The sequence below is a fragment of the Ornithorhynchus anatinus genome, chromosome 9 (genome assembly GCF_004115215.2).
Source record: "Ornithorhynchus anatinus isolate Pmale09 chromosome 9, mOrnAna1.pri.v4, whole genome shotgun sequence".
In the NCBI taxonomy this organism is placed as follows: Eukaryota; Metazoa; Chordata; class Mammalia; order Monotremata; family Ornithorhynchidae; genus Ornithorhynchus; species Ornithorhynchus anatinus.
The window spans coordinates 23,343,754-23,410,703 of record NC_041736.1 but is presented as its reverse complement, the minus strand read 5'-3'; the positions used below and the strand labels follow the sequence as shown (position 1 = coordinate 23,410,703).

The 66,950-nt window shown below is 44.7% G+C and overlaps 1 protein-coding gene and 1 non-coding gene across 2 annotated transcripts; one reads left to right on the top strand and one right to left on the bottom strand.

The window, feature by feature from the left end:
• Positions 1-16,444: 16,444 nt before the first annotated feature.
• LOC114814476 lies at positions 16,445-16,582 on the top strand. The gene has a single exon (XR_003762269.1). It is a non-coding gene; the product is annotated as a small nucleolar RNA SNORA7 (small nucleolar RNA).
• Positions 16,583-30,146: 13,564 nt separating this feature from the next.
• DNAJC10 (DnaJ heat shock protein family (Hsp40) member C10) lies at positions 30,147-66,648 on the bottom strand. The gene is made up of 23 exons (XM_029072115.2): positions 66,568-66,648; positions 61,430-61,770; positions 59,763-59,928; positions 57,950-58,000; positions 54,081-54,163; positions 53,695-53,826; positions 52,775-52,868; positions 51,858-51,935; positions 49,228-49,271; positions 48,377-48,514; positions 46,105-46,194; positions 42,887-43,000; positions 42,326-42,440; positions 40,306-40,433; positions 38,917-39,033; positions 37,966-38,067; positions 36,948-37,103; positions 35,935-36,068; positions 35,736-35,789; positions 34,457-34,604; positions 32,882-33,001; positions 32,189-32,308; positions 30,147-31,000 (listed from the first exon to the last, which is right to left on the bottom strand). The coding sequence occupies exons 2-23, from the start codon at positions 61,634-61,636 to the stop codon at positions 30,989-30,991; spliced, it is 2,403 nt and encodes an 800-aa protein (XP_028927948.1). The 5' UTR covers positions 61,637-61,770; positions 66,568-66,648; the 3' UTR covers positions 30,147-30,988.
• Between the last annotated feature and the right edge of the window lie 302 nt (positions 66,649-66,950).

Below are 66,950 nucleotides of genomic sequence, written 5' to 3'. Positions count from 1 at the left end.
TAGGAAATGCAGTGTACGGGCTCCAGGAACAAAATGTCATCAACCTACTTTTCTCCCACATGACATCTGGGTTCATAAGAGCAGTGAAAATCCGTAGTTTTTACCTAGCGTGACTAATTACTGAGACCAAGAGTGTAGCCTAGTAGACAGAGCACGCTACCTGGAAGTTGGGGGAATTATTTTCTAATTCTTATTCTTTTGCTTGCCTGCTGTGTGACCGTAGCCAAGTCACTCAATTTCTCCGGGCCTCGGTTTCCTTTATCTGCAAAATGGGGATTCAATACCTGTTCTCCTTCCCTGTTAGACCCATGAGTTCATGTGGGACAGGGACTGTGTCCCACCTGTTATCATAAACCTTACTCCAACCGTTCTTGGCCCATTGTAAGCATTTAACTTCATACCACAACTATTCTTATTAAACAACTATAAGAAGGGAGAACCAAATGAAATCTTTGCTGCAGACTATACCTGTGGGAAACTGAAGGCTAGAAAAGTAAAGTAACAACCACAGAAACACAGCTAGATATGACAGAATTTAGACTAGACCCAAGTTCCTTAATCCTGATAATCCCATTACTGGCCAAATCATTTCTTCCTTCCTTCATTTCTTTCTTTCTAATTACGGGTATGTGTTAAATCCTGACTATGTGCCAAGAACTGTTCTAAGCGCTGGGGTAGTTACAAAATCAGGTTGTCCCACATGGGCCTCACAGTAACCCATTTTACAAATGAGGTAACTGAGGCACAGAGAGGTTAAGTGACTTGCCTAAGGTCACACGGCAGACAAGAGGCGGAGCCGGGATTAGAACCCACATCCTCTGACTCCCAAGCCCATGCTCTTTCCACTAAGCCGCGCTGCTTCTTCCTTTCTTTCTCTCTCTCTCTTTCCCATCCTCCCTTCCTATGAATGTTTGTAGCTACTCAGCCCTCCCACCCCCAATCACAACTGTGCTTTCTTTCTCAAAACCAGAAGTGATTACCGGCGCCATTCCCTTCAGCCATCTCGAAGTCCAGTCAAGAAGTAATCCTGGCTCAAGTTGGGACATTTTCCAAGGACTGTCAGCACTGCACAGTCTCGACTGGGGCTTTAAGTGCCCCGGCTCCTTCTAAATAGGCCGGGATTTATTGAAAGCTGAAAAGTGCATTTGACTCTAAATTTCCTCAGAAGACTAATTGGGATGTTAGCCCTCCTACTATTTCATAAACAAACAGTCACGCTTTGCATAGTTGCCTCACTGTGAAGTAGCGAACTGCAAGATCACGGGCCTAATCCTTGAACGTTTCTCACTGAATCGCACTTGCTGTAAACCACAGCTGTCCTATTATTAGCGATAAATTATTTCCCCCAAGAGAGTCAAAGGGCCGCGAATGAAAACATTTCCCCATTTAGTGATTCGTTTGCTTCAAAGCAGAATCCCCTCCATAATTCAGGTCACAGTCTGGAGAAGTCTTTTCACCCGAAAGTCATATCTTTTAAAATGCAGGTGTTTCACACTTTGAATTGTGTTAGGTTCTGGAAAGACCCCAAGGCTTAATGTGTTTGATTCCCTAGGAAATCCTGAATAACAGGGAAATTATGGCACACTGAAGAGCTTGTTGAAAGCTAGCATTCTCCCTTCCAGATAGACACATCTTCCTCCAGAAGCAGAATAACCAACTCTTTAAAGGAATTTTAGGCAAAATCATTTGCAAGGAAATCACCCAGGGTTGTAACATTTAATTAGGATTGCCCATCCGCCTCCCACATCAAAACAGAAGCTCTCTACTGGTGACTTTAAGGCACTCTATCAATCAAACTGTATTTACTGAAGCCCTTGCTGTGTGCGGGGCACTGTACTAAGCGCTTGGGAGAGTACAACACCATATACAGACACTTTCCCTGCCCACAACGAGCTTACTGTCCAGAGTTTGATTGAGCTTACTTAATTCCACTCTCCCCTCCTAATATACTTTGCTGATCTACTACAACCCAGCCGCTCACTTGGCTTCTTTAATGCCAATCCACGCACCGTACCTCTGTCTCACCTCCGACCCCTCGTCCACATCCTCCCTCTGGCTGGAACTCCCTTCCCCTTTAAAACCCCAAAGACTGCTCTCCCCACCTTCAAAGCCCTACTAAAATCACATCTCCTCCAAGAGGCCCTCCTCGACTAATCCCTCATTTTCCCTACCTACCCTACCCTCTGTATTCCCTTATACACTTGAGCAATAGATATTTACCTTTCCCCTAAACCCTCAGCACTTCTCACGTGTATCCTTATACTCTCCTTTCCCCTGTGTATAATTGGTTCCCACATTCACTCATTTCATTCAGTTCAGTCGCATTTATGGAGCACTTACTGTGTGCAAAGAACTGTACTAAGAGCTTGGGAGAGCACAGTAGAGCAGAGAACGACCAGATTGCTTCCCCACTTTACTTCAAAGCCCCCTGAATTCTTCACTGCCCCCTCCAGAACTCTGATTCCTCTTTAAGGTAAAAAAAAATTACCACGACAATGGAAACAGAACAGGCTGAGAATCAGGAGACTTGGCTTCTCATCCTGGTTCTGCCGCTTGCCTGCTCCGTCACACTGGGCAAGTCACTTAACTTCCACCTGTCTTAGGATGCCTAATCTGTAAAATGTTCTCTTTCCCCCCTTAGCCTGTGAGCCCCATCGGGAACAAGGACTGTACCTATCAATCCAATCGTATTTATCGAGCATTTGCTATGTGAGGAGCTAATTATGCTAATAGCGAATTAGCAGACCTGTTCCTGCCCATAAAGAGCTTAGCGTCTAGAGGGTGAGGCAGGAAATCGATAGGAATAAATAATTTATAATATATAATTAAAGATACATGCATCAATGCTTTGGGGTTGGGGCAGATATCAAGGGCCCAAAGTTTGCGATTTCAGAAGAGAGAGCGAGTTGGAGAAAAGAAGGCTTAATTGGGGAAGGCCTCTGGGAGGAGGTGTGACATCTGTAAAACGGGGATTAAGACTGGGAACCCCATGTAGGACACGGACTGTGTCCGACTCGATTGTACTATATCTATTTCAATGCTTAGCACATTAAGACTGTGAGGCTCACGTGGGACAACCTGATTACCCTGTATCTACCCCAGCGCTTAGAACAGTGCTCCGCACATTATAAGCGCTTAACAAATACCGACATTATTATATAGTAAGCGCTTTTTTTTTAATGGCATCTGTTAAGCACTTACACTTTCTAAGTTCTGAGGTTAATTTGCTCAGACACAGTCCCTGTCCTGCATGGGCCTCCCAGTCTAAGTAAGAGGGAGAACAGGTATTTAATCACCTTTTTGCAGTGGAGAAAACTGAGGCACAGAAAAATTATGCGACTTGCCCAAGGTCACATAGCCAGCAAGTGGCAAGTCTGGGATTAGAACCCACGTCCTCTGCCTCCTGTGCTCTTTCCACTGGGTCAAACTGTTTCTCAAGCGCTAACAGATCCTGCCTTTACTTATAAAATGGAAACGGTCTTCAAGGTATCATCTAACGCTTAAAATTACCTTAACTGACAACTCTAAAAATGACCAGGTTGGCCTTTCAAAGTCCCAGAGAACAGAGAATTCTTGTCTAAACCCTCCGCCTAAATCCTTGACAGGATGGGAAGCATCCGAGAGCTTAACCTGTTTGTCACTGCTGCGATTTACCTTTCGCTTCAGCGGTTGATAAATCCCACATGAATCCCAGAACTTAAACGATTTAGCGACGATTTCAGAGCGCTTCTTTAAAATGTTTGATCGTAGATCGATCGGAAACAGGTACATACCAGGAATTTCACTCTTTGGTACATTGCAGCTTGGTAGTGTCGAGGGTGATTACATTTCAGTCGCACGGGTGGAGCTGTTCAGACACCACGTTTCCCGTCTCCATTCGTCACGCCGGGAAGCACCATGGCCTTAAAGGAACAAACCCGGGCCTGGGAGTCAGAAGGATCTGGGTTCTCATCTAGGCTCTGCCACTTGTCTGCTGCGTGACCTCAGATGAGTCATTTCACTTCTCTGTGCCGCAGTTACCTCATCTGTAAAGAGGGGATTAAAACTGTGAGTCCCATGTGGGACGGGCACTGTGTCCAAACCCATTTTCTTGTATCGACCCCAGGGCCTGGCATTGGTGCTTAACATATACCACAATTATTATCATTATTAATGCTATCACCACATAGCTTGCACTCCTTTGGTCTCCAAATGCACCATCTTGGTGATCGAACATAATCCTCAAAACTCATTTTGTGCTAAGACTTTTGGAAGCCACCTGCAGCAAGAAACCATGAGCACAGATTCTGAATCACTCAATGAAGGGAATGAGGTTTGGTCGCAAAAACACTAAAATAATGTTGGCATTTGAGGAGCGCTTACTATGTGCCGAGCACTGTTCTAAGCGCTGGGGTAGACACAGGGGAATCAGGTTGTCCCACGTGGGACTCACAGTCTTCATCCCCATTTTACAGATGAGGTAACTGAGGCACCGAGAAGTTAAGTGACTTGCCCAAAGTCACACAGCTGACAAGTGGCAGAGCCGGGGTTCGAACCCATGACCTCTGACTCCGAAGCCCGTGCTCTTTCCAGTGAGCCACGCTGCTTCCCTTTTAGCTCGGGCAGGGCTAAGTACAGTGCTAAGCGCTTAATACAGCGCCCTACACATACTAAATGTTCAATACGTACTATTGATCGATCGGCACTGAACTCCCCAAGTTTGCGCAGTTTCCAAAAATGTCTTACGAAGGCTCTGAAGGGCTTTGTTGCAAGATAATCACGTCCCAAATGAGGCTCACAGTCTCAGCTCACAGAACTGAGGCCCAGAGAAGCTAAGTGACTCGCCCAAGGTCACAGAGCAGGCACGTGATTGAGAGGGAACTGAAATCCAGGTCCTCTCACTCCCAAGCCCGCCCTCTTTCCACAGGTTGTAGATATGATAAAATAGATCAAAGGTCATCCAGTCCAACCCCTGCCTCCAAGCAGAAACGCTCATTCAAGTCAGATTCTTCAGTTTTCCAAGAGTGGACAGTCACACCCTTCCCACCCTCCCATCCCTCAAAGCCAAACCCGGTGCTGAATCACACATCGTCAGGAAGTCATCCTTTGTGTCAAACTAAGTATACCCTTTGGAGTTCATTTTCTTTATTTCTGCTCTATAAGAATGAATTATTCAAGACTGAAAGCTCCTCCACTAGATTATAAACTCCTTGAGGAGAGGGATCATGTCTTCCTACTTTATTTTACTCTCCCAAGTGTTTAGCACAGTGTTCTGCCCGAAATAAGTGTTCAATAAAATGCTACTGATTAATCTTTAGATCCTTGCACAAAATCCCAAGAAAATATGCAAGGAGGCAACATCAGAGTAGATCTTGACCATTTGTTAGAACCGGACTGTTCACTGATTATTCTTGACATTAGACCCATTTTTTAAACATTCATTACATACGAGGCACTGTACTAACGAGGAAACCAGGTTGTACACAGTCCCCGTCCCCCATACGGCTTACGGTTTTAATTCCCATTTTACACACGAGGTAACTGAGGCTCAGAGAAGTTCAGTGACTTGCCCAAGATCACGCAGCAGATGAGTGGCAGAACTGGGATTAGAATCCAGGTCTTCTAACTCCCAGGCCCGTGCTCTTTCCATTAGGTCATGCTGCTTCTCTCCAAAATTTCTGTTGGAGGAAAAGTCCTGTTCGCTAATTACAGTAACAGAGAAGCAGCCAGGCGGAGTGGATAGAGCACGGGCCTGGGAGTCGGAAGGTCATGGGTTCTAATCCCGGCTCCTCCACTTGTCAGCTGTGTGACCTTGGGCAAGTCACTTCACTTCTCTGTGCCTCAGTTCCCTCATCTGTAAAATGGGGATGAAATCTGTGAGCCCTACGTGGGACTACCTGATTGCCTTGTATCTACCCCGGCGCTTAGAACAGTGCTCGGCACATAGTCAGCGCTTAAAAAAATACCAACATAAAATAACCCCAGCTCCTCCCTTGCCCTGGCCAAATATCCCAAGACAATTTTCCGTGTTGCGTCTAAGACTCCAGCGGCCGGTCAGGGCTACGGTTGTCCTACACAGGCCAGGGCTAAGGAAACGCTTATTGTTCAGGATCACTATTTTAATGACCTTTGGACACAACACTTATGTATATGTCTAAATTATATAGTACAAATTACTTATTTACTCATATTAATGTCTGTCTGCCCCACTAGACTGTGAGCTTGTTATGGGTGGGGAACGTGCCCACTAATTGTGTTGTACTGTACTGTACTCAAGCGCTTAGTACAGTGCTCTACAGATAACAGGCGCTCAAGCAGCATGCCGGAGCGGATAGAGCCAGAGTCAGAAGGGCTTGGGTTCTAATCCCGGCTCTGCCGCTTGTCAGCTGTGTGACCTTGGGCGAGTCACTTCACATCTCTGGGCCTCAGTTCCCTCATCTGGAAAATGGGGATGAAGGCTGTGACTCCCATGTGGGACAGGGACTGTCCAACCCAGTTTGCTCGTATCCACCCCAGTGCTTAGTACAGTACCTGGTACATAGTGCTTAACAAATACTATAATTATTATTGTCAGCGATTGACCGATTAAACATATTTTAGGGCAGACCTTTCAAACTGTGTCCAATCAATCTTTTGGGTTTTTTTTTTTTCTGAGTTTTTACTCAGGGCAAAGCACTGTACCGGGTGCTTGGAAGAATACAATAGAGTTAGTAGATTCGATCTCTGCTCTCAGGAAGCTCAGGCTTTTGCAAGGGAGGCAGATACTAAGCCAGATTCCAGGGGAGGGGTGCAACATAATTGAGAGATGGGAGTGTGGGTGGTGTGGAGAGGAAGAGATGGAGCCATTATCTAGGTTTTTGAGCTGAGCACTCAAGGGCAGAGATGACACAACATGTGAGGACGTTAGGGTGGGGAGTGAAGAAATTAGTCAGGGAAGGATTCCTGGAGGAGATGGAATTTTTTTTAGTAATTTGAAGATGGGGAAAGCAGTGGTCTGTTGGATATGAGGTGGGCGGGGGGTGGTGGGCAGGGGCAAGAGGTCTACCATTGTTTGAGAAGGAGCATGGCCTTAGTGGATAGAGCACAATCCTGGGAGTCAGAAGGATCTGGGTTCTAATCCTGGATCCGTCACGTGTCTGCAGTGGGACCTCGGGCAAGTCGCTTCACTTCCCTGTGCCTGCAGTTATCTGTAAAATGGGGATTAAGACGGTGAGGCTCATGAGACGTGGACTGTGTCCAATCTGATGACCTTGTATCTATCCCAGAGCTTAGTACAGTGCCTGGCATGCTGGAAGCGCTTAACAAATACCAGAAAATAAATGAATACAGTGACAAACATGAGAGTAAGGCACAGTTTCCAGTGTTCTGTCTCTCTTGCCTACTACCTTATTATTGTAATCGTTCAAAAATCCCCCAAACACCAATTTTGGAGAGATTCAATTCGTTCCATGCCAAATATTCAAACGTGACAACTCTCTCACAAAATGACATGTCAAACTTGATAACCCCCCATCTCATGCATTAAAAAAAAAAAGGAGTAAGATGCTGATAAAGCTACACCACAGAATTCAGGACATTTGCCAGAAACGTCTAGGCAGAGGTTGATTAATGATTGTGTCCGGGAACTGGTCTGAAAGGAGCCTAGGAAATTCTGTTTAATTCAGAAGAGATTATCTTGTTTGAACTTGTTATCAGTGGGCAGGGGTGAATGGGCTATCTGAAATGTGTTAAACTCATCTTGATATATTATGTTTCCCTTGGATTATCTGTTCGTTTACATTTCTCAGAGGTCTGGAGACGGAGGGATGCTTCTGTGGCCGTGGAAGCCAACGGAGGTATAGAAGATCACCCCGACCATAGAATATTATTAAATGAATGGGATCAATAATAATAATAATGATAATACTGTCGAATTTTAAAATACTTATTGTCAATCAATCAATGGTATTTGAGTGCTTACTATGTGCAGAACGCGGTACTACGTGCTTAGGAGAATACAACAGAATTAGGAGGTGTGTTTCCTACCCACAATGAATTTACAGTGTAGCGGGGAGAGAGTTATAATATGTAACTTAAACGTACGTCCATAAGTGCTGTTGGCTTGGGGATGGAGCGGATATTAAAAGTCCAAAGGTTATTATGTCTCAAGGACTGTGTTAAGTGCTCGTGTGATGGTGATGATGATAATAATAATAGTAATAATAATTGCAATATTGGTTAAAACACTTACTATAGGCCAAGGATTGGAGTGAGTGCTGGAACAGGAACAAGATAATAAGGTAGGACACGGTCCCTGTCTCAAACGGGGCTCGCGATCTAAGTAGGGGGAAGAACGGGAATTAAATCTCCACTTTACAGATGAGGAAACTGATAAATCAATCAGTAGTATTTCCTGAGTGCCTACTCTGTGTTGAGCACTGTACTAGACTCTTGGGAGAGTACAATAAAATAGAGTTAGAACACTCAATCTTCAATGGAAGAGTCCAGGCCCGGGAGTCGGAGGTCGTGGGTTCTAATCCCAGTTCCACCACTTGGCAGCTGTGTGACTTTGGGCAAGTCGCTTCACTTCTCTGGGCCTCAGTTACCTCATCTGTAAAGTGGGGATTAAGACTGCGAGCCCCACGTGGGACAACCTGATTACCTTGTATCTACCCTAGCGCATAGAACAGTGCTTGGCACATAGTAAACTCTTAACAAATACTATCATTATTATTATTATTATTTCCTTCAAGAAGCTTACAGCCTAGTGGGAGAGACAGACAGTTACTGTAAGCTCCTCGCGGGCGGTTTGTCTACCAGCTCTGTTGTATTGTCCTCTCCCAAGCGTTTAGTACAGTGTTCTGTACGCAGTAAGAGCTCAATAAATACCACCGATTGATCAATTATCACTGCTCATTCCCATCGCCTATTCCTCTCCCTCTAGAGCTTGTTATGGGCAGGGAACGTGTCTGCTGATTCTGTTGCATTGTCCTCTCCCAAGCGCTTAGTACAGTGCTCTGCTCATAGTAAACGCTCAATAAATAAGATCGGTCGATTCTTCCCTAGCCAAACACGGAAGTAATTTATCGCGCAGAGGTAACCGGACAATAAAAACAAAAACGAAAGACTGATTCACAGATTCTCTTCTCAGCCCTCGGTGAAAGGAAAGGAATTTTTCATCCCAAACCAAGTCCAACTCCTACTGGGCCCGCATCCATCTTGGTAATTACTAATTCCAACTCTATTCACCCTCTCCAGAGCTCTTCAGTAAAACACCCAAAGGAAAAAGGTCCCTGTTGATTTTCCTGCTAGGTTTTTATATGTTAATACGAGTCCGCTTATCTGCCCCCCATTCGATCCCCCTTCAAAATCTGCTTAGCCGCTTTGGCAGGCTAATTGAATCCTCTGGAAAAACAAAGAAAAGTAGATGCTTAAGGTCTCCCCAGTATGCGTGGAAAGCAATTAAGGGAAATCCCACAGAATTCTCCCCTCCTGCTAAACCGAGGATCAACTGCGGTGTCCCAGACTGACAAAAGACACACAAAAAAGCCCTGCGGACCTTCTCAGGGCCGAAACTGTGTGCAATTGTGCTCCAGATGATGTGTGGCCCAATTAATGGGAAAAACACTCAGGAGGAGTTCAATTGCCGGATTGCCTTTTGCTCTAGAATCTCAAGGACCAGCGGCTTCGTGACTTTTCCCATCCAGCGTCAGGTGAGAATTCATCCTGAAGTCACCGTGGACCCTCCGGAAGCCGTGAGGAAAAGGCTATCGCATTCCCGCGTGACTGCGCAAAGGCCACCCGGGACACGGTCTCCCTGAAGCCGTGAGAGCCGGAGTTTACGGACACCCAAGCTGGCCTGGTGTGAGCGGAACGAAGGCGAAAGAATCCCGGGAAGGGCACATTCTCCCCTCTTGACTGTAAGCTTATTGCGGGCAGGGAACGTCCACCAACTCCATTATATCGTACCCTTGCACTTAGTACAGTGTTCTGCACGCAGTGAGTGCTCAATGAATACCGGTGATTAATTTCTAGGCTTTCAGATAATGTGATCATAACGATTGTTATGGGGGTATTTGTTAAGCGATGATGATGGTATTTGTTGAGTGCTCCCTATGTGTCAAACATTGTTCTAAGCACTGGGGTAGATACCGGGGCACTGGGGAAGCAGCGTGGCTCAGTGGAAAGAGCCTGGGCCTCGGAGTCATGGGTCATGCGTTCGACTCCCGGCTCTGCCGCTTGTCAGCTGTGGGACTGTGGGCAAGTCACTTTACTTCTCTGTGCCTCAGTTACCTCATCTGTAAAATGGGGATTAACTGTGAGCCTCACGTGGGACAACCTCATTACCCTGTATCTACCCCAGCGCTTAAAACAGTGCTCTGCACATAGTAAGCGCTTAACAAATACCAACATTATTAAGTTGGGGGTGCTAAGCACTGCGATAGGCACCGCTGGTAGAAGCAACCTGAGCAGTTTGGACACTGTCCCCATCCCAAACAATCAATTGTATTTACTGAGTGTCTACTAGGTGCAGAGCCCTGTACAAAGCCCTTGGGAAAGTTCAATAAAACGGAGTTGGCAGACACATTCTCTGCCCACGACGAGCTCACAGTCTAGAGGAGGAGACCGAAATTAATACAAATAAAATGCATTACAGATAGGTACATCAGTGCCGTGGGGCTGAGGGGATGGGGTGAATAAAAGGAGCATATCAGGGCGACAGAAGGGAGTGGGAAGGGGGGACGTGAGGGTTTAGTCAAGCAAATGCTCAAGAAATACTATGCTTGGCACAGAGTAAGCGCTTAACAGATACCATTATTATTATTACTCTGCATAAAGTAAGTGCTCAAAAAATGCCACTGATTGACAAGGTAAAATTATTTCCAGATGGGTGATCCTGCCTGATCTTCAAATAGATTTCCCCATCCAAGTACAACATTCCCTGCCAATTCTTCTTCAGAAGGCTATTTTTGTTATTTCAATCAAGGAGAGAAGGACCTTCCTTGGAAAAAGTGACTTGATTTATTTCGCCTGAGGAAAAAAGCCACCGTCAGGAGTTCGGATTCGTTTTCTCCGGGCCTCTATTTTTAGCAACTGAAGGCTGTGCCCTCAGGAATGTCTTCTACAGTCGGTTTCTGTCCTGCTGAAAAGTTCCCACTTAGCTCAAAATGTCTTCAGCCCACTCAGAAACCCAAGGCCCTCTCAGATGGGAAGGATTACTCCAACTCGAAAGTGTTACTGCCTCTCCGATAATGCTAAAGCCATCGCAACTGGATAGGAACATTTTTCCCCAGGCTATCTAAACTCAGGTTTATTAAAAAACGCCCAGACATCTCCCAATCTTTGGTTCTGTAAGTTGAAGCGGGTGAAAATAGAACAGAATATTTTGCCAGGTGGGACGATCTGTTACCGATTTGTACATTCCAAGCGCTTAGTACAGTGCTCTGCTACTGTAAATAAATACTATTGAATGAATAAATGAATGAAAAATGGAAAAGTGGAGTAGTAGACCAGGATTTCCAATTTGCATTTCTCTTTCCAGGCCATCTTGTTAAACGAGTCGCGGGGGGGTGGGGGGGAGGCGGGGAAACTATCACCATTATCATCATCTTCACCATCAGTAGTATTTATTGAGTGCTTACTATGTGCAGAGCACTGTTCTGAGCATTTGGGAGAATACAATACAACAGACATGTTCCCTAACCGCAAAGAACTTACAATAAGTCCACCGGGGGAGATAGACACGAATTTAAATAATTTATAGATACATAAGTGCTACAAAAAATATTGACAATGACTCTCCCCCCTTTCAAAGCCTTATTGAAGGTACATCTCATTCATTCATTTATTCGATAGTATTTATTGAGCACTTACTATGTGCAGAGCACTGTACTAAGCGCTTGGAATGTACAATTCGGCAACAGATAGAGAAGAGGCCTTCCCTGTCTAAACCTCCCTTTGCTCTTCTCCCACTCCCTTCTGCATCACCTTGACTTATTTCCTTTATGCATCCTCCCTCCCAGCCCCAGAGGACTTATGTACAAATCTGTCATTTATTTATTTTTGTTAATGTCTGTCTCCTCCTCTAGACTGTAAACTCGTTGTGAGCAGGGAACAGGCCTACTAACTCTGTTCTGTTATACTCTCCCAAGTGTATAGTCCACTGGCTTGCACACGGTGCTCAAGAAAGACAATTAATGAACTGATTTGGTAAAAATGTATCAAGGAGAGCGTGGACTGTATGAATCACAGCGCGGTTTAGCGGAAAAAGCACGGGCTTGGGAGTCGGGTTGTGGGTTCAAATCCCCGGTCCCCCACTCGTCTGCTGTGTGACTTCTCTGTGCCTCAGTTACCTCATCTGTAAAATGAGGATCAAGGCTGTGAGCCCCCCATGGGACAACCTACCAGTGCTTAGAACAGTGCCTGGCACCTAGTAAGCGCTAAACAAATACCATTATTATTATTACAATGCATTCTGTATTTTGGACTTTAAGGCATAAACTCTGGGTTTAAGGAAGATGAGCCGGAAGTAAGAAGTGTTTCATGTAGCTTGCAGAGTCCCTTCTGTTTTATTATTTAAAAGAACAAAAAACAATACCTGATCTGTGGGATGGTTTAGGTCCATTTCCGCAGCCTCACTTATAGCTGCTAGCTTCAGGGCCGGAAACCCCTCCAAATCCCGGGTTTTCTGCCACTGCAAAATTGCAACGAAGGTGGAATTAGTCACTGTCTGGCCTAATCTATCGAACGGTAGTATTTCATGCGTCCTTATTCTGTGCCTATCGCTGTGCTAAGCATTTGGGAGAACACAGTGCAGCTAATATACATGCTCCCTGCTCTCGAGGAGTTTTGCACCTTCCTCTCCTATTTCTCCTCTTTCCTCTCTGGCGGATCCTTCTCGATCTCTGTTAATAATAATAATGATGATGTTGGTATGTGTTAAGCGCTTACTATGTGCAGAGCACTGTTCTAAGCGCTGGGGTAGATGCAGCGTAATCAGGTTGTCCCATGTGAGGCTCACAGTCTTCATCCCCATTTTACAGATGAGGTAACCGAGGCACAGAGAAGTTAAGTGACTTGCCCACAGTCACACAGCTGCCAAGTGGTGGAGCCAGGATTCGAACCCATGACCTCGGACTCTCAAGCCCGTGCTCTTTCCACTGAGGCTCTCGTTTACTAATAAAACAATAAGTGTTTACTTTGTGCCAGACCCTTTACTAAGCCCTGGGTTAGACCGTGAGCCCGCTGTTGGCTAGGGATTGTCTCGATCTGTTGCCGAACTGTACTTTCCAAGCGCTCAGTACAGTGCTCTGCACACAGTAAGCGCTCAATTAACACGAGTGAATGAATGAATCCAGAATATTCAGACCAGAAACGCTCCCTGTGCCACGGGGGCTCGCAATTTAAGTAGAAGGGGGAACTGGGATTGAATCCCCTGTTCCAGATGAGGAATCTGAGGCTGAGAGAAGTGAAGTGACTTACCCAAGGTCACAGAGGAGGCAAGGGGCAGAACCAGGATTAGAACCCAGGTCTTCTGTCTCTCACGCTCACGATCTTTTCGCTACATCACACTGTTTTTCTCAAGAGGGACTGTCTCTCAGGGCTCCCTTCTGGGTCCCCATCTATTTTGAATCTCCAACCATGCCCTTGGAGAGCTCACCCAATCCCTCGACTTTAATTAGCTCCTCTAAGAGGATGATTCCTCAAACTACTGTGCTAGCTGTTGCCGCTCCCCTTTTATTCTTTCAGGCATTCAGTACGACGCCCCCACAGTGAGCACGCAGCGTGGCTTAGTTGAAAGAGCCCGGGCTTGGGAGTCGGAGGTCATGGGTTCTAATCTTGGCTCCGCCACTTGTCAGCTGTGTGACTGTGGGCAAGTCACTTCACTTCTCTGGACCTCAGTTACCTCATCTGTAAAATGGGGATTAAGACTGTGAGCCCCCACGTGGGACAATCTGATTACTTTGAATCTACCCCTGCTCTTAGAACAGTGCTTGGCACATAGTAAGCACTTACCTGATACCATCATATTCATTTAAAACCTTTGACTGATTGATTAAGAAGCAGCACGGCCTAGTGGAAAGAGCAAGGGCCTGAGAGTCAGAGGACCTGGGTTCTAATCCTGCTCTGTCATTGCTTGCTGTGTGACTCCGGGCAAGTCACTTGATTTCTTTGTGCCTCAGTTTCCTCAACTGTAAAATGGGAATTAAATACCTGTTCTCCCTCCCACTTAGACCGTGAGCTCCATGTGGGAAAGGGACTGTGTCCAACCTGATTGACTTGTTTCTGTCCCAGTGCTTATAGCAGTGCTTGATACTTAATGAGTGCTTAACAGATACAGTGATGACAATAATATCGATTTATTGCCAACTCACATTTCCCCCTGTCACCGTGCCATCTCTACATGGATGTTCTGGCCAGCACCTCAAGCTCAAAATGTCCAAACTGAACTCATCTTCTCTCCTAAACATTAACGATAATAATAATTTGACAAGTGCTTATTATCTACCGATCGCCGTACTAAATACCAGGGTAGAGACGCGATAACTGTCGGAAACAGCCCCTGTCCTACGTTGGAATCACAGTTTGAGTAGGAGGGAGAACAGGTACTGAATCCCCATTGAAGGATACAGATGAAGATACAGAGGCTCAGAGAAGGAAAATGACTCGACCAAGGTTACACAACAGGAAAGTGACGGAGTTGGGATTAGAACCCGGGAACCCGGGACCTGACTCTCAGGCCCATGCATTCACTCGTCCTAACTTGTCCATCATCCTCTGCATCCCACAAGCCCCCGGCCTCAGCCTCATCCTTGACTTCTCCTCTCCTTCACTCCCTGATTCAATCTGTGTCACAGTCCCATCGTTCTTCCTCTCAATCTAATCAGCCACTATGCTGGTCTAGAGATCAATCCGTTAATCACATTTATTGAGCACTTACTGTGAGCAGAGCTCCTCGCTAAGCATTTGGGAGAATACACCATAACAGAGTTGGTAGACACGTTCCCCGCCCACAGGAAACTTACTGTCTAGAAATTTGTACTATCCCGACTTGTCTACTGCATCAGCTTCCTCACTGATCTCCCTTCCGCCAGTCTCCCCACTCCAGCCCAAACTTCACTCTGCTGCCCAGATCATTTTTCTAAAAATTCATTCTCCCCCCTTCTCAAACCCATTCCTCTGCACCAAGCAGAAGCTCCTGACAGTCGGCTTTAAGGCACTCGATAAGCTCCCTCCTACTTTTTCATTTTCTTCTCCCACTATAACTTTCAAGACTATCTCTTTTTTTTTTTTTATGGCATTTGCTAAGCACTTACTAAGCGACTGGTCTGAGATCACACAGTCGACACACCTGAAATTTGACGAAAAAGAGAGCAGTGGTCAGGAGGATGTGAAGAGGGAGGTATTTTCTCCAGGATGAAAAGTGCTAGAGAGAGAGGAGAGACTAAAGTTAAAAGCAATGGTAAGTGTTCCTCCAGACTGTCAGCTCATCCCTCTAGACTGTAAGCTCACTGTGGGCAGGGACTGTGTCTACTTCCTGGGTACTCTCCCAAGTGCTGAGTACAGTGCTCTGCACACAGTAAGCGCTCAATAAATACGATGTGACTGAATTAAGGAATGGGCTGGGTTGTAAAGGGAGAAGATAAGGAGGAGAAGCAGAGGGAAGAGAGCTGATTGACTGCTTGAAAACCCATTTTTGTCATTTGAAGAAGAAGCGATTTCCAGATTTCCATCTAGTGGCGGATGAGGCAAGCGATTCCCTTTAAGATGGGCTTGGGGCAAGAAATATCTCCGAGCCGCTTTTAACGTGGAGAGCTGAGAAAAGGGGAACCTTTTTAACTAACAAAGCCCTCCTTCAAGGCGGGGGGAATCTGCCAGACAAAATGCAACGATGTTTGTCTTTGGTAAACATGGAACTTTAGTCCAGGCCACACGGAGACTGAGTTCTGGGCATGTTCAGTTTTGGAAGTTCTTGCCCTCCTCAAAGGGTGCAATTCAAAATAGACGAGATTTACCGAGGCATTTTTTTTCCACACGGACAATAAACACTCGTCTTCTCTGTCTCTGGGCTTCTCGGTTGGCTCTGACGTTGGCAAGGTGTAAGGTTTCTTTTTAGGGAATCGGCCTTTTACTTTTGGGCTAAAAGAAAACTCGCCTCCACGATTCTCGCCTGGCACTAATTTCTGATTCCTGCCTTTTGGAGAGGAAGAACGTGTTTGATGGATGAATGTCCCTCCTCTGAAGCGTGGAGATTTTCGAAGAGCCAAGGATAAATTCTACCTGGATTTATTAGCCTTTTTACGGGGCTGCAGTTGGCAGCCGCTGATAGCCTCAGAAACTCTGAGATTTCCATTCAAGTCCCAAGTTTGATATCCATCTGTGACTGTGGAATTTTACCTGGTTGGGAATTTTCCATTTTTAGGCAGATGGTAAAGAACCCTCCTATTCAGTATTATTAATATTATTATTATCGTACTGTTATTATCTCCTCTCAGGATTGCATCTGGAGAGTTTCCAGGACTCTACCAGTCTCGGCTAAGAGAGGCAGAGTCAAGCAGAGGCCTGTCCATTCCATTTCCAGTTTGGGCAGTGGCTAGTGAGTGGAAGGCAATCTGCTACGAGTCAAAACTCACCTGTACTGGGCAGGGGCGGCATGGGAGAGAGTCGAGGGAGGAGACTAAAGTTTACTGTGAGGAAGAACGCAATGGAAAACCACTTGCGTGTTTTCACCAAGGAAACTCTATGGATCCTCTACCAGAACGATTTCAGATGGAGGTGGGGCGTTCCGGGGGAGATGTGTCCATGGAATCGCCAAAGGTCGGAAACGACGGCGTAAGACAGATTATTATTGTGTTTCCTTGTCAGCCGTGTGACTGTGGGCAAGTCACTTCACTTCTCTGTGCCTCAGTTCCCTCATCTGTAAAATGGGGATGAAGACTGTGAGCCTCACGTGGGACGACCTCATTCCCCAGAACGGTGCTCTGCACGTAGTAAGCGCTTAACAAATACCAACATTATTATTATAAGCAATTCCTATGTGTTAAGCACTGTTCTAAATGCTTGGGTAGATACAAGATAGGTTGGACATGGTCCCTGTTTCACATTGGAGGGCGTCAAAGAGAGGACCGGAGAAGCGAAACTTGAGTCGAGGAGTTTGGAGAGAAACGGAAGGAGGGAGATGGGGCCATAACTGGAAGGAGTTGTGGAGTCAAGGGAGGGTTTTTTTTAGGAGAGGGGAGGCTTGGGCTTGTTTTGAAGCAGTGGGGAAAAAACCACTGGAGAGTGAACAGTTGAAGATGGCGGTCAGGGAGAGAAGGGAGGGGGCAAGTGGTTTGATAAAATGCAGAGCGATGGGGTTGGATGCTCAGGTAGAGGGGGTGGATTTTGAGAGAGGGCAGAAGATCTCCTCTTGAGATACCACTGGAAAAGATGGGAGAATTGAAGAAGGGGCAGGAGGACGGAGGGAATGGGGAGGGGTAGGGAGGATTTTAGGGAGATCACACCTGATGATAGTTTTGATTTTCTCAGTAAAGTAGATGGCCAGGTCATTAGGGCCAAGAGATGGGGGAGATAGGGGAAGAGGGGGTTTGAGGAGGGAGTTGAATAGCTGGAACAACTGATGAGGGAAATGGGCATGGGTGTCAACGAGGATGGAAAAATAATTTTGCCAGGTAGAGGAGAGGGCAGGGCTTAAAGCACCTAAGGGTAAACTTGAAGTGGACGAGATCAGCCCGATTTCTAGATTTCCACCAGCAGCGCTCTGCGGCTCATACATCAGAGAGAACGAGAGGGACTGTGGAGGTGATCCAGGGCTGTGGATTGATGGTATGAGATCGATAAAGGGAGAGTGGAGCAAGTGTGTTGACTTCAGTAGAGTGAGAGGTATTGAGGGAAGGTAGTTTGGGTATGAAGGCTGATGGGGTATGAGGAGTTGAGAAATTTGGATGGGGTCAAAAGATCAGAGATCTCTGTGGGGGAACAGCACAGATTTGTCGGGAGAAGGCAAGTGAGGATGCTATGGTTGGATAGTGGGATTTCAGAGTCGGTGAGGGTAGAGATCGTGCGTGACTAAGAGATGACGAGATCGAGCGTGTGTCCCATTTGGTGAGTGGGCGAGCCGGGGTGGTGCAGGACCCCAGGATCCTCAGTACATAGAAAGCACTTAAATACCGCAATTATTATTATTACTATATCGTGCAATAAGAAATTCGTAAGCCAAAAAATATCTTTTAGGCTGACTGCCCAAGTAAATCACGTTTATGTACTTCAGCGAGTCGCAGACTTGATTTATTTGTGGCTGGAAAAGCTGAGTTTTTTTGACCGCATACTAAAGATAAATCTACTCAGCATTAAGGCTGGTATTGCATTTTGAAAGCGACTGAACTACTTAGAGAAAAGTACTACAGTGACCTGATTTGGACTGTGTTGAAGAACGGGTCTCACAGTCCTTGGTCTGCCTCTACTAAGAGTAGACCTTAATCTTCAATCACCGTTGTAATTCTAATCCGTTACGTCAATGAGGTCAATTAAGAACTCTCAATCTAGAGATAATGGACTTAATGGATCGGCTCCTTTGATGTCCTTTGACGGGCATTTAGGGCCACAGAAAACAGAAATGCAGGAAATCAGCACCTTGATAGTTGAAAAAAAAACACTCCAGTATAAGGGAAGGCTTGGGAGGGAGCAGATGAGGTTTCAAATCTTTGTCATGGGGCTGGAAGGCAAAAAAATAAATACATAGGTAAAATAAGGGTGCTATTTGCTGAGGGCTTATTATATGCCAGGCACTGTATTAAGCACTGGGGTAGATACGAGACAATCAGATTGGACACAGTTCCTGTCCCACATGGGGTTCAAAGTCTAAGGGGGATGGAGAACAGGCATTTAACCCCTATTTTCCAGATGAAAAAACTGAGGCACAGAGACGTTAAATGACTTGCCCAAGGCTCCAGCTATCTGCAACCTGTTTCAGGACTGCCAGAGTAAACTGAACCAACTGGAATGGCAACTGTAAGGCCTACCTAGAAAGCAAAGAAGAAATGGTGTATATTCTGGGGAATTTCACCCAATTTGGTCAGATCACTTCTTAATGGTAGTTTGAAGCACTTACTATGTAATCAGCACTGTGATAGAAGATAATCAGCTCAGACACAGTACCTTCACACGAGACTCACGGTCTAAATAGGAGGGAGAAAAGTATTGGATCCCCACTTAGATGAGGAAACCGAGGCACAGAAAAGTAAAGTAACTTCCCTGACATGACGCACAGCAGAGGGAGAAAACCGGGATTAGAACTCAGGTCTTCTGACCTCCAGGCCTCCATTAGGCCATGATGCTTTTTAAGAAGTAGAGTCAATGACAGAGTTCCAGCTGAGGTCAAAATTTCCTCACTGGAGAGAGACTGTATTTTTATACTGACTGCAGAGAAAGCCTGATTTAGGAAAGTTCTTATGGATGATGATGATGGTATTTGTTAAGTGCTCACTACATGTCGAGCACTGTTGTAAGCGCCGGGGAGATGCAGGGCAATCAGGTCGGACACGGCCACTCTCCCACATGGAGTTTATGGTCTAGGAGAGAGGGAGCAACGGAGACTTGTTTGGACAAAGACTCCTACCTCAGAAGCTCCTCTCTAGACTCCTAAGCTCCTTATGGTTCGGGACTGTGTCTGCTAATTCTGTTGTCGTGCACCCTCCCGAGAGCTTAGGACAGTGCTCTGCACATAGTAAGCGCTCAGTAAATACCACTGACCGATCGATCAAACGACTCCTGGGCTAGGCGAAGCCATTCCGTCCTCGCCCAACTAGGAGCTTGTCGGGGTTGGGTGGACCCAAGCTGTCGCTGATTCTGATTGCACCCGGGACAGAGGCGAAAAAACACACAGGAGATACAACACTCCGGTCCCTGAGTTCTCCTGGATATTCGTTCCCAAACGTCTCCAAATACCGGGACAAACGTCAGCTGCACGTCCGCGCTCTAAGGGAAGTTTCCCACCTCCATCTTGAGGCAACTTGGCAGAGGCGAGAAGAGAGCTCAGCTCTTGCGACGACGCCTCTCTCTCAGACGCCCATCCCTCCGTGACGGACGCGGCTAAACAGAGATCGTAGAAATGCCCCGGGGGACCTGCTTTTTCCATCTAAGGCCACCTTGTTTGGAACTAAAGTTCGATTAGTTCTTCATCTGCCTTTAGCAATGCCTTCTTTTTTTATGCTTGGGGTGCCTGGTCCTGTCAACAGGGTGAATAAATGCTCTGTATAGATCCACCGGGGAAGAAGTGTTTGTCCTCGTTAGGGGAGCAAACAGAGCTGTGTTTGTTTATAGCCCTCGACCCTCGTCTAATTCCAAGACAAGCTGGAGGACGGTTTTGGCTAGGGGATTACCTTGGATTTTTATTCAGTGGGTTGGCAAGTGCTCTGGGTTCTGATGAGATGAGGTGTTATGGGTGAGAGACCTTGGACAGAAATACCGTATTACTAATAAGCAGCACGGCCTAATGGCAAGAGCTCGGGGCCTAGGAGTCAGAGGACCGGCGTCCTAATCCCGGCTCTGCCGGTTGTCTGCTGTGTGACTTTGGGCAAGTCACTCGGCTTCTCAGTGCCTCGGCTTTTCCTAAAATGGGGATTTTCTCCCTCCTCCTCAGAGCCAAGTGGGACAGGGACTGTGCCTGACCTGACTAACTGATATCTATCCCCCCATTTAGAACTGTGCTTGACACATAGCAAGCCGTTTAAAAATACCAGTAAAAAACCATCACTGAGGCTACCGCGATAGCTCGTAAACTCTACTATTTCTCTCAGCTCTGGAAAGCTGCGGACGTTAGACACCTCTAGACCGAAAGCTTGTTGTGGGCAGGTAACGTCTCTAACAACCGTGTTAGAGAAGCAGCTTGGCTTCATCGCTTGTCTGCTGCGTGGCCTTGGGCAAGTCATCAAGTAGGAGCTCTCGGCCATTGGTTTCAAATCTCTCTGCTACCCTTTTTCTTACATGTCAATCGAAAGTAGTCGAATGCCGAGTACGGTGCACTGTACTGAGCGTCTGGGGAGGTCAACAGACGGTCTCTGCCCTCAAAAAGCTTACAGTCTAGCGGGAGGCAGACGCTAAAATAGAGTTAGGGGGAAGCGCTCCCTCTCAGGACCGCACCTGGAGAGTTTCCAGTACTCGATCGGTCTCGGCTAATGGTGAGAGAGTGGAGCAGAGGCCTACCCAACTCCATCCCTAGCTTGGGCAGCGGCTAGCGAGTGGCAGGCCATCTGCCACAAGTCCGAACTCACCTGCGCTGGGCGGCAGCCGCCTGGGAGAGAGTCGAGGGTGGAGACTCAAGTTTACTGTCAGGAGAGAGCAGTGGTAAGCCACTTCCGGATTTTCACCAAGAAAACTCTAGGGATCCACTACCAGAACGACTGCAGATGGAGGTGGGGCCTTCTGGAAAAGAGACGTGTCCACGGTGCCGCTGTGGGTCGGAGACGACTCCACGGCATAAGACGGAAGAAGGGGGAAGCAACGGATTTAATCGATATGCGGATGCTCTCCGGTTCATGTGCTCACCTCAGTCACTCGGGCAATGGGATTTATTGAGCACATATTGTGTGCAAAGCTCTGTACGAGTGCTTACCGTCCTTTAGTATCAACTCTTCTGCCTCTGATTCCTTGCCCTTTCCCACCTGGCAGTCCTCTCTCTTCAAATCTTCCAGACCGCAACTCTCCCCAGCATCACACCTCCGAAGATCCTGCTCCTAGAGAAGGCATTTTCCATTCATCCATTCAGTCTTATTTAAGTACTTCATGTGTGCAGGACACTGTACTGAGCACTTGGGAGAGTACAAAAGAACAATATAATAAATTCATTCCCTGCCCAAAGTGAGTTTACAGTCAGGAGGGTGAGACAGATATTTGTATAAATAAATGAATTACACCGTTCCGGGGTGCTACTTAGACTATGAGCCCCATGTGGCACGAGGAACAGTCTGACCTGATTATCTTTTATCTATCCTAGCTTTTAGTGCAGCGTTTGGCACCTAGAAAGCGCTTAACACCCTAACTGGTCTCTCGACATCCATTTTAGCGCCTATGGATATATCGTCCTACACCTTCCTATCTATTCATTCATTTATTCCCCTTTCTAATCTTTCCTTAATCTTCCTATCCCAGTGGTATCTTTATCGTTTCTCTTCTTTTTTCTAATTATAAATAATTCGTATCTGTCCGTCTCCCCCATTCGCCTGTAAATTCCCCGAGGGCAAGGATGATCGAGGAGCGCGGCCTAGTGGAAAGAGCACAGGCTCGGGAATGAGAAGACCTGGTTCTAATCCTCATGTGGCCACTTGCCTGTTGTGTGTGACCTTGGGCAAGTCACTTCCCTTTTCTGTGTGTGTCCTTATCTGTAAAATAGGAGTCGATCCCTATCTTCCCTCCCTCTTAGGTTACGAGCCCCATGCAGCGTGGCTCACTGGAAAGAGCCCGGGCTTGGGAGTCAGAGATCATGGGTTCGAATCCCGGCTCTGCCACTTGTCAGCTGTGGGCAAGTCACTTCACTTCTCTGTGCCTCAGTTCCCTCATCTGTAAAATGGGGATGAAGACTGGGAGTCTCACGTGGGACAACCTGACAGTGCTCTGCACATAGTAAGCGCTTAACAAATACCAAAATTATTATGTGGTACAAGAGCTGTGTCCAACCTGATCGTCTCTTATCTACCCCAGTGCTTGACACACAGTAAGTGCTTAAGAAATACCATAATCATCATCAAGCACTTAACAGAGACGACAAACTCTTAATATAAGACTGTCCCTTTCCCTCTGCTCCTCCCCCTCTCCCGTCCCATCCCTTCAGCACTGTACTCGTCCGCTCAACTGTGTATATCTTCATTACCCTATTTATTTTGTTAATGAAATGTACATCACCTTAATTCTATTTATTTGCTATCGTTTTAATGAGATGTTCATCCCCTCGATTCTATTTATTGCTATTGTGCTTGTCTGTCCGTCTCCCCCGATTAGACTGTCAGCCCGTCAAAGGGCAGGGACTGTCTCTGTTACCGATTTGTCCATTCCAAGCACTTAGTACGGTGCTCTGCACATAGTAAGCGCTCAATAAATACTACTGAATGAATGACTGTAATATCCCTCTAGACTATAATAAACTCACTGTGGGCAGGGAATGTATCTATTGTTACATGGTACTCTCCCAAGTGCTTAAGACAGTGCTCTGCACCCAGTATGGACCAATACAGTGCTCAGCACCCAGTAAGGACCCCATAGATACTAGCGATTCACCCGATATTGACCAATTAAAAAAAAATCCCTCCTAGCATAGGAACATCTCTCTTTCCAGCAGTCGGAAAAGATAAGAAATCAACTTCGATTCGGGTCGGTCAGCTGCTTTACCTCTTCTCTGGGGCGGAGGGCCCAAGCTGACGATCCCTTCTCTCTTTCTACCGCCCACCCCGCAAGTTCCGCTCCTCCGCCGCCCACCTCCTCACCGTCCCGTTCTCGCCTCTCCCGTCGTCGACCCCCGGGCCACGTCCTCCCGCGGTCCCGGAACGCCCTCCCTCCTCACCTCCGCCAAATTCCTTCCCCTCTTCAAAACCCTACTTAAAGCTCACCTCCTCCAAGAGGCCTTCCCACACCGAGTTCCTCTTTTCCCTCTGCTCCCTCTACCTCCCCTTCACCTCTCCGCAGCTAAACCCTCCTTTCCCCCTTTTCCCTCTGCTCCCCCCCCCTTCCCGTCCCATCCCCTCAGCACCGTACTCGTCCGCTCAACTGTATATATCTTCATCACCCTATTTATTTTGTTAATGAGATATACATCACCCTGATTCTATTTATTTGCTATCGCTTTAATGAGATGTTCATCCCCTCGATTCTATTTATTGCTATTGTGCTCGTCTGCCCGTCTCCCCAGATTAGACTGTAAGACCGTCAAAGGGCAGGGACTGTCTCTGTTACCGATTTGTCCATTCCAAGCGCTTAGTACAGTGCTCTGCACATAGTAAGTGCTCAATAAATACTATTGAATGAATGAACGAATGATTGATGCTGTAGGACGAAGAGGAGAAAAGGCTTGAAGCCTTAATGCCCTCTGCTGGACCTGCACTACCGTTAATTCTAACCGCACCCATTTTCGGAGAGCCACCCATCCAACCGGCGGGGGAGTATAGTGATAACTTCGGTATCTGTTATGTGCCAGGCACTGTTCTAAGCGCTGGGGGAGATACAAGGTCATCAGGTTGTCCCACGTGGGGCTCGCAGTCTTCCTCCACCTTTTACAGACGAGGTCACGGAGGCGCAGAGAAGTGACTTGCCTGCTGTACTGTACTCTCCCAAGAGCTTAGTATGGCGTTCCGTTCACGGTGAGCGTTCAGTAAATAGCACTGATCGATTTGGGCAGATCCCGGTTGAGGGCGGGGGGGAAGGAAAAGCGAGACTACCTTCGGCGCCGTACCCCGGAGTAATAAGGAAAAGGCGGGGTGAAATAGCAGCAGGGCCGGACCATCCTATTTTCCTGCGTTCGTTCTTTCATTCGTTTGGACAGTGAGCGCCTAATAAATATGATTGAATGAATGGACAATCGTACTTATTGAGCGCTTACTGGGTGCAAAGCACTGTTCAAAGCGCTTGGGAGAGTACAACCAGCGCGGCTCAGTTGACAGATCACGGGTCTGGAGTCAAGAGGACCGGGGCTCTAATCCCGGTTCGGCCACAGGTCCGCCGGGTCACTTCACTTCTCTGTGCCTCAGTTACCTCATCTGGAAAATGGGGATTGAGAGTGTGTGACCTATGTGGGACGGGGACTGCGTCCAAACCAATTACCTTGTTACTCTGCCAGTGCTTAGAACGGCGCCGGGCCCACGGTGAGCGCTTAACAAATACCACAATTACCAAGCTTGGGCCCAGCCGGCAGACCCCAGCTGTGGCACAGGGCGAGGTCTCAAAGAGAAACCGCCGACTCGATCGGCCTGGTGAGTTTTTTGAGGACCGAAATTAAAATTTGAGCAACATTACTCGATTCTGCAAGCGGTTCTCTAAGTGTCCCGCTTACGATCGAGAAAGAAAAAAGACGCCAAAGTGCAGAACGACTTAGAGGTTTTAAGGAAAGATTTTTCACACTTTACCTTAGTTCCACTGGTGAGCGAAGAACAGCAGCAATTTTTCCTTTAAGGCACAGAAGCTACTTGACACGGCACTTCGTACTTAATTTTCCTTCTCTTTGTATTTAAGGTAAAACGAACCGTGTACTTTATTTGCATTGGCATTAAGATTATTTTATCCTAGCAATTTCTGCATTAGGAAACATGTAATTCTCTTTTCCAAATATGCAACCGCTTAAGCGGATCTGTGTGAAAAGTCCACTTGGGGGCAGTTACGAACAGATCCATAATATATTTATATTAATATCTGTCTCTCTTTCCAGACTGAGCTCCTTGCGCATATAATAATAATAATACTGTTGGTATTTAAGCGCTTATTATGTGCAGAGCACTGTTCTAAGTGCTGGGGTAGATACAGGGTAATCAGGTCGTTCCACGTGGGGCTCCCAGTCTTCATCCCCATTTTACAGATGAGGTAACTGAGGCCCAGAGAAGTTAAGTGACTTGCCCATAGTCACACAGCTGACAAGCGGCAGAGCCGGGAGTCGAACCCATGACCTCTGACTCCGAAGCCCAGGCTCTTTCCACTGAGCCACGCTGCTTCTCATATCTACCAACTCTTTTATACTGTACTCTCCCAAGTGCTTACTTAGTTCAGTGCTCTGTACAGAGAAGCGGCACGGTCTAGAGGAAAGAGCTCGGGTTTGGGAGTCAGAGGACATGGGTTCTAATCCCAGCTCTGCCACCTGTCTGTTGTGTGACCCTGGGCTAGTCACTTCACTTCTCGGGCCCTCGGTTCCCTCATCTGTAAAATGGGGATTACGACTGTGAGCCCCACATGGGACGTGAACTTGTGTCCAACTTGATTACCCTGCATCTACCCCAGAAGTTGGGATGTAGAGGGCACTTAAATACCACAATTATCATCATTTTAATTAATATATATGACAGATTGAATGGGAGTTAATTGTTTTTGGAAGTTTTCTACTATCTCTCTGATGCAATGCAGACACCCCTCACTGAACTAAAGCAGTAATTTACTCAAGGGTCCAAGATGTACATGTACCTCTTAAAAATCTACTCCCAAATGTCAATTTACAAACGTTAAAACGGTAGATGGGAATTTGGGAATTAGGCTTTGGAGTATAACTGACGGGAATTATGTCAGCTTTTTACCTTCAGAATCATCAATCAATTGTATTTATTGAGCGCTTACTATGTGCGGAACACCATACTAAACGCTTGGGAGAGTACGGTACATCGGAGCTGGAAAACACATTCCCTGCTCCCAATGAACTCACAAGCTATATTTCTTTTATTACAGTGGATGGCTACGTTTTGACTTTCTCATATCTGCTATTTGACGGATAAGGCATTTATCTTTAAATTCGCTTAAAAAAATAATAAAACTGGATGGATATGTTAAATCTCGACAAAGTTGGAGCCCCGGGGGATGAGTTTGGAGCCACCAACTTCAAAGCAGCAGAGCCCATGAAGCCAAATTGATTTGCGGGCTGGCACATTCTGCCCAACGCTGTGAATGCGACAGAAGCAAGACGGTCATTATCTTTGAATGCGTGTTAACAGTTCTATAAGTAATGAAACTAGATGGGAATCTTCATTTGATAAGAAGTTAAAAATCCAACACAGCTTCCAGCAACGCCTCTGGAGGCTCACTAAAAGATTGTTCTGGTCGTTGCTGAAAGCTCTGTATTGCTTAAGGGAGGCCATAGCAAGGTTGAGGAAATGCTGAGGGGGATACGGGGCCGGGGGCCGGGGATTCCTGAGAACACGGAGTCATCCGGGGCAGTGCCTGAGGCTGATTAGGGGGCAGATTTGTGTCTACTGAAGTGGACATCCTGGGGGCCTTTCACGACAACTGGACACCATAATTACTGGCCACATCGCGGGGCGGGGGGCATAGCGGCACAGCCCCCCACCTCGCCTAGCTAGCCACAGTCTCAACAAAGTTGGATCACAGGGCCTTCCCCGACCATGCCCTCCTTTCCTCTTCTCCCTCTCCCTTCCGCATCACCCTAATTTGCACTCTTTATTCATCGCCCCCTCCCAGCCCCACAACACTTATGTACAGATCTGTCATTTATTTCTATTTGTGTCTATCTCCCTCTCTAGACTGTAAGCTGGCTGTGGGCAGGGAATGTGTCTGTTTATGACTGTACTCTCCCAAGCACTCAGTACAGCGCTCTGCACGCAGTAAGCGCTCAATAAATGTCACTGACTGACTTCACAGAATGGTTCCAATTTACGAACGTGACCGGAGAATGGTGAAAAGTTAATCTAGTGTATAGGAAATCTGTCAAAAAGAAAAAGGGATCGTTTATACCACAAATATTTCTTCTTTTATTGTCTCAAGATCACATAGTTTCAGAGTAAAAGCGACCGGAGAAACTAAACACTTCTGGGGAGTAGAGGAAAAACTGTTCACCTTGCCCGAATCGCCAAAACAGGTCCACCGAGCCACAGTCTCTATCTTTTCGGTTTCTGATTCCGCCAACGTGATCAAATCGCTTTCTGCAATGGACCAAACCTTTTTTCCCTTTATTCCAGACCCCAGTGAAATTTAGTTTGTGGGAGCAGCTGACAAGATGAAGGAATTACAGAGGTGCTGTTGCCGAACTGTACATTCCAAGGGCTTAGTACAGTGCTCTGCACATAGTAAGCGCTCAATAAATACGATTGAATGAATGTTTCATTACTAGGGTGGGCCTCTCCTGACTACTAGAATCATGAGATTTTTCTACGCTTCTGCAAGAATGAACCTTCAGTTTTTCCAGCTCCCACTTTTGAATAAAAACCAGGGACAGCTTCTAGACTGTAAACACCTTGTGGGCAGGGGACGTGTCTACTAACTCTGTGACACTGTGCTCTCCCAAGCGCTTAGTACAGTGAGATGCTCACAGTGAGCGCTCAATAAATACCACTGATTGCTGGTGATTGTATCGCCCCCGTTCCTGAAGTGGAAGGGACACTTCTGACTTCTGCAGACAATTTGGTCGTGGCTTTACATACACATTAGGGAAATCGGTGAAACTTAAATATATTTTTGGCATTCATTCTATTGAGATGTTATCTTATTTTTCTTGCAGTCTGGCAAAAAAGTCCCCCATCAAAGAGTGCAGAAATAAATTATCTCTGAGAAAGCACTCAATGTCTCACTGGAACGGAGGTGGGGGGGGTGGTGTCTTTGATTTTCTATTAATCCTCCAAATTCCCACCACGGTAATAAAGTCTCTGGGAAATTCAACCACTCATATCTGACTCATTGAGCCCTCAAAAGGCCTAGTATATGAATCCTAGAAGTTAGAAAAGTTCTGTCGAAAGGCAACAGCGAAAAGTCAAAGTTTCTACTTAAGGCAGTTCTGAAATCACTCACCACGAATCCACCTATTGAAGTTTTTTTGCGCTAAATCAGTGATTGCTTAAACATTACCGCCTTCATGAGAAGAGTTACAGGTTTTAGTGGGGAAAGTGAAACTGATGGAAAAAGGCTAGATTCGGGGAAGCGGCGTGGCCTAGCGGCCGGAGCGTGATCTTGGCAGTCAGCGGATGTGGATTCTTAATGCCGACTCCGCCACCTGTCTGCTGGGTGACCTTGGGCAAATCACTTAACTTTTCTGTGCTTCAGTTACCTCATCTGTAAAATGGGGATTAAGACTGTGATCCCCACGTAGGACAGGGACTATGTCCATCCTGATTACCTTGTATCTACCCCAGAGCTCGGAACGGTGCTTGGCACCTAAGCGGTTAACAAATGCCATAGTAATTATTACTTTTATCGCTATTATTCTTCTTCACTGAGTTCTGCCAGAAGGCATGTTTAAACTTGGTGTTTCCGACTGATCGCGACGGGAGAATGAGGAAACGTTCCCGTCTGACAACGGCGGAGGTCTGGACGCAGCCGGGATAGAAGGCGGAAAGAAATGACTGTGCGCGGTTAGCGGAAGGGAGGATGACAAGGGCAATTTTCCTCACGAAGAATTCTGCAAGAATGTGATCCCTGCACTTTTGAATTGGGTGAGCCATTTCATTTTCATTACTTTATTGTAGAAAAAATGCTCTCTTTGTGTCTCTATCAAGCTACTGGAGAGACAGTGTAGAAAGTATTAAATCATTTTTTAAAAACTTGATATAAAGGGATCGTGCCTATCGACTCTCTTCTTTCATACTTTCCCAAGCACTTCATACAGTGCTTGGCACATATTCAATAGCACTGACTCATTTAAATTGAAGTGGGGAATATGGAAGTCCAGCCTGAATTCACGAAAAATCTCAATTCTAAAATAATCTCACATAAAGTTTCTGCAGGTGTATGTTTCCTTTCATCTTGTCTTTGTTTCTTCTTGTCCTATGCAGAGCAACCTGGGTTGACAGAAATGCTCTGCGTCTCTGCTTCTTACACTCCTTCATCCTGAAATTTCCACTATCTCTAAATACTCCCCGTTTTCTCAAAATGCTGGGGTTACCTCCATGGAAAAGCCCACGTCCAGCAAAACTTTACCCGTTTATTGCTGTTTCTTGCAAAGCTCTATCAAACAAGGAAGGTCGTGTTGTAAGAACGCTCCCTAACTCCCTTGAAGGTGTTCTAGCCAAAAGAGAGCGTGAAAAACATGCATTTTGGGAGGTGTGGGGCTCTACTGCGGGCTAAAGTGAATATTTAACCACAGTGTGCTTCTAAAGTTTCCTACGTTAGACCAAAACATGGCTTTCTTCAGTGGCAGTAGAGAGGGAAAAACCAGGGCTAAGTATTGTGTCTTCATTTTCGGGAATTCTAGATTTTGGGGGTTTAATTTAGCAGGGTTTTTACTCTATGTAAGTAGTGCACGATGACATAAAAACAATTTTTGCGTGAACTGCGTACAGCACTCGATTCATTTTACAAAAATGAAGTAGGTTCAAGAAGTCATGTAACTCAACAGTTTCAGCTCCTCTCTCTTCTCGTATACAAAAATAACCTAAAACTACTATCGTAGAGGTATTACTAGTCTGAAAAATTCTGGCAGTAAACAGCCCAGTGACAGGTAATTGACTCCAAATAACTGCACCAGCTACTGTAAAACCAAAATGGACAATACAGTTTGCACATAATATTCAAAATTTAAAATTTAATTCCAAAAAGTGGTGAAAACTAGATGCCCCAAATTCAAGTCTATAGTTCATAACACCACACACATATATATATATATATATTAAAAAACCCCAACAAACTGCTGAATTCTTGCACTTTTGGGCTGCAAGTACCCTTTAAATAAATATCCCAATCCTTTTGGGTAAGGTTTTGAATTTTAATTTGGAATTTTAGATTAATCCCTGTTTAAAAAAAAACAAAAGAAACTGAAGAACTCAATGCCTAGTGTCTACATCAGTTCTCTTTCGAGTGGGTCTGCTACTGTAGAGAACTACATTTTCCGTGGGGAAACATTAAAACAAATTCTTCTGGCTCCATAAGGGGGAGATTGAAGGATTACAGCATCTTTGCACTTTAGAGAGATAATTCAAGCAGCACGATAGCCAGAGCCTGGCTATCCGTATTTCCCGCCACACAGAGCCTGTAGTTTTCTCATGGAGTATGCGGTTTAAGAATAAAGTTCAGTAAAACAAAGAGTGGTTGAAAACCAAGCGGCCTCACCTCGAACCAGCCCTAAACCTGGGGTTGGGAGATTTAAAACCTCTTGTCCGTCCGGTGAGCCGCTGGACGCTGGCGATAGAGTCCATTTTCCATGGGTCCGTGGTCCGCCCGCCGTGGAAACAGAGCCTGTCCGCACCAAAAGGTGATGAGGAGGCAGGCAGGGCGAATATGAGTCCAAAATAATCTTCATTTTTTTTTTTCCTATTATTACTGCAGTGGCATTCTATGTCGATTCAAACACTGCCTTCTGAGGTCACAGCTTCGGTTTCCTTTGGATTTGCTCCACCTTCGACGGTGCTTAGAGTTCATCCTGTGGGACAAAGTTACATGGTAAACCAACTGGTATTTTTCCCCTTCAAGCGCACGCTTCAGTTCTTCTTTCTAATCTCCCGTCTTCGAGGGTCACGCATCCATCGGGCTCCTGTAACCTTTCATGCTTCTCGACTGGAAACTACATCGCCTCCCTCTGCAAATTAATTCCTGTACTCTCTATTGGTTTGCATTTGAAACGATTTGCTTTCCTACAAGGAGGGTCACTTATTTCACAATAGATCTCGGAAGAATAAAGAAGGAGGGAGTAGATATTGTACTGCCATGACCACTCACGATCATTTCACTTATTATTTGGAATAACTAAATCCGAATAGCATTTTCACTTCTCTTCCCTAATCTTCTCCTCAAAACAGCTTGTTGGGGATTAGAATCACATTTTACAGCTGAGGAAAGAGACACAGAGATGTTAAGTGACTAGGATGAGGTCAATCTGTTGACCAGCAGCCCTCAACTGGACCCAGCAGCCCTCAACTGGACCTAAAATCTTGGTTCCTGATGTCATCTCCCTCCACTGGCCCACCACCCTGCCTTGAGATGATATACTCTTAATATTTATCCCCACAGTAAAACAAAACACAACTGGCCCACGGCAACTATCTTCAATCTGTAAAGTGAAATGAGAGATATGCTTTGGGTGAGCTGATTTCAATTAAGTCTTCTAAGTGATCTCATAAATAGTGTTAATAATGATGATAATAAAAAATAATTGTGGCATTTGTTAAGCACTTACTATGTGCCAAGCACTGTACTAAGAGCTGGGGTGGATGGAAGATTCATTCATTCATTCAATGGTATTTATTGAGTGCTTACTATGTGCAGAGCACTGTACTAAGCACTTGGGATGTACAAATCGGTAACAGATACAGTCCCTGCCCTTTGACGGGCTTACAGCCTAATCATAATTAGGTCCCACAGGGGACTCACAGTCTAAAGAGGAGGGCGGGTAGGTATTGACCGAATCCCCATTTTGCAGGTGATGGAACTGAGGTACAGAGAAGTGAAGTGACTCGCCCCGGGTCACACAGCAGGTTAGTGGTAGATCCGGGATTAGAACCCAGCTCCTGATTCCCAGGCCCGTGCTCTTCCCACTAGGCCACATGGCTGTGTCACCTAGATGGCAACTTTTCCCAAATCACACACGAGGGAAAGGATCGACATTTCTTACCTTGTTTCTAGAGGAGCTTTTCTTCTTTCCTTTACTTTGTAACGCTGCTAACTTTGCTGTCAGTAGATTAGCTATGTCTTTTGCATCTCTACTGTCTATGTGCTCACCATGGGCGCTTTTCTAAAATCAGAATATTACAAGATTCACGGTCAAAATCATCTCAAGAAGCAATAAATCTTGCATCTAGCTCTCAGAAGATACAAACTGTGCAAGGCACAGTTCAGCAGGGGGACGGTTTAAGGGTTTCTGGAGCAAAACTCTTGGTGAGAGCACAGAGTTCCTGCTGCTGTTGGATAATTTTCCCTTTATTGAACATCATGAGATTTGGAACATCATTAAACTTGGTATTTCCAACGTTAGAATTAAAATTTCTATAACTCTACCACCACGTTATTCTTCTTGTTCAAATCATTCTTATGTCACACCCTCAACAAACTCCACTGAGCATAACAAATCACACAGAGCAACGTGCCTTCCATCCTTAATGCCGCACGCCGCTAATGAGATGGAAAAGTAATAAGTATGGTGGTCCGTGATTTAAAAATTTAACATTTTAAGAATCTCTTTTGGGGCTTTAGTTTTTGTTCGATGGAGAGGCAGGAGGGGGAGACTGGAGATGAATCTTCAAACAAAAGGAGAAGCATTTTCCTTTATTGGGGTTGGGGGTGGTTGAAAAGTTGCAGATCGACTTACCTTTTCTCCCTGGTAGGGATAAAATTTAACAGTAGGATAAGCTCTGACACCAGCTTTTTGACAGGTATTACCATGAGCCTGACAGTCCACTTTTCCAGCTCTCACTTTCCCTTTAACAGTCTAAAAAGAAGGGAAAACATGTTAATTCCCCCTCTTTTGTCTTCTCTGGGTAAGATTTAGATGCTTTACCTGAATTTCCAACCTTGGCATGGGGGGGGGGGGGGCCCAATTTGTTTTTTTGCCTCTCTGGCTTCTTTTTTTACACAAGCAAGATGGCTTAGAAAGCAAGTGGAAAGAGCTCAAGATTGGAAGCCAGGAGTTCGGGGTTCTAGTCCCAACTCTGGATAGCTCTGGCCTGCTGGGTGACCTTCGGCAGGTCCCTTTATCTCTCTGGGGTTCTGTTCCCTCACTTGTAAAATGGGGATAAGATGGGTGAAACCCATGTGGGACAGAGTCAGTATCCAGTCTGATCACTTTGTAATTAGCATATTTACCTCAGCATTAATAAACGTGCAGTAAATAAATGCCTTCATTACCACCAAGAGATCTCCATTTACTTCTGGATTACTCACAGTTTAATTACATTACATAGCAGCCACAGTGATAGAGTGTTCGACACTGGGTAAAGCCGATTTGAAATGGAATAACAACAGTGATGGCATTTACATTTTTTTCCCGGTATTTTTTAACGTGCTTACTATGTGCCAGGCGTTGGGGTAGACATAAACTAATCAGACTGGGCACAGTCCAAGTCCCACATAGGGCTCACAGCCCAGGATAACCCAAGAGCCCAGCAGAGGCAGAGCTGAAAGAAGAACCTGGGTCTCATGAACAATGGTAAGCAAGTGTCTGTCCATCTCCCCCGATTAGACTGTAAGCCCGCCAAACGGCAGGGACTGTCTCTATCTGTTGCCGACTTGTTCATCCCAAGTGCTTAGTACAGTGCTCTGCACATAGTAAGCGCTCAATAAATACTATTGAATGAATGAAAAGTGACGCTGGCTGGGTTTGTGTGTGGCGAGAAAGGAATGGCGGCATAAAGTTGCACACTTAGGGGAAACAAAATGACTTCTGGACTCTAAAACCCAGCCTTCAATTTCAATTCCAATTCTGGGGTTCAGATAAGACTGACAATCAAATGTCACGGAGATGTTAAGGAAGACTATGATGTAGCACGGTGCACCCTTTCTTTTCTGAGCTTCTTTTTATACAAATAGCCATTTTATTTTCTTTGCTCCAGAATAGTTTATTAACATGGTATTCATGTTACCCTGCCTTTTCTCAGAACACAGTCCCAGCGTAAAGTGAGATGAATTTATGTCTATAAAAATATCTGTCACTCTCTGAAAGATCGCACCTCTCATTTTTTACGTTTAAAACGTTTCAAGAAGAACCTCTGAGGTCTTTCAGATAGTTCTCACGTTAGCCATAAAGTTTACAGATTATTCCAGAAAGCATGAGCTCTGTAAATCAGAAATACATCTTTAGTTTCCTGAAAATCTCTCTCTCTGCTATAATACGGTTCTGAATATATATGCAACACAACTTAATTTTACGACATAAAATTACTCTTACCCTGGCTAGTAGCTCAAATTCTGGAGCAAAGTTTTTGCAAGGTCCACACCACGGAGCGTAGAAATCCACGACCCAATGATCTTTTCCTTGTAAGACTTTTTCGTTGAAGGTCTGCGGTGTCAGTTCTATGGACACTTGAGGCAAATATCTGCAGCCAGATACCCAAACCATCTATTAGCCACGCAAGACTTGAGTCTTCAACACATTTTAAAAAGCCAATGGTGACTTAGGAATAACGTAGTCCGCCCCCCTCTTGTTAGTAACGAATGCTTTGAGTGTTTTTTAAGTTCTTTATAAACCCAAAATACAATTTTTACTATTCAGCTTTCATAAATACATGCTGAGTACGGTGCTCTGCACACAGTAAGCCTCAATAAATACGGCTGACTGGATGAATGAATAAAACAACAATGGCACTTACTGAGCGCTTACTATGTGTAGAGCACCGTCCTAAGTAGTTTGGAGAGTAAGAGACAACGTGATCAAAACGGGAGAAGGCGGGTCCCAAGATTTACGCCTAAGGCCGAGACTTTTATATAACGCCGCTGATGTCCTCTATCACGCTGCCATGGCTTCGTCCACTTCCTCTCTCTGGCCTGGAACTCTCTCCTCCTCCACGTCTGACCGACCACCACTCTCCCCACCATCAAAGCCTTATGAAGATCACATCTCTTCCAGGAGGCCTTCCCCAAGTCCTCACTTCCCCTACTCTCTTTTCCCTTCTGGGTCATCCGTGTATACTTGGATCTGTACCCTTTAAGCATGTGATATCCACCCCACCGCAACTATTTACTTTTCCGTAATTTATTTCAATGTCTGGCTTCCCCACTAGGCTGTCGACTTGTGGGCGTGGAACACGTCTTCCGACTCGGTGGTACTGTACTCTCCCGAGTGCTTTAGTATACTCCTCTGCACAAAGGAAGTGCTCGATAAATACCATCGTTTGATTAGACTATAGAGCTGCCTCACCCTTTGGCCTTTTCATTTTTACATTTTGCATTTAATACTGTAAAATAACATTTACTGAGTGTCGCTATAAATACAAAATACCTAATACTGATGGGAATTTGTACCCCCCAAAACCATTCATGGTGGTGTATTCAAGCCATCAATGGTTTTTATAACACTATCTTCCTCCAACACAAAGTCCTAGAGGAAAATAATTAGGTGGCATTAACTTCCATTCAATTTCCATGATTTGAATGAAAAAATTAAACATGAAACAAAGGTGATGACTCTGGGACAGCTTTATGGAAAACAATTTTTAAGAAGAGCTTACCCGAGGGCCCAACCTCTTAGAGAATATGCATCCCTATGCCAGCCATTGTAGCTACTATAAAAGATGAAAAAATATATTATCTCCACGTGCAGAAACTAGGTAAAATCAAAATTTGTGTAATGACTTAATATCACATAAAAGGCCAATTTATAAAGCCTGAATTCAAAATAATTTCCCAGATACTCAGTCAAAGACTTACTAGTATCGATGAGCTGTATTTGATTTTTGAGGGAACAGTCTTATCTCAGGATACCCCTGGACGTTTTCTTCATGACACAAGGAGTAATGTTTCTGGCAGTCCACACTGCCGACATTGATCAGTCCATTTATCATCTGAGGGAAAAAGGCAGATTGAGACTAAAGTCAGGCCACAAAGAGCACTGATTTTTACCTGGGAAGTATCCAGAAGGCAAACTATACTTGGAGTAGTTCCTGACATCATTCAACAGGAAGTTTTGTTTAGAACCGTTATATACAAAATTTATTTTACATTATAAGCATAGATACACAGAACTGTGAGGAAGGCGTTCACCTGTGAAATTTCTCACTGATAAAAGCCTGTCTCCCCCATATTTTGAAAAGTTTATAAAGTTCACATGCCCAAAATCCTGCAGGGCAAGGGTGAACTAAAACACAATATGGGAGTGCTATCTGTTCTTTTGGACCCTCAGAGAACTGAATGTATCTATCCCAAAACATGGGAGATTAAACTCCAGCTGGGAAAGGTGACCGGATGTCTGGAAGGGTAAGATGGAGTTGGGGAGGTTGGCTGGGGTGAAGGAGGGCGATTTTAGAGCTCACACATGCTGGTTTCAACTTTTTTAATGGTATTTATTAAGCGCTTACTCTGTGCCAGGCGCTGTTCTAAACACTGAAGAAGATACAAAATAATCAATTTCGGACACGGTCCCTGTCCTACATGGGGCATACAGCCTTCACCCCCATTTTACAGATGAGGCCACTGAGGCCCCGAGACTTGCCCGAGGTCACACAGCAGGCAAGTGGCAGGGCTGGGATTAGAACCTAGGTCCTCCTGACCCCCAGGACCGGGCTTGATCCACTAGGCCACGCTGCTTCTCATGCTGACCTCCCCAAAATAACTGGTGAGGTCATCAGGGGTAAGGGAGAGACAACAGAGTTCCAAAATACAGTATGTGCCGAGTTACTCTTAACGAAGCCAAAAGCGAAATAGTGGACAAGCTTTCACTGTACCCGGGCCATCCTCTTCCACTCGGGCATTAGAGCCTGGCAGGGCCCACACCACGGGGCGTAGAAATCCACCAGCCACATTTCATCCCGCTTTCTCCGCTTCACTAGTTCAACGAAGGACTCTGGTGTCAGCGAGACCACGGAAGGGTTCATGAGATCCTACGGAAGAGCAAGAAAACAGTGTTCACGTTACGGTAACACAGGCAAGTAACACCGTCGGCCCTGGCACTTGTTAGATTACAGCTGGGACGAAGAGAAAAACTCTCAGACAGAAGGACAAAAAAAATCCCCAAATGTTAGGACCGGGGAAGACGAATGGCCCAGTGGAAAGAGGCAGGCCCGGGAGTCAGAAGGACCTGGGTTCTAATCCATACCTTGCCACTTCCCTGCTGAATGACCTTGGTCAAGTCACTTAATGTCTCTGTGTCTCAGTTTCCTTCTCTGTAAAACAGGGATCCGCTAATCCCCCTTACTTAGACTGCGAGCCCAACGTGGGACAGGGACTGCCTCCGACTCGGTTGTGTCGTATTTACCACAGTGCTTAGTACAGTGCTAGACACATAGAAAGCACCTGAATATCACCACTCTTTAGTCTACACTATTCCCAAACCTCGTAGCATCTGGCGGGGGAAGAAAATTAATCTATTACTTTCTCATCCACGATAAAAAGAAAAACAGGTAGTAGGGCTAGGCCAATGAGAAGAAGAAAGAGGACAAAAATAAGAAGAAAGGAGAGGGACATAGAAGGGGTGAAGAAGAAAAAGGGACAGATCTGCGGCCCCACAGTATCCCAGCGCTTAGAACAATGCCTGCCACATAGTAAGCGCTTAACAAATACCATCATTATTATTCCAGAAATAATTATTAGGAAGGTGGAAAACCATATCTTCTTTCCTAGGTATAATAGGGTAATGTTTCAGTGGAAATGGGACGATCACTGCATTACTAAATATTTCCACAGTACGTCTCCCATCACCTACACAAATAGGGGACACAAGTCAGTAACTGTGGTTTCAAATACCTCCACGAACTCCAAGATCTGTTCGGCTGAATGATGTCCTTCATACTCATGAATGTTGGACTGGTTGAACACCACCGTTGTTGGATAGGCCCGAATATTATACTATTGAAAGACATGGGAAAAGGCGAAGATCATTTCTTCAAACATGAATTGCTTGGAACACGTTTACAACCCCCTCAACTTAGGTCAAGATTCCAAATCCACCTCCCAAAACCAATACAATGGAATCAACGACCACTTCCTGGTGACCAGGAGCCAGACTGAGCAATGGGAGAGACTGGTTTCACGAGTTAACCTGGTCTACGGGTGCTTAAGCGGCCTGCTGTTGCCCCATTCAGGAGGAAATCAAAAACCTGGAGAGTGAAAGGGCTTCCAAACTTGAGGCAGGACCAAGAGGATCCTCTCCCAACACTGGAGGAAGATGGGGTGCAGCTGAAAGCATAGAGAGTGAACCCAAGAGCAGACTTCAAGCGTCCATTTAGCTGCCCCGCTAGCAAGGCAAGAGTTGATCGGGAAATCTAGTTGTTGGTGACTCCTTTTCCACTACATTCCTTCAGGATCTGTTGTCCACCCATTTTGAAATGACACGCGTTCTTCACGGTGGTTATATTGGATCCCACACTTGCCTCTTACAGCGTGGAACTGAAACGGAAGTGCTGGGTTCCTCCGTTTCTAAGGGTACAATGCTCGAGTGTTTAGTATAGTGCTTTGCACCCCGTAAGCACTCAATAACTACAAAGTAATACGAATGAATGCATATTCATTTATGCTTAAATCAGAAAAGACAAATATTTTAGTATCTGCACCCAGTGCGTCTCAATGAATCCTAATTGTCGACCTCCCCCCACAGACCATTTCTTTAAGATTTCCAATCTTCTAAATCTCCTTTACTTCTCTCCAGTGGGTTACCTCTACTGGAAGAAGGATGATTAGACAAAGTCATCGTCTTACCATGTTGCACAATCCCTCATGCACCGTGCAATCTAGAGTGCCGAATTTCAGCTGTCCGTTCAGGTGCTTGGATGCCTTCCTCAACTCCGGCAACAGGGCTCGACACGGAGGGCACCACTTGGGAGGAAAAACAGACCGATAACTACCTCGAACAAATCGAATTTCAACTCTGGTAACAATCGGCGCCTGGCTAAATTTGCGGAGAGCGGGAAATTATTTCATTTACTCCTTTAAGGCACGTGAATCGCCAGGTTCGCTTGAGGGGAAGACCAAAATCTGAGGAGGTGTCGTCTACTTCAGGTCAGGCTGCTGACATAAAGGATGCCGCTAAGTTCAATGGTTAGTATGGCTTTAAAAGGTAGTGAGGCCTTGTGGAAAGAGCATGGGCCTGGGAGTCAGAGGACCTGGGATCTACATAATAATAATAATAATGTTGGCATTTGTTAAGAGCTTTCTATGTGCAGAGCACTGTTCTAAGCACTAGGGTAGATAGGGGGTAATCAGGTTGTCCCACATGAGGCTCACAGTCTTCATCCCCATTTTACAGATGAGGTAACTGAGGCACCGAGAAGTTAAGTGACTTGCCCACAGTCACAGAGCTGACAAGTGGCAGAGCCAGGATTCGAACCCATGACCTCAGACTCCCAAGCCCGGACTCTTTTCACTGAGCCATGCCGCTTCTCTATCCCAGGTCTGCTACTGGCCTGCTGAGTGACCTTGGGCAGCCACTTCATTTTTACGTATCTCCGTTTCCCTATCTGTTAAAAAGGAGATTTGATGCCAGTTCCCCCTCCTACCCCAGCATATATTACAGTGCCTAGCACATAGTTAGCGCTTAGAAAAAGACTAAGGAGTTTGTGAGCTCCTCTTCTCCCTCTACTCCCTCTACCACCCCCCCTTCACCTCTCCGCAGCTTAACCCTCTTTTCCCCCCATTTCCCTCCGCTCCTCCCCCTCTCCCTTCCTATCCCCTCAGCACCGTACTCGTCCGCTCAACTGTATATATTTTCATTACCCTATTTATTTTGTTAATGAAATGAACATCACCTTGATTCTATTTAGTTGCCATTGTTTTTACGAGATGTTCTTCCCCTCGATTTTATTGCCATCGTTCTCGTCTGTCCGTCTCCCCCGATTAGACCGTAAGCCCGTCAAACGGCAGGGACTGTCTCTATCTGTTGCCGACTTGTTCATTCCAAGCGCTTAGTACAGTGCTCTGCACATAGTAAGCGCTCAATAAATACTATTGAATGAATTGAATGAATGAATGAAAGCTTTACAATAAATCCTTCTTTATCTGTGGCGGGAGGAGGAAGAGATTCTACAGACATTTTAAATAAGGTGTTTTCTTTTCCTGCAAAGAAATGAAATTGAATGATGGTATACTTACAGGAGCAAAAAAATCCACCAGCCATGGCTCTTTTTCCTTCCCAGGAAAATTCTGAGGCCCAAGTGTAATAACATGAGAGTTGACACTCTCTTTGGCAAATGCAAGAACATCATATAGAATGTTCTTTCCTTTGGAAGAAAAAAAGCCACAATTATAAATGTACCATTATAAAATTGCCCACTCCGTGTTTTTTTTTTTTATTTTTTTGACGCTAACCATTAATTCCATGAAAAGATGAGGGCAAGCTGTTTTGCTTTTAACTTTTTAAATGAAGAGAAAAGAAAAAACAGAATGGCACTCCAATGAATATTAGATTTAGGCTCCGGGCCACACACAAGCAATTATGCGTAAGAAGCACCTCTTAATCCACTGATTAACAATCACGAAGTCTAATCGGAGAATGCCATATATTCTCCTACCCAGAATCCTAGACTGTATGCTGACGGAGTCAGCTTTAACTCCTCTGCTTGACGAGAGAACTAAAGGTTATACGCTATGGACGAAGCTGAAAATTCAAAAGTATCAAAATGTCCCAAGTAACTGTCAACTGTAAATATCCTAAGGTTAATATAATATAGCCAAGGGATCATTTGGAACCGTTTCTGTGCTATCATCCAATGAACTCTTCTCCAGCCCTCAATTCGGAGAAGCGGCATTGCCTAGTGGAAAGACACAGGCCCGGGAGTCAGAAGGATCTGGGTTCGAATCCTGCCTCTGCCACATGTCTGCTTCGTGACGGTGGGCAAGTCACTTGACATCTCTGTGCCTCAGGTACCTCATCTGTAAAATGGGGATTTATACTGTGAGCCCCAAAGTAGGACAAGGACAGTGTCCAACCTGATTAGACTGCATCTACCCCAGTGCTTAGTACAGTGCCTGGAACAGAGTAAGCACTTCACGAATACCATGAAAAAAAAGAATTCAGTGCTGGATCTCAACAAGGTCCACTGACTGAATGGATGAAAAGGTGCTGAAACGAAAGAACCACGAGAGGAGACCTCAAAACTGCAGCCAAGGATACACCACAATGATAGACACGGCATGTTGAGTGGCAGAAATAATACCTAGTCTGTGGCTAGTGACATAAAGGACACTCCAAACTACGTTTACTATGGCTTTAAAAAGCAGTGTGGTCTTGAGGAAAGTGCCTGGGCCTGGGAGTCAGAGGGACCTAGGCTCTAATCCCGGCTCCACCACTTCTCTGCTGAGTGACCTTGGGCACTTAACCTGCCTGTGCCTCAATCCCCTCATCAGCAAAATGGGAATAAAATGGGCATTCAATACCTGTTCTCCCTCCTACTTAGGCTGGGAGCCCCATGTGGGACCTGTTTAGCTTATATCTACCCCAAAGCTTAGTTCAGTGCTTGGCATATAGAAAGAGTTTAACAAATATCACAGTTACTATTATTATTATGGGCATGGGAGTCAGGGAACCTAGGTTCTAGTCCCTGCTATGCCTGCTGAGTAACCTTGGGCAAGTCACTTAAATTTATGTGTCTCAGTTTCCTCATCTGTCAAACGGGGATTCAATGACTGTTCTCCCTCCTACTTAGACTGCGAGCCCGATGTGGGTCAGGGACTTGTGTCTGACCTGACTATCTTGTATCTACCCAAGCGGAACGTAGAATAGCGTCGGGTACATAGTAAGCGCTCAACAAATACCACATTAATATCGCTATATAAATACGGAGAGATCTAAGTCTCATAATAAAGGAAAAAGGATGAATTGAAAACACGAGAAAAGAATCTGACTGGGGATCAATAATTTTTCGCAGAACATTACTGCTCTAAGGATTGGCCAAAAGCAATGGCAAAGTAATGTCTGACCGTGAGGTGCTAAAGAAACTTGTAAAAAAAACGGTGGCAAAAATGTTAAGGAAAAAGCAAGACAAAAAGGAACACCAGCGAAGAAGATCAATGAATTATGTACAGACTAACATTTCTGATTCACGTTATTAGGATTTAGGGTGAAAAATCCTCTAAAACAAAGTTAAGTTTAACATCTATATTCTCGTTTTACCATGATGAATTTCATAATCTTCAGTTCCTTTTCCTTTAAATACTGCTAGACATGGCTGATGAACATAGAGATTACTGCAAATATCTGGGGCAGAAAGGCAGTCAAACTTCCCAACCTAAGGAGAGAGTGAAGGTTGATTTTATTTTGGAGAAAGTCTTCTCTTCACCTTTGCTAAGAGGTATTCTAAATGACCCAAAAGGTATAGTCGCCGATTTTTTTTTTTTACCTCAAAAATGGAAACATCTCTCAGATTGGGATAAATCAAGCACATACGTAATACCTTATTTATAGAGTGAATTTCCCCTCTCCACTCTAGAACTGATTCTTTCACATCTAATAGTCAAAGTTTAGTCAAAGTCAGCTTCAAAAGAATTCCAAATAAAGAAACTTCAAATGGCGTCTGCAGTTTCTTTTAATTGCTATGCAGGAAACACACCCTTAAACACACACGCATGCACACAAACTTTGCAGGCATATCCTCTAAGATCGTCAGGTAACAACTTCTCTAAAAGAGATTCACCACGAGACTAAATATATAAATATTTTCGTAAGTATTCTTACCTGAATGTGCTCTTTTCTCAGGAGATTTTTCAGTTTTTTTAACTCGTGACCATCTGAATTTTCACTTTGGCCAAATTGAAAGAAAAGCAGCCATCTGTGGTGGGCCAGACGATCCTTAAAAGGGGGGAGGAAAACAAGTTCTGTTTATGCAAACCTAGAAACCCTATTTGTTAGTTTATTCATGGGATTAAACTGTTAAATCGTATTTCTTGAGCGAATACTCTGTGCAGACCACTGTACTAAGTGCTTGGGAGATTACAGCGAGATTGGGAGATTACAGCGAGAAGCAGAGTGGCGCAGTGGAAAGAGCACGGGCTTTGGAGTCAGGGCTCATGAGTGCGAATCCCAGCTCTGCCACTTGTCAGCTGTGTGACTGTGGGCGAGTCACTTAACTTCTCTGTGCCTCAGTTCCCTCACCTGTAAAATGGGGATTAAGACTGTGAGCCCCAGGTGGGACAACCTGATTCCCCTGTGTCTACCCCAGCGCTTAGAACAGTGCTCTGCACATAGTAAGCACTTAACAAATACCAACATTAATTAATTACAGTGTAACAGACACATTCCCCACCTATAACGAGCTTATAGTCTAGAAGGGGAGACAGACATTAATAGAAAAATTGACAGATATGTACATAAGTGCCCGTCAAAGGGCAGGGACTGTCTCTATTTGCTACCGATTTGTACATTCCAAGTGCTTAGTACAGTGCTCTGCACATAGTAAGCGCTCAATAATTACTATTGAATGAATGAATAAGTGCTGTGGGACTGGAAGTGGAGCGGGGAGGAATAAAGGGAGCCAGTCAAGGGGATGCAGAAGGGAGCTGAAGAAAAGGAGAAGACGGCTTAGTCAGGGAAGACCTCTTGGAGGGGTCGTGCCTTCAATAAGGTTTTGAAAGGGAGGAGGGCAACCGTCGGTCGGATATGAGGGAGGGTGTTTCCAGGCCAGAGGGAGGACGGGGGCGAGAGGCGGGTGGCGAGATAGACGAGATCGAAGTACAGTGAGGAGGTTGGAGATTCCTCCGTTTTTACTCATTCATTCTGGAGGGCTAACGACCGCACAGATTAGTTGCAAACCCCTGAGGTTCTCAACAAATTACGATCCTAAGCAAATATAACTAGCTTCTAGTTGAGGGTAGGGGTCATCTCTTTCCAAAGGGTTGCTAATCTTGGAGGCTGTGAGCCCCCTGAGGGACAGGGGACCGTGTCTAATTCCAACCTGTGTACTCTCTCCCAGCGCTCTCTATACAACAAGTGGAGCACTTAATAGCAGATGGATGACGAGATTTTAGTTTTGCCTGTTTTTTCTCTGTTCCTTAGCTTATAGCTATAGGAAGAGGAGTCCAATAGAGAAGCAGCACGGACCCTTGGATAGAACATGGGCTGGGAGACAGAAGGACCTGTGTTCTAATCCCAGCTCCACTGCTCTTCTGCTGGGTGTGACCGTGGGCAAATTATTTTACCTCTCGGGTACCTCGTCTGTAAAACGGGGACTAAGACTGTGAGCCCTATGTGGGACAGAAACTTAATCTGTATCCAACCCAGCGCTTAGTACAGTGCTTGGCACAGAGCAAGCGCTTAACAAGTACCATAAAAATAAAATGAATTCAAAAAATGATCTTTCTCTTTCTCTCCAGTTTCCACAGGGGACCTTCAAAATCAAACAACTCCTGCCTTCACCTTCTGTGCATCGCTGGAATGAAAAGGCTGATTGCATATACTGTTGACGTTAATGAAAAAGGATGGTATTTCATTTAGGGAGTCAAGTGCATTCCTGCTGAATTATTTTGTATGATTTTATAACCTCTGCATCTTCCTGAAACTGCATCCGCTCTATGGAATTGCTTCATCTTCGACAGAAGACAGTGTCCTGAGGAGAAACTTTGAATTCTCCCAAGCGCTTAGTATGACCCTGGATGAATACCACTGTTTGAAAAGATATTGAAATGCCATTGCTATCTAGGCAGAATTCCCTTCTTATGCTGAGGCAGAGACTATCCTCACTCTTCAGAAGTGTCTTGATAGCCTGGCCGGGACCACATATCGTCTTGACTAATATGTAGCTATCAGAGGACGTGTGTTCTAACCGCGGCTCTGCCACATGCCTGCTGGGGCCTTAGGCAAGTCGCTTTACTTCTCTGGGCTTCAGTTTCCTCAATTCTAAAATGGGGATTAAGACTGTGAGCCCCACGGGGGACCTGACTCCCTTGTATCTACCCCAGTGCACAGGACGGTGCTCGGCAGATCGGCACCATTATTATTAACTTAAAGAGGACCTCTCGCTAAGGATTTAGAATAAGCCAATATTTCTGAAAATTACGCATTAAAGGCTTCCAGTCTATTTTAGTGGGCAAACTCTCTAAATGGTGGACACCCTACAGGAACGGCAAAATCTTATACATTTGGACTTAAAGGAGCATCAGGCAGGAACTAGCGAAAATAAATAATTGCAAAGGGGGTGTGCTTATTTCCATTTCCTTCTGAGTCCTTTTAATTGGTCTGTCATTCCAGAGGGTACGGTGTAAAATGATTTTGTTTTGTCTCTTTGCCTCTACTGATTGTCTCTAACCTCTGGACATTCTTATCTGCTGGTTCCCTGAAGTTGTGTTAACCCGCTGTCGGTTTGTAAGCTCCATCCTTCATATAAAAGCAACTATAATTACTGCTATAATTGCCTCTCCCACCTAAATCCCTCCCTCTCAATTTCTGAGTGAATAGAAGATTATTTATATCATGGACCGATAACCATAAGCAATGAGAAAGAATGGTCTTGCTGGGATAGGAAGAGAAGAGTCAGAATGTGCTAATGCTGCAGACCAGGCTTCCGTGCTGGCCACGACAGGAACAGGAGAGGTCTGGGCATCACTTTAATTCAATGAGTGTCTGGTGTATGCAGCTCTTGGGAGAGTGCAAACAGAAGTTCGAGCATCGGTCTCAAGTGCCTTCCTTTCTTTCTCTTTTTCCTCCCCTCCTTTCCTCCAGTGTTTTTCTCCCGCTCCCCTCCGGTTAGACTCAATTCCTCACATAGGAGCCATAGAAATTATACAAAAAGTGAGGCAATTATGCGAGTAAACAGGGTATCTTCCTTTGGCATCAAAGGGGAAAGTGGTATTACCTAAATTTCCTAAATTCTGAATTTGTAGAGGTCTAAATGATTAATTTAACTTACTCTGACATGAAATACATTAGTACATTTATTATCTAATAATATCGTAAATTACCTCGAATGAGCCCGCAGAAATCAATTCAAAATCTGGAAGGTGCTTCATTATTTCCAAATATATTTCTTTAGAATCCAAGGAGTTGAGAAACTAGAATAAAGAAAACCATATTTCTAAGCTTTTTATTACTACGTGCATTTCTAATCTAATTTGCAATTTCAGTCCTAGCTAAGAAAATTACGAAGAACCAAACAAATTTGATTTCTCAGCAAAGATTATGTTTTGAAATTTTGGGCACATTCCTCATACCCTTAAATCATGTCTTTACGACTGTTATTTTTACAACATTATACGATATTCCACGTTGGGTTACGTCCTGAAAATGTTAAAGTCATATATACCTTTCAGAATGCAACCAAAGTCATAATCAATCAGTGACATTTACCGAGCCTTTTCTATGTGCAGAAAACCTGATTATTACTCACAGCTTCTCCCTTCAAGTTTCCTAGACCCACACTTCCTCTCAACCCAAGCTCTTACCACTAAGCCATGCTGCAGCATCCAAGTGGCACACCAAGGATTAGAACTCAGGTCTTTCTGACTCGGAGGCTCGTACCCTATCCACTCCTGGAATCAGCCTCCTCATGGGTCTCCCTGCCTCCAATCTCTCCGTTCTCGTCAATCAATCGATCGATGGTACTTACTGAGCAATTACTGTGTGCAGAACACTGTACTGAGCAGTTGGGAGAGAATGATACAACAAACGACTGTTCACTTTGCCGCCGGGGTCACTTTTCTAAAGCCTAGCTCCACATACGTCGCACCACAAAAAGCTTCCATGGCTACCCGATTCCTGACCACGCCAAACAGAAACTCCTGACTGCTGGCTTGAAGACATTCCATCAGATCTCTCCATCTCTTCCATACTTTCTAGTCTCATGACATCCAAACTCAGATGCTTTGTTTCCGCCAAGAAACTCTCCTCGATGTGCCTCAAATTTCCTGCTTCTGACCCCCGTAATGTCCTGCTTCCTGCTTGAATCCCTCCGCCCCCTTCAAATCCATCACACGTTCTTCCTTTCAATCTCCTCGTCCTCCTATTTATGTTACATTTAAGCTCAACTGCTTACTGCTATACCCCTCCCTCAAACACGTAGTATAGTGCTCTGCGCTCAATAAAGTGCTCAATAAATACCCGTGGATGGGTATATATTTGAGGGTGAAATTTGTTTCATGAGGATGAAACTTCCTAATCTGGATGGAATCTCTGGAACAGAATTTAGGCAGTCTGTTCGGAAATATTTTCTAACGGGTCGACCCCAGCGGTAATCCCAATTTAACTCTGTGGACTTCTTGCTCCATCCTGACTCATTCATACGGTGTTTGACACATAGTAAATGCTCAATATAGTAATAACTACCCTACTTAATAGCCTCATAACTACCTCCTCAGCATTTGTGCATCAACTTGCCCTTAAGAATAGTGACTTTTTAAGCACTTAGTCATCCACATGTCCATCTTTCTAATCCCACTTTCCTCCTGTTCTGAATTTTAGTTTGGGTCTATCTCCCCGGCTAGACTGTCAACTCCTTGAGGCGCTGACTTCCAACTATATCATCCTCTCGAGTGCTTGGCTCAACGCTCTGCATTCAGTACGTGCTCAAAAGATACTACTGACTGCTTGGTCCGAGAGCATCTACGACTCTCCACGGCCTAGCTTTCAAGGAAGGTATTCGACAGTAACAGCTTGGAAGGGGTGCAGCAGTGTGGACTCGTGGAAAGAGCACAGGCGTGGGAGTCAGCGGACCTGGGTTCTAATCCCAGCTCTGCTGTTTATCTGCTGTGGGAACTTGGGCAAGTCACTTCACGCCTCAGTACCTCAAGTTCCCTCATCTGTGAAAGACGGGTAATTCAATACCTCTTCTCCCTCCTACTTAGACTCTGAGACCCGTGTGGGACCCAATTACCTTGTACCTATGCCAGCGCTTATCGGAGCGTGTTGGACGCAGTAATAGGCACTTAAATATCACAAATATTGGTATAATTATTATGAGAGAGAAAGACAAAAAACATCAAAATGTTATAAAAAATGGCTCTCACTTCAGTATTATCCTTGGTTAGTACCCTCAAGTTTATCTACCAAAAAGCCTCTTTTCCTGTTTTGAAGTTCAACTCAAGACCAAGCACCTTACAAGTTAAAAATGTAAAGCAGTGACTAAATATTTACTTTCTCAGATAAATATGCGGTCCTGTTAGATACACAAGAACCGCTTTCATTTCCTCAACAGCAACAAAAGCGTGTGCATCGAAGTTGTTTAAAAAGGACTCGTACCAAAACGCTTCCTTTCTCTTTATTAGTCAACGTTGCGCCAGGTGGAAAGTAGGCTGTGGTGCTAGATGTGATATCCAAATTATCACAAAGTTCCCCTTGGGTGGCACAATCCATCCACCCTACATTAACGAGGCCATCCTGAAATAAGAGAGGGACAGAGAGAGAAACAAAAAGTGGAAGTCCATTTGAAAATAAATCGCTTAACCATTATTGCCGACGGAGAAGAGACCGAAAAGTAAGAGAAACAGAAGGCCACTGCCACTTTACTACTCTAAATAAACTTTTTCAAATCCTTAAACCTTTTAATAACTTGACAGATAATTATTAGCAACCCGTGAAACAAACTGATTTTCACTTTGGCTTTATTGGTATTTATTTCACTGGTATATTTTTATTTTCACAGTCCCCGAGCAGGCTTCTACAGAATATTTATTCCAGTCTTTACATTTCTTTGTTCAAGGGAAAGGCAAGACAGCACCTTTATATGTCATTTCTCCAAGTTCTTGTTAAATTGGCTGACACTAATCACCAAAATTCCCAATCGTTGTTTTAAGCACTGGGAAGTACTGTGGCCTTATGGATAAAACACGGGCCTGCGAGTCAGAGGACCCGGATTTTAATCCACATTCCGCTTGTCTTCTGTGTGACCTTGGACAAGTCATTTCACTTCCCCGTGCCTCAGTTACCTCATCTGTAAAATGGGGATTAAGACGGTGGGACCTGGACCGTGTCCAGTCTCATTATCCTGAATCTACCTTAGGGCTTAGTACAGTGCCTGGCACGAAGTAAGCGCTTAACAAATACCATTTAAAAAAAAGTTTATTTAAAAAAAAAAAAGAATTATTGCTTACCAACATGCCAGCCAGTTTAAGGCGTGTTTGTGAAGACAAACAATCTGAAATAAAGTTAATCAACTGTTATATGTTGAAACAAGTATAGATGTATAAGCCTAGAGGACCTGATTTCTAGACTATTGTCATATTTATAAGGCTAACTGCTTTTTTTCTTTGTGGTTTAAGATGTCGCATTATTTTAGACGCTACACTGAGGGCATGCTAAAACACAGTTATTTTGTTCCCCAAGAGCCTTCGGATCAGTTCCACAGATACTACTCTAGTATAAAAAGATGTATTTTACTACCGGTCTAAAAGCCTGAAGGCAGTTTTCTTTTCACCAGTATGACACCCGAGGCAATCAAGTCCATTAATTTAAGTATTTCAACTTCGACTTTAGACAACTGAAAAGGGCAAATTCCAACCCCTGCCTCGTATAGTATTTTTTAACCCTCATTTCTCATGGTATTCACGATAGAATACTGGTTGCGTGAATTGTTTAAAATACAAACATAAAAGACGGTATGTATTTCCATCTGAAGTTTACCAAAAAGTCTTCTCGGTGATCAAGGTCTAAAGTAAATGTTTGTAGCTCAAAACACTCACTATTTGCAGAAATAAAAATCAGCAACAAGAGCCTACTCCGATAAAAGGGATGGGTGAGCTTCAGAATGCGGGCTTCAAGACAAAGAACCGGCATGGACAGATGGATTATAGCGCCAGGGGCTGAGCCGGTCCTACCTGAACGCCTTCAGCCCTGCCAGTAGTAATATGACTACTACTGATGATAATTATGGTATTTAAGCGCTTACTATGTGCCAGACACTGTACTAAGCGCCGGAGTGGATCAGGTTGGACGCAGTTCATGTCCCACATGGGGCTCACAGTCCTAATCACCATTTTTCAGGAGGGGAAACTGAGGCCCGGAGAAGTGAAGTGACTTGCCCAAGGTCACACAGCAGACGGGTGGCGGAGCCTGGACGAGAGCCCAGGTCCTTCTGACTCCCAGGCCCGGGCTCTATCCACTAAGCCACGCTGCTTCTCACGTTCCTGCGGGGGCAGAGCGCGAAGAGTGATTAGATGGGTGGGGGGCCTGGCACACTGCCAGGTGCCCACGGTAGATTTTGCCAGCCCAAGTGATCCCAGCAGAGTGCCCAAACGATGTCGTGGCACCGTGACGGGGAAGGCGGAGACCACGAGAAAACTGCCTGACCTAGCAGAGAGAGCACGGGAGTCAGAGGGCCTGGATTCTAATCCCGGCTCCACCCCTTGCCTGCTGGGTGCGACTTTGGGCAAGCCATTTCAGTGGGCCTCAGTTCCCTCATCTGTCAAATGGAGATAAGTCCTGTCAGTCCCACGCGGGACAGGGACTGTGTCCAACCTGATTTGCTTATAACCACCCGACCGCTTAGTACAATGCCTGGCACATAGTAAGCGCTTAAATACCACTATTATTATTATTATGTGCCAAGCACTGTACTAAGCGCTGGGGTAGATACAAGATAATCGGATTGGACCCAGTCCCTGTCCCACATATGGCTCACAGTCTTATTATTAATTATCCTAGCTCCTCCGTCTGTCGGCCATGTAACCTCGAACAAGACACTTCACTTCTCTGGGCCTCAGTTCCCCATCTGGAAAATGGAGATTAAGACTGTGTGTCATTCATTCATTCAATAGTACTTACTGAGCGCTTACTATGTGCAGAGCACTGTACTAAGCACTTGGAATGGACAAATCGGTAACAGATAGAGACAGTCCCTGCCCTCTGACGGGCTTACAGTGTCCTGTGTGGGACAGGGACTCTGTCTGACCTGATTATCTTGTATCTACCTCACTGCTTAGTACGGTGCCTGGCACACAGTAAGTGCTTAACAAATACCACAATTTTCATTATTTTTTATTATGTCGGCCAGGTATTATTCAGGATTCCTGCTTGGGCATTATCCATTCATCTTCAATCGGAAACCTTCGCCACGGATGGGCCGAGACCGCCTAGGACTCCTGATTGCCAGAAAAGAACTCTTTTCTCTGGACCAACACCGTAGGTGAGGCCTACAAACATCAGAGTAACCGCCTCAAAATAAATGAATAAATAAAATGTATTTTGAGCGTAGCACTCGGGCTGAAGGTTGTGGAACAAATGCTTGTGGAAAAAAAAAAAAAAGAAAGGCTAGTTGTGGAACTTCAACAGAGCTTACAAATGCTCTTATTGATTATATTACTCAGTAAATGGAAAGCTTGAGTATTGAGATGCACTTGGGACAGGGGTGATGTTCAATCTGGAATATCAGCAACTAGCATATTTTGGCAAAGCTCGCTGATGTGCCACGTCTACATTCAAGGGCTCAAAAGCTTACTGTACTTCCTGCTTCCTGGTGCAATTAGCTTTTCACAACATAACTGTGGGATCAAGACAGTGAAACTGAACTGAAAATTTGCTCTTAAAATATAAAACCACTCTAGAGTAAAAATAGACCTTTAAGATGTACACTGTTGATAAAAAATTATTTTTAGGTTCTTCGAGTTGCCTGGAGGTAATCTTAAAAGAAAAGTAATATTAAGCGCTACTATCAGAATCTGTCCTTCTCTAAATACTGTCAAAACAGCAAAATACAATTATTGGTAAAATTAAATTGCGCCGTTACCTCCTCCTTCGGAACAAAAGGTGATGAGCCAACCAACACCAGAGGCAAAGGCAGTTTGAATGGCATTAACAAAATTTCCTTTAAAAAAAAAAGAGGAAATCGGTTTCAAAATATCTGTGCCTTGTTTCTTTTGCAATTCATTATAAAAATTACATTTTATAATGCAACGAGCTCAGAGCTCCAGTCTCAACTAAATCCCATCTTAACATATTAACTTACCATATTAACTTAACACTATTGGGAGAAAAATTATTTATTGCCAATTAAAACGCAAGGCATTAATCCCCAGTTAATTTTAGAATATCACTTTTCTAAACATGAAATTCATTTGAAAACAATTATGTTTATAAGACACTATTCTATATGGACATGTATTAAGCACCATCACAATCCTGGATATAATATGTTGATGCTCTCCTTTCACAGGAAGGAATAAACATTAAGGACACATTTCCACACTCAGGCAGACAGAGCCTCGAGAGTAGATAACTAATTTAAGCCAAGTTACACAGAGAGTCAGCGACAAGGCCATGAATAAAAATAAGAAGTGCGACCCTTGAAAAAACAATGTTTTGAAGACAGTATTTTTCTTGATGTAGAACAATTTTGGGGCCTGTGATTTTAACTAGTTTATAATCCATTTTTTAAAGATGGTTTCCTTTTCCACGTCACTCCTAATTAACCCAAACTCTACTATCCAGTAGAACAGCAAGCACTACCCGTAACTTGTGGCCATAAAAACAAAATCTGTAATAAATACGTAACTACTAAAATATTCACTACCCCTCTCAAATTCACTAAATTATACATTTAAGTATATCTTTCAGCAAACTTTGACTTTAGAGTGAAGGGAGGCTTCTTTTTCCTAGTAGTAAATAAAAGACTGTCAACTGGCACTGGAAGGCGATAAAAATTACCTGCCCATAATTCTGTTACTGTGGTCGTGACGTACTGCATGGCAAAACTCACTAAATTCTCCTTTGTTCTGTCTCCGTAATACTTCACTGGATTCTATAAAGAATTGAGGAAAAAAAAATGAAAAACTTCTTTGCACAAAAATTCCAACATTCAAATAAATACCTTAGTTTCTAGAAGAAATTAAATACTGTAAGTTTTGATTAATAAAATGCCCAAATCTAGCCTGTATCAATCTTTTGGTGAATCCTTATTGGACAAATGTCAATTCAACATCTGTATATGCAAATAGAAATGTGAATATCAGGATCAAATTGATACATTGCTCTGTCTTAACTAGCTATAATCCACTGCAGAAAAACTGTAATTAATGGTCCTCTGCACATTTAATATGAAAACGTCTCACTGCAGGATCTACAAATGATCAAAAGGAAAATCATACTGGTAAATGGAGGAATTTCACCTTAATTTTCAAATTCTCTATAAAGGGTAACAAGCAATTTCGGAAACAAATTCTCATTTGAAGTGTCAAAAGGGTCTACAAACTTGACTTCATTTTCGAAGCTATTTTTTCATCCTTTAAAACACTTGCTTCTTAAAATTAAATACTAACCAAAAAATCAAACGGACCAAAAAATTTCACAGTTTGAAGAAAAAGACAAATTGTATTTTAAAAAGGTTCTTTTGGCCATACGCAATCACATTTTTTAAACTATAGATTATATCCTAGTTGAGTTTCATTAAAAATGGATTACCGTGCATCATGTCTGCATTTTTTGGTGTTCACTCCGTTAACAATGCTATCTACTGAGTGCTTACTGGGGCGGAGCACTGTAGCAAGCACTTGGGAGAACCTGCCACAATTCCTTTTAATTTCTTCCTGTAGGCCTTCATTTTCAGAAACGCTAGCTTAATTTCTCACCGTTCCAGACTTGAAAATGTAGAGACTCGGATAACTGTTTATTCCTTTCATTCGGCACAACATCCTATTGTCGCCGCAGTTGACGGCTCCGATGCGAATCAGTCCGTCCATATCTTTAGCAAAGTCCCTCCACTGAGAAAAAAGAAAATTTATGGCACGCTCAGATGGAAGCATTCTGAATGGTTACTTTTGCAAAAAATGATTTTCAGAAAGAAAAGGAAAAAAAACCCCTAACACCACATGAATGATTTTGAAAAGCAAACTAATTCTGATAGGTGCTTTCAATTACTTGTGATGGAATAAATGACCCTGAAGGTCCGTGGATCAAAATGGAAACAAAGTGTTTCGTCAAACAGCACCAATCAAAATGTGAGAGAAATGCATACCGTTGGAGCTAAATCGTGACAGTGTGAACATCGGGGAGAATAGAAGTTGACGAACCACAGCTCTCCGGAATTAACAGCTGCATCTAAAATACACATGCAAAATCAGATTCAGTTCAACGGGAATTCTAAAGATCTTTGTTCAGTCACTTTTCTTCCTTTCAGCCTACTCGTCTCCATTATTATGAGGAAGGGAATTGTAAACGCAGATTCGGTAAAACGTTGACCCTACTTTCTATTTCTTATGTGTACCTGAAACAACGCGTTCAGATCATCACAAATGACACGTTTTACATTTAGGTTAGAGGCTCGTCAAAAAGCAAGGTTCACAAAGAGAAGCGGCGTGGCTCAGTGGAAAGAGCACGGGTTTGGGAGTCGGATGTCATGGGTTCGAATCCCGGCTCCGCCACTCGTCAGCTGTGTGACTGTGGGCAAGTCACTTAACTTCTCTGGGCCTCAGTTCCCTCATCTGTAAAATGGGGATTAAGACTGTGAGCCTCACGTGGGATGACCTGATTCCCCTATGTCTACCCCAGCGCTTAGAACAGTGCTCGGCACATAGTAAGCGCTTAACAAATACCAACATTATTATTATTATTATGACCTGATTACCCTGTATCTACCCCAGCGCTTAGAACAGTGCTCTGCACATAGTAAGCGCTTAACACATACCAACATTATTATTATTATATTGATTATATTGTTTTAACTATCTGATTTGCAGAAGCGTGTTAACTGAAACGAAGCTCTGACTCACTACACAAAAGCTGTGTATTCAGTAGGTAAGTCACTTTATGTATCTTGCCAAATAACCATATACAACTTTGCTTAATTGAGCATTTTTTTAAATCAGCATTCTTTAAGCACTTGGCATTCACCCCGCATTCAATCCAACAGCAGTTCCTTATGCACACAACCGTAATTTTTTTATTTATAGTAATATCTGTCTCCCCTCTAGACTGTGAGCAGCTGGTGGGGAGGGAACATGTCCATCAACTGTGTCACACTGCCGGTTTCACCTTTACAACATCGCCAAGATCCGCCCTTTCCTCTCCACCCGAACGGCTACCTTACCGCTACGGGCTCTCGTTATATCCCGGCTAGACTACTGTGTCGGCCTGCTCTCTGATCTCCCTTGCTCCTCTCCCGCCCCGCTCCAGTCTATTCTTCACTCTGCCGCCCGGCTCATCTTCCTGCAGAAACGCTCTGGGCCTGTCACTCCCCTTCTTTAACCCCTCCAGTGGTTGCCTATCGACCTCCGCTCCAAACAAAAACTCCTCACTCTAGGCTTCAAGGCTCTACATCGCCTTGCCCCTTCCTACCTCTCCTCCCTTCTATCCACTGCCCACCCCGCAGGCTCCGCTCCTCCGCCGCCCACCTCCTCACCGTCCCTCGGTCTCGCCTATCCCGCCGTCGACCCCCGGGCCACGTCCTCCCGCGGTCCCGGAACGCCCTCCCTCCTCACCTCCGCCAAACTCACTCTTCCCCTCTTCAAAACCCTACTTCAAACTCACCTCCTCCGAGAGGCCTTCCCAGACTGAGCTCCCCTTCTCCCTCTACTCCCTCTACCGCCCCCCCTTCACCTCTCTTTTCCCACCATCTCCCTCTGCTCCTCCCCCTCTCCCTTCCCATCCCCTCAGCACTGTACTCGTCTGCTCAACTGTCTATATTTTCATCACCCTATCTATTTTGTTAATGAGATGTACATCGCCTCGATTCTATTTAGTTGCCATTGTTTTTACGAGATGTTCTTCCCCTCGACTCTATTTATCGCCATTGTTCTCGTCCCTCTCCCCCGATTAGACCCTGCGCCCGTCAAACGGCAGGGACCGTCTCTATCTGTTGCCGACTTGTTCATTCCAAGCGCTTAGTACAGTGCTCTGCACATAGTAAGCGCTCAATAAATACTATTGAATGAATGAATACTCTCCCAAGTAGTTAGTACAGTGCTCTACACCCAGTAAGCGCTCAGGAAATGCCATTAATTGATCTGCCAATTTATACTGCAGCATCAGAAGCACTCAATGAGCCACACCGATAACTCAGAACCACAGGGACGACAAGAATTTGGCATACTGAAGAGTCAAGAAATGAACACAAGAAGAGAATGGCCAACCTCACAAATATTTGCTTTGATGTCTGCTTAACTGCTGGAAAGCCAAAATATATATTTACTCCATTTGCCTTCCAAAGAAGGTCAATTTAATTAGCACCGCTCTTCCTATTTCAGGAAGAACATAAACCTGAGAAAGAAACATGGAAGCTGAAAATTCATAATGTACTGAATGGGCTCCGGTCAAGGAGGAAGATTTCATTCATTCAATCGGATTTTTTGCGCGCTTACTGTGTGCAAAGCACTGTACTAAGAGCTTGACTTGGTTATCTTCTTTTCTTCTTCACTATAACTAAATTATGGGATGTGGAGTATGAGAAAGGACATTTAATGCACCCAAAGATAACAAATCCACTAGAACTTCTTGAAACTCTTAACTTTTACCCCCAGATTCGATTCTATTGACGACATGTCTTTTCCTCATCTCAGAGTCAACGTTTCATGTACTTCATTGTAAGTCGCTTTTGTTTTCTTTTTTCCCTTTTGGCACAGAGACTGTTTTCTAATGGTGGTTACTACTTTTATCCTTGATAGAATCCAGAGATAAGGAGATGTAACAATCTTGGCAACTTAAAATGAACACATATTTTGGGCCAGCTCCTGGCCTTGGCAGAAATCACTTGATTTAAGATAACCAATTCTATCAACTCAAGAATCATATACAATGTCGCTCTTGCTCTGATTTAACCTGTAGTGTAAACTTAATTTTGCACTTTCGCTATTAAACATAGCTGCGTTTTCGGGCCCCAATCAATTGCGTTTCCTGAGCGCTTATTGTGTGCAGAGCACTTTACTAAGCACTGGGGAGACAAAAATGGAAAAGAAAACATATTCTCAAAGAATATGAACCACATCATCAATTAACATGGCTACTCTAATGATCCTGTTGCAGCCCAGGTTGAGTGTGAAAGGCTTAATCAATCAATCCTATTTATTGAGTATTTACTGTGCACAGAGCACTGTATTAAGCATTTGGGAGAGGACTGTGAGCCTTATGTGGGACAGGGCCTGTGTCTGACCTGATTATCTTGTATCTTCCCCAGAGCTCGGTACAGTGCTTAGCACATAATAGGCACTTAAATACTATAATTAGTATTATTATTACAATATTATAGAGCCGATAGGTCCATTCCCTGCCCACGGTGAGCTCACAGTCTAAAGGGGGAGACAGACATGAATATAAATACATCACACTACGGAAACGCACCTAAGTGCCGTGGGGCTGAGGGAGGGGGGCGAATAAAGGGGGTAAATCCAAGTTTCAGGGTGACGCAGAAGAAATTCTGAGGATCTGCAGCTTATATCTGGCTGGTCTCTTAGCCTGGCCCACGGATGATCAATCCATCAGTCGATCAATCCTACTTACGCGGTGCTTACTGTGTGCAGAGCACTGTACCAAGGACTTGGTAGAGAACAATATAATAGAGTTGGTCCAAGAATCACCAATTAACAGTGTTCTTCCAAACATCCTGTTCTACTGGGAGAGGCAGAACATGGGTTGGAAAGTCCGTTGATCTGATAATCCACTGAGGACATTTTGGTACAGTACTCTGCATTCAGTAATGCTCAATAAATAGCTTTGACTGATTGATTGGAGTACTCTGCTACCAAATTTAAATAAGCACACAAGAAAGGAGACCAGATATGAAAAATATAGATTTGGCACTTTATGTGCCGTCCTACTAAAACATTCATAAGATATCAAAGGATGAGGAAAAGGCCCAATACATGGTAACTGTTTTTGAAACCATCAACTTACCAAATTCCCCTCTATCTAATGTTATGATTTCAGGATCATCATCATAGATACCTAATTGAAAGAAACAAAACATATCCCACAATTAATTAAAAGTGATACACTCAAAAGAATCAAGTCTAAATCCAATATGGACTTTGAGGCTTAAAACTCCAGTGGAAAGAAGTTAGACTTACTGAGTTCAAATGGACATATCTCAAATTATAGAGAGAGCAGGTGGATCACTGTAGGAATGCCCAAATAAGCAAATGAACATCTGATCACAAGTAAGTGCTGAGGACAGGTGTAAATTCATATATGCTTGGGGGGGGGGGGGGAAGGGGACGGTTCTTGGTTTCACAGAGAGTAAGCAGGGAAGGCTTCTTGGAGATAAAAATTTAAGGAAGGTTCTAAAAGAGGGAAGAGTTGGGGTCCGGCAGCTTTGAAAGGGGAAAGAACACCTGACAAGGAGAACAGTACGAGCAAGAGTTAGAGACGGCGCGCTTGGGAGGAGGAAAGAATGCAGACTACTGAAGAAGTGAACGAAGAGAGCCGATGTGTGTGTTTGGACTGGGAAAGACCCTTTAAGCCAATGCTTAATAAACTTTCGCTGACTAAAGTGAAGGAGCTTTCATAAAAAAGGGAGGAATGATACTGCAGATAAACCATGACTTACTATCATTTCAGAATCTTAAAGTGATTTCTTTTATTATCAGAAGACATCGTCATCCCAAGTGTAAAACTTGGCACACGCGAGGTTAAGGGAGCTCATGAGTTTCTCGAAAAATCATATGTATTAGGAAAAAAAAAACTCTGAGCACCAGCCATTTGTATCACACGAAGTGTAGTTGGAAACTCTGACTTTAGAATGCAACTGGGGATAGTGAAATAAAATTGTTTCGAACATACTGTTGGTAGAGTTTCAAAACGGAAGCTTAATCTCGCTTGTCCCCAGACTTTTATAATGTCCTTGCGCCACAGAAAGAGGGTCTATTTTTGAAAGCCCAGGATGCGAAAATGCAAAACCTTTCAAGGCACGCTCCCAAAACACGCTTCCTTCTTAAACGAGTTCAAGGCTGGTTTCGCCCCGAATCTCATCAGAATGTCACGATCCACCTCTACTTTCCAGAATGGTATAAAAACACTCGAGTCCTTTCGACTTTGCTCTTCATCTCCAAAGTATTCCGAGGCTCCTCAGAAGTCCGGAACCTGGAACTCTGGAAATCAAGCCCATTTTCCAGTGACGCTTGGGAGGGAAGTCACACCGTCACCCTCGAGACTCCGAGAAATCATCTTGGCACCCGGAGTTTATAGTTAGATCAGAGGCAAAGTAAGGGTGATTCAGCCTTGGGATCCTTGGGGGAGGCAGAAGGAGAGAAATAGCAGGAGGGAACTTAGTGGAGGAGAAGAGGGTGGGTCGCCAGAAATCCGGGTGAAGAATTTGGCCTCGGGACTGCTCCTCTCCATTGCTTTCTTTGAGGCTCTTCGGCCACTCGAGTCAAGACAGGAGAGGATTGGTCAGAAGTTCTAACACATGCAGAGGTTTCTGAAGCATGTTTGCTGTGTTAATATGGTGAATTTTATTTCCTGGAATAAAAGAGTCTAATGATCTTTGGGGGACAAAAAAGTGATGCAGAAATCAGAGGGGAAAAAAGGCCACGGATATATCCAAATCCCAAGTAGTCTGGACTTTGGGAGTTTCTATTTTTAAACAATCGTGTCAACGGGAGACTCAGATTAAGAAGGGACTAGGAAACAAAAAAAAATAGAACCCTTGCCGATTAACTTCTAAAGGGTTTCAACTTTGATAAACACATTTCACACCATGTTACCTTACCAAAATCATATCGGTAAAAGTTCCAGCTTTCATATTGACCTCCTTGTTGATTATCTTCGAGTCCTTTCTCTCCATACTTATCATACTTTTTTCGAAGATCTTCATCTTTTAATACTTCATATGCTCTATTGATTTTCAAAAAATTTTCATGGGCATTTGGGTCATTCTATAAAATTCAAACCATACGGGTTAGCTATGGAATCGTGATTCCGAAGCTCTAGTCTAGCCCCTCAAATTTATATGAGTGCTATTTTTAAATTGTGCTGATCCCAGAAATCCCGGTAAAGTAATTTCAACGGATTATTCACCTGTAAGAATATCACATGACCCTGTGTTAAAACTAATCCGCTAAACTCCCCCAACCATTGCAAAGGAATCAGAAGGGGTTCAGAGAATTGAGAGTTATTCGTTCATTCAATCATATGTACTGAGCGCTTATTGCGTGAAGAGCACTGTACTAAGCGCTTGGGAGAGTACGCTAGAACAATGAACAGGTCCATTCCCTGCCCACCACCAGTGTCTGTGCCTCAGTTATCTCATCTGTAAAATGGGGATTAACTGTGAGCCTCACGTGGGACAACCTGATTACCCTGTATCTCCCCCAGTGCTTAGAACAGTGCTCTGCACATAGTAAGCGCTTAACAAATACCAACATTGTTATTATTAAAATACACTATTTGGGCGGGCAAGGATTTTACTCTGCCAATTTATAAATGAGGGGATTTTTAAAAATATAGTCACCTATGAAATATGATTTCTTTCCTGGTGGAAGTTACTGATGATGTTGGAAAAGGACCGAGGGGTAATGGACGTTTCAAACTAAGTCTATTTAAAGATCAATTATTTTTATCAAATGAAATGGGATAGATAACTTTGAAAAGCACATAAAACAAGATTTTTTTTCTATTCTGAAGCAGAGAAAAATAACACCGAGTCTTCAGAGCGAACAGGAAAACCATAATCGGCATTTCTTCTACACAACTCTGGCTAAAAGATGGTTTGGATAATTTTCTACATGATAGGGCCCAAACGTTCACACTGCAGCCATTTAGAGACTAAAGACAAACTCTAACTATATCACAGTGCATTGTGCATAAAAAAAAATCTGATTTAGTTTTTTGATTATTCTGCCAAAAAAAATTCTGATTGTCCTTTAATGTTTACAGATTGTGCAAACACATTACTTTCTACCTTCACCAGCTCAGATTTACCAGCTTTAGTAATTGCAATCAGTTCAGTAAAGTGAATAAAATTTTAAAATTTGCTACCATGTATGCTCCTGTAAGGCCTAAAATGAGAAAACAATTGTCTTTATCTTTCCAAAAGGTGTTCAGCAGTAAATAAATCTTTCTACACCTGCTAGATTACAATTTCTTAAACGGTAGCTCATTATTAATATAATCGGCCAGACAGTCGAACACTAGCGGAACTTAAAGCGCCTTCAGCTCTAGCAACTACTCTTTTATCAAATTCAACTTCCTCGATTATATTCATGAATCATAGTTTTGTCCTTTGGTGGCCGTTTAAGTAATCGTTACTTATTTTTCAAAACAAAGGGCATAAAACCACCCATATTCTCAAGCGAGTTTGATTTTTTTTTAGTTTTAATTGAAATAATTTCCTCTTTGGTTATTTTGTTAGACACGTCAGAAGTAATTTTCACCTACCTGGTTTTTATCTGGATGTAATTTTAATGCCAGCTTCTTGAAAGCTTGTCTTATTTCTCTACTATTTGCTTCTTTCGATACTCCAAGTAGACCGTAATAATCTTGATCGGTGCAAACCAGAGCAACCAGATTTATTAAAACTAACAAATAGAATCCGATCCGTTTAAAATCTCCAACGCGGCCTCCTCTGTTGAAAAGGACCTCCATGGTGCCTTTTTTTTTTCATATAATTCACGTTGGTCCAAGGAATTCACAAATCTTGTTTATTTTGAATTTGGGGGTGTTTCAGACGACACCACTTGAATGTTGAAGGCAGGAAAGTTGTATTGAAGAGAGTCACCCTAAAGGAAGGAAATCAAGCAAGTATAAGAAGGTGCAACTCTCGGGGTCATTGCCTTATTTGCTTATCAAATAACCGCATCAACTTTTTAGGAGAAGGTTATAAAATCCCCAACTCCTTTAAATAATGGTGAGTGATTTCCCCATTGACAGTCCCTCCCAAATTCTCTAAGGAAAGTTGATGTTTGAAAGGCAGAGTTTTAAATACCGTAAATGAATACTATACTATCTCTGACTCTATCCATATTTTTATGGACATAAGAACAGACTACACCTAGAGACCTGAACCGAAAAAGCACTCACGGTTCAAACACTTTAATTCTACAAAATTGAAAAACTCCAACCTTCAGTCTCCAGCATTAAATTTAAAATCATAGACAACAGTTCCCCAAACCATGAAATTCACCTCGTTTGAGCTCCCTCAGCCCTATCTCATTGACTATACCAGCCTGGGCACCTAGTTCTTTAACGCCTTTAACTGCTGTCACATTCGGATCGATAAAAATTTGTCTCTTATTTGGAACCAGCCCGGCTCTAATCTTATTCCCTTTTTCTTTCACCCAATGAAACATTCGAGGAAAGTGATGACATTTGCAAAAACCTAGACTGAAAGAGGAGAACTGGGAAAAAACAAAAGTACAAAACAACAACCAGTATTAAACTTTGGATCCAAACATTTCTTCTATCATAATCTCTGACTGTGTGCCCTTTTTGTCCCTCCAAATGGCCCTCCTGGCTACCGGTTGGATTAGACGATAGTCCACGACAGGACTGCGCGAGGGAATTTTGAAAAATTCAGTTTACAGCATGGTGCTGACTGTAAAGTCCCCTCGAGGGCAGGGATCCTGTCTACTAACTCTTGTGCTCTCTCCTCCGTTTAGTACAGTGCTCTGCACACAATGAGTGTTCAATAAATACTGCAGAATGTTGGTGAATCTGTCCGGTGAATCGGTGGTCGGTTGCACTGTACTTCCCGAACGCTTAATACGATGCTCTTCACGTAGGAAGCGCTCAATCAATTGTATTTATTAAGTGCTTACTGTGTGCAGAGCACTGTACTAGCTTCTTGGGAGAGTAGCTAGAAGTTAGAGGAGTAGAGAGTGGGTAGACACGTTCCCTGCCAAAGAGTTTACAAGTTTAGAGGGGGAGAAAAACATTTAATACAAATAAATTACATATACATAAGGGCTGTGGGGCTGAGAAAGGGATGAATAAGGTGTGCAAATTCATAATAAATCGTATTTATTGAGCGCTGTGTGCAGAGTACCGTACTGAACATTTGGGAAAGTACAAAAGAGCCATAAACAGGGACATTTCCTGCCCGCAAGAAGCTCACAGTCTAGTGTGGGGGAGAGAGAGACGTCAATGCTAATAAATAAAATTACAGAACTGGATATTCAGGGCTGTGGGGTGAAGGGGTGGGGGACAGCAAAGGGAGCGAGTCAGGCGACGCAGATGGGAGTGGCAGATGAGGAAAAGTGGGGCTCAGTCTGGGAAAACCTCTTGGAATCCAAGGGCGACACAGACGGGAGCTCGATAAAAGGGAGCACGTCTACCAACTCTCCCAAACGCTTACTACAGTGCTCTGCACGCAGCAGGCTCTCTAATCAATACCGTCGATGGATTACGAGCAGAGATTGGTTGGGGGGAGGGTGCTGACCATCCCACCTTCTCCCTTCTCCAAGAACAGGAAACAAGCCTTTTATGCTACTGTCCCTGAGGAGAAGCAGCTTGACTCGGTGGCTAGAGCCTGGGCGTCAGAAGGTCGTGGGTTCTAATCCCACTCTGCCACTTGTCTGTTGTGTGACCTCGGACAAGTCCCTTCATTCCTCTGGGCCTTAGTTACCTCATCTGGAAAACAGGATTAAGAGTTTGAGCTCCACGTGGGACAGGGACTGTGCCCATCTCAATAATAATAATGTTGGTATTTGTTAAGCGCTTACTGTGTGCAGAGCACTGGGGGAGATACAGGGGAATCGGGTCGTCCCACGTGAGGCTCACAGTTAATCCCCATTTTACAGATGAGGTAACTGAGGCACAGAGAAGGGAAGCGACTTGCCCACAGTCCCACAGCTGACAAGTGGCAGAGCCGGGAGTCGAACCCATGACCTCTGACACCGAAGCCCAGGCTCTTTCCACTGAGCCACGGTGGTATCTAAGCGCCTACTATGTGCCAGGCACTGTACTAATGATTAGGGTGGATACGAACAAATCGGGTTGGACACAGTCCGGGTCCCACGTGGGGCTCACCGTCTCAATCCCCATTTTACAGATGAGGGAACTGAGGCACAGCGAAGTGAAGTGACTTGCCCAAGGTCACGCATCAAATGATTAGCTTGTATCCACCCCCGCGGTGAGTCCAGTGCCTGGCACATAGTAATGACTTAACGAAACACACACGCAAAATAATGACGATCGCGACTGTGAAAAGTATTAGGCGCTTACTACTCATTTGTTCATTCAGTCGTATTTGTTAAGCACTTACTGTATGCAAAGCACTGTACTAAGCACTTGGGAAAGCGCTGGAGAAGCAGCAGGGCCTTTTGGGAGTCAGAGGACGTGGGTTCTAATCCCGGCTCCACCACCTGTCTGCTGTGTGCTCTTGGGCAAGTCGCTTAACCTCTCTGTGCCTCATTTCCCTCATCTGTAAAATGGGGATGAGTAATAAATAATAATGATGATGGCATTTGTTGAGCGCTTACTATGTGCCAAGCACTGTACTAAACGCTGGGATGGATACAAGCAAATGGGGACAAGGGGACAAGGAGACCCTCTATCTACCCCAGCACTTAGAACAGGGCTCGGCACAGAGAAAAAAGCACTGTGGTTTGTGGAAAGAGCCCGGCTTGGGAGTCGGAGGTCGAGGGTTCTAATCCCGGCTCCACCACTTGTCTACTGTGTGGCTTTGGGCAAGTCACTTGATTTCTCTGTGCCTCAGAAACCTCATCTGAAAAATGGGGATGAAGACTGCGAGCCCCACATGGGATAACCTCAAAACCTTGTATCCACTCCAGCGCTTAGAACAGTGCTCGGCACATAGTAAGCGCTCAACAAATACCATCATCATCATTATTATTAATAAAATGGGGATTACGACTGTGAGCCCCACATGGGACAACCTGATTACCTTACATCTCCCCCAGCGCTTAGAAAAGTACTCGGCACACAGTGAGCGTTTAAGAAATACCATCATCATCATTATTATTAAAATGGGGATGAAGACTGTGAGCCCCACGTAGGCCCATCTGATGACCTGGTATCTCTCCCAGTGCTTACACCAGTGCTTGGCACACAGTAAGTGCTTAAGAAATACCATCGTCATCATCGTTATTATTATTAATAAAATGGGGATTAAGACTTTGAGTCCCACATGGGCCAACTTGATGACTTGTATCTCCCCCAGTGCTTAGAACAGTGCTCGGCACATAATAAGAGCTTAACAAATACCATCATTATTATTATTTTTAATAAAATGGGGATTAAGACTGTGAGCCCCAGATGGGACAACTTGATGACTTGGATCTCCCCGGTGCTTAGAACAGTGCTCGGCACATAGTAGGAGCTTAACAAATACCACCGTCATCATCATTATTATTATTAATAAAATGGGGATGAAGACGATGAGCCCTACTTGATGACTTGTATCTCCCCCAGAGCTTAGAACTGTGCTCGGCACATAGTAAGAACTTAACGAATACCATCATCGTCATCATTATTATTAATAAAATGGGGATGAAGACGATGAGCCCTACTTGACTTGTATCTCCCCCAGCGCTTAGAACAGTGCTTGGCACATAGTAAGAGCTTAACAAATAGCATCGTCATCATCATTATTATTAATAAAATGGGGATTAAGGCTATGAGCCCTACTTGATGACTTGTAGCTCCCCCAGCGCTTAGAACAGTGCTCGGCACATAGTAAGCGCTTAACAAATGATAATAATAATGTTGGTATTTGTTAAGTGCTTACTATGTGCCGAGCACTGTTCTAAGCGCTGGGGGATGATAATAATAATAATAATAATAATAATAATAATGTTGGTATTTGTTAAGCGCTTACTATGTGCAGAGCACTGTTCTAAGCGCTGGGGTAAACACAGGGGAATCAGGTTGGCCCACGCGGGACTCACAGTCTTAATCCCCATTTTACAGATGAGGGAACTGAGGCCCAGAGAAGTGAAGTGACTTGCCCACAGTCACACAGCTGACAAGTGGCAGAGCTGGGATTCGAACTCATGAGCCCTGACTCCAAAGCCCGTGCTCTTTCCACTGCGCCACGCTGGGGGAGATACAGGGTCATCAGGTGAGGCTCACAGTTTATCCCCATTTTACAGACAAGGTAACCGAGGCCCAGAGAGGTGAAGTGACTCGCCCACCGGTCACCCAGGTGCCAAGGGGCAGAGCCGGGATTCGAACCCATGACTTCGGACTCCCGAGCCCGGCTTCCCATCTGCTTCCCATCCCCCATCATTATTATTAACGAATACTCTATTGCAAAGCAGCAATAAAAGGTGATAAGTTCCACGCTGCGGCAGCTGCATCCGAGGAGCCCCTCCCCCCAGGACCCCCCCAAATGGGGGGGGGGGCGTTGAGCAAACTGTCGTTGCGCAGGCGCGCAAGGGCGGGTGCGTGTGACCCTGGCCGAGTCATTTCCCCCGGGCGGGCCTCTCCTCCCACCGAGCGGGGGAGGGGCTGGCGCCCGCCGCAGCGCTTCGGGCAGTGTTGGGCGCCCAGGAAAGTTCGCCTACCGGACGGCACAGCTGTGGTGACAATGTGGGGAGGGGCGGGATGGTCCTTACCGGAGGAGGAGGAGGAGGAGGATGAAGATGTCAGGACCGGTGGCGGCGGGGGACGGGCCGTGCGCATGCGCGCGAGGAGGAGGCGGGGGCGCTGGGCGGCTGGGCGTGTCTGCGCAGGCGCGCGGGGAGGGGGGGGCGGGGGCCGGGCGTGTCTGCGCAGGCGCGCGGGGCGGGAGGGCGGGGCCGGGCGTGTCTGCGCAGGCGCGCGGGGCCCTGGAGGGGCGGGGCCTGGTGGGGGGAGGTGACGTGACGTCCCTCCCCCGCCTACATCCGGGTACAACCCGAGGCGGCGGCCCGGTCTCCAGGGCGACCGGCGGGTCTCCAGGGCGACCGGCGGGGGGCGGGGCCTCGGCGGCTCCTCCGGACGGCGCGTGGGGAGTGGG

Coding starts and splice junctions, on each gene's coding strand:
- DNAJC10 (XM_029072115.2), bottom strand. CDS start 61,636: ATGGAGGTCCTTTTCAACAGAGGAGGCCGCGTTGGAGATTTTAAACGG. Junction 39,034..40,305: donor TGGTGGATTTTTTTGCTCCT/GTAAGTATACCA, acceptor TTTCCTCCCAAG/TGGTGCCCTCCGTGTCGAGC. Junction 38,068..38,916: donor ATGAGGGATTGTGCAACATG/GTAAGACGATGA, acceptor GTCTTTCAATAG/TATAATATTCGGGCCTATCC.